Source organism: Lithobates pipiens, unplaced genomic scaffold (genome assembly GCF_037356315.1).
Source record: "Lithobates pipiens isolate NorthernLeopardFrog02 unplaced genomic scaffold, aLitPip1_a1.2 Scaffold_10, whole genome shotgun sequence".
Lineage (NCBI taxonomy): Eukaryota > Metazoa > Chordata > Amphibia > Anura > Ranidae > Lithobates > Lithobates pipiens.
Window position 1 is genome coordinate 2,594,964 of NW_027507686.1, and position 71,740 is coordinate 2,666,703.

The window sequence follows — 71,740 nt, forward strand, 5'->3', positions numbered from 1 at the left end:
ATCCCCATTCATATCTACTATACATATCTCACATCTACACTCATATCTACTGTACATAATCTCCATCCATGCCCCCTGTATATACAATATCCACCCCTATAACTTCTGTACATTACTGGGATCTCCATTCATGTCCCCTACACATACAATGTCCAAGCTTGCATCTCCTTTGAATAATCAAGACTTCCTTTCATGTCTCTGACACAAACAGTAGCGACGTTCACGTCTTCTGCACATAGTCACGATCTCCATTGATGCCCCTTACACACGCAATATCCAAGCTGTACATAAACTAGAACTCCTTTCATGTCTCTGACACAGACAGTAGCGACGTTCACATCTCCTGCTGTCACTTTGTGTTCCATAACACATGAATTGCTCAGCCACTTAGTAGTATGCAATTATCTCCTCGCTGACAAACACATCATTTTGTATCATAATCATGAAAAATCATTAATTTTGAATGTTATCCCCCAATAAAGAATAGAGGCAGACTAATGTCAGCAAGTGAATAAAGATTTCAGGTGTAGCAGAGTCCCTCCCTAGGGTCCCATTAGAGCACCACCTGGGACCACCGGTGAGGCATTCCTGGGGGGGGGCGATCACAAGTGCTTCCAACAGAAGAATGGGGGGCAAACCTTTCCTTATCTCCATAGAAAGGGCAGCCGTGTGTGTACAGCTAAGCATCAACCGAGTCACATAGAAGATACACAGAGAACAAAAACCTCAACACCCTCCCTTCATAGGGAGACATCTGACCACCATTCCCACATGGCCCCCCCATGGTCACCCCGTGTATTCATATACATCCCCTTCTTTTATTATAACTGTTCCCCCTCTGCATTCACATCCTCTGCAATCTCCCCTCACACTCCTCTTTGCTTTTTTTTTTTTTTTTTTTTTTTACTGCTTTAAAAACTGTAGAAAAATAGAATTGGATTAAAAGTGGAACAATTGCCCACACCAACCAATCAGACGTCACCTTTAAATAATGCAAGGTATCTAATTGGTTGCTTTGGGTGTGCGCTCCAGTTTTTATAAATAGACATATATTTTTCCTGCCTGCCCTGTACCCCTGAGATACCCCGTTATTATTTTTATTATTTAAATACATTTATTATATCATTTTTAATATAAATATATTTCTGTCCCACATTGACAGGTAACAGATACATAAATCAGATTGAACCTTCTTCAGTGACCACTTTATGCCAGAAACATTGTTTTCTATTTCTTTACTGTACCGAGAGGTTGTTTCCTATTTCTGATTTCGTTTTATCTGACAATACTAAAGCAAAATAACGGTCCTTACAATTATCTAACCGATAGCAAAGAGACGTCACCTTTTATCAGAGTAGAAACATCAGAAGAGAAAAACGATTGCCAATTGGCTGCTGCGGGTGATGTATTTTGTACATTTTCCTGACGTTTTAATCTACATTTACAATATGATTATGTAATATATATGATATAAATAAAATATTATATGATATAAATATGTAATATTATGTACCCCAGTTCTATAATCAGCCTTTTCCCCTCCCCCCTCCCCCCTTTCCTCCCACTAATTGTGTAGCCCCCGCTTTGAAAGATTTGTATTTTAGCCTTGAAATCTGAGTTGATTTTTAGCCTCTATCATACCACGAAATACTCATTTTCTAGAAATTAGATTCACTTCTTATCACTTATTAACACACATCTTATTTTTTTTTTGGTAACTTCCTATTTATTACAAGGAATATCAAATATATATAAAATCATCTCATTTAATTCAGCGTGTCGTGACACTCAGCATTACGGAAACTCTTTCTGTCTTGCTTGGTTCATAACCGATCGGCTGTTAATCTTTCCGGATGTTAATATTAAATAACGGACGCCATGCAAACAATTTCTAATCCAATAGACAAATGATAATTAGATATAGACGGGTTCATTCAATAAGGCAGTGCCAAGAGTAATGATGATGTGCAAAGTCCTGGAAGGAGTGAGCTGATCCCGGAGCTGACATATAATAGGTTGCTAAGGGTTATTGCCTCTAGTATAGTAGACTAGATAGTATTTAAGGGTTATTGCCTCTTGCTATGGGTTATTGCCCCTTGCTATGGGTTATTGCCTCTTGCTATGGGTTATTGCCCCTTGCTATGGGTTATTGCCCCTTGCTATGGTTTATTGCCCCTTACTATGGGTTATTACCTCTTGCTATGGGTTCATTCCCCTTGCTATTAATTATTACCCCTTGCTATGGGTTTTTGCCTCTTGCTATGGGTTATTGCCCCTTGCTATGGGTTATTGACCCTTGCTATGGTTTATTGCCCCTTACTATGGGTTATTACCTCTTGCTATGGGTTAATGCCCCTTGCTATGAATTATTGCCCCTTGCTACGGGTTTTTGCCTCTTGCTATGGGTTATTGCCTCTTGGTATGGGTTATTGCCCCTTGCTATGGGTTATTGCCCCTTGCTATGGGTTATTGACTCTTGCTATGGGTTTTTGCCTCTTGCTATGGATTATTGCCCCTTGCTATGGATTATTGCCCCTTGCTATGGGTCATTGACTCTTGCTATGGGTTATTGAATCTTGCTGTGGGTTTTTGCCTATTGTGATGGGTTAATGCCCCTTGCTATAAACTATTGCTTCTTGGTATGGGTTATTGCCTCTTGCTATGGACTGTTGCCTCTTGCTATGGACTGTTGCCTCTTGCTATGGATTATTTCCCTTTGCTATAAACTATTGCTTCTTGTTATGAACTATTGACTCTTGTTATGGGTTTTTGCCTCTTGTTATGTCTTAGTGGCTCTTGCTATTTTATTATTGCCTCTTGCTATGGGTTATTGACCCTTGCTATGGTTTATTGCCCCTTACTATGGGTTATTACCTCTTGCTATGGGTTAATGCCCCTTGCTATGAATTATTGCCCCTTGCTACGGGTTTTTGCCTCTTGCTATGGGTTATTGCCTCTTGGTATGGGTTATTGCCCCTTGCTATGGGTTATTGCCCCTTGCTATGGGTTATTGCCCCTTGCTATGGGTTATTGACTCTTGCTATGGGTTTTTGCCTCTTGCTATGGATTATTGCCCCTTGCTATGGATTATTGCCCCTTGCTATGGGTCATTGACTCTTGCTATGAGTTATTGACTCTTGCTGTGGGTTTTTGCCTATTGTGATGGGTTAATTCCCCTTGCTATAAACTATTGCTTCTTGGTATGGGTTATTGCCTCTTGCTATGGACTGTTGCCTCTTGCTATGGATTATTTCCCTTTGCTATAAACTATTGCTTCTTGTTATGAACTATTGACTCTTGTTATGGGTTATTGCCTCTTGTTATGTCTTAGTGGCTCTTGCTATTTTATTATTGCCTCTTGCTATGGGTTATTGACCCTTGCTATGGTTTATTGCCCCTTACTATGGGTTATTACCTCTTGCTATGGGTTAATGCCCCTTGCTATGAATTATTGCCCCTTGCTACGGGTTTTTGCCTCTTGCTATGGGTTATTGCCTCTTGGTATGGGTTATTGCCCCTTGCTATGGGTTATTGCCCCTTGCTATGGGTTATTGCCCCTTGCTATGGGTTATTGACTCTTGCTATGGGTTTTTGCCTCTTGCTATGGATTATTGCCCCTTGCTATGGATTATTGCCCCTTGCTATGGGTCATTGACTCTTGCTATGAGTTATTGACTCTTGCTGTGGGTTTTTGCCTATTGTGATGGGTTAATTCCCCTTGCTATAAACTATTGCTTCTTGGTATGGGTTATTGCCTCTTGCTATGGACTGTTGCCTCTTGCTATGGATTATTTCCCTTTGCTATAAACTATTGCTTCTTGTTATGAACTATTGCCTCTTGTTATGGGTTATTGCCTCTTGTTATGTCTTAGTGGCTCTTGCTATTTTATTATTGCCTCTTGCTATGGCTTATTGCCTTTTGCTATGAACTATTACCTCTTGCTATGGGTTACTGCCCCTTGTTATGAGTTGTTTCTTGCTATAAATGATTGCCTCTTGCTATGGGTTACTGCCTTTTGCAATGAATGATTGCCTATTGCTATAGGTTATTGCCACATGTTATAAATTATTGCCTCTTGCTATGAGTTATTGTTTTTTGCTATAAATTATTGCCTCTTGCTATGAGTTATTGTTTTTTGCTATAAATTATTGCCTCTTGCTATGAATGATTGCCTATTGCTATGGGTTATTTGCTCTTGTTATAAATGTTTGCCCCTTTGCTATAGGTTATTGCCTCTTGCTATGGGTTATTTCCTTTTGTTATACATTTTTGCCTCTTGCTATGAATGATTGCCTATTGCTATGAGTTATTTCCTCTTATCAATTGCTGTGCTATGAATTATTTCCTCTTATCTTATCCATTGCTGTGAATAAGCCCCATAGGGTGGTGTAGCTGCTCCTGCACTGACATGATAAAGATGCAACAACTGATCTGTAAATTCTTCTTGGCGATGCTTTGCCAGTGTTGGCAGGTTTGCTCCCTCACCCTTCACCTTCATACAATTTTTTTTAATTTTTTTTTTGCAATACTTTGTAACCCACAAACCCCCCCCCCCCCCCCCCCTCCTTCCCACACACAAAATCCTAATTTATGCAAAATCACACACAGGCAGCCCCATCACTATTCTATAAAGTGGTTAAAAAAAATCTCCTATTTACCAAATCAATAGACTTGTAGGGTCTTGCAAGCTCGCCCACCCAAAACCCCTTCCCGCAGCCTCTCATCCCCCACAAAGAAGAGAAGAGTCAGGCGAAGGTGCCGCAGTCTCCGCACAAAGCCAAAAGTCTCACCTGCTGTGCCCGGTGGCACTCTCTTCCTCTCTTCTTCGCCCTGCGATGGTCACAGAGAGAGCTGATGTGTTCGGAGTAGCCTGTTCGCTGTACTGCTCTCTATTCACCCCCCCCCAGCATCTCACGCTGCCTGCGCTTCTCCCGACTCGCCCAAAGAGGGAGCCTGCGTTCGCCTTAACCCCTTCGCTGCCACCGCCAACCATCCTCTGCTCGCAGCCACAGCAGCTGGTGCCCCCCAAAATAATAAAAAAAAGGGGGGGGCACGTTCTTCCTGCTTGGTGCTCAGTGTGGTGCAATAAACAGGAGCACGTCCTCTCTAAAAACACTCAGAAAGAGAAAAGACCACAAGAAGCAGCCTTAGTTTTATTTTTATGTGACAGTTATTTTCATCTCAGAGTCCATTCCGATGTACAAATGACAGTCATATGTCTGAAAATAACCCTCCCCCTATTTATAAAGCTTTGTGACTTTAATCGAATAAAATCCAACTAGAGGAACGTCGTATTTTGGTATCAGTATCTGTAGGAGGTTAGTACCTGTAATGATAGTATTTATTTTATTTATTACTCATTCATTTAATTTATTATTATAAAAAAAATGAATTTATTAATAATAATTTATTGTGTTCATTATTATAAATGTATTTTATTTATTACTCATTTATTTTATTTATTACCGGTACTCTTTTTTTTTTTATTTATTACTCATTTTTTTATTAATAATTTATTTTATTTATTACTATTCATTTATTTTATTAATCATTATTATTCATTTATTTTATTTACAGGTGTGTGTGTGGGGGGGGGGGGGAGATAATATAATGATTGGCTCCCCTGCAGATGGTGTAAGTTTTGCTGCCCACTTACAAAGAAATGAAGGGTCTATCATTTTTATCATAGGTGTATTTTATATGATAGAGACAGAATATCAACCAAAAATCTAGAAAAAACACACAATACAAATGTTATAAATGGAGTTTCAGTTCAGTGACTAAAATAAGTATTTGATCCCCATGCAAATACACCATACCCCTGCACTGTGACCGCCCTACACTCTCTATACATTGTGCTGTACACAATACCCCTATTATTATTGATTTATATTTTATTTATTATCATTTCATATAATTATTATACATTCAATGTATTTATTTTGATAAATGTATTTATTCTTCTTATTTTTATTATTCATTTATTTTATTTTTTATTTTTATTTTCAGGTATTTATATCGAGCCAACAATTTATGCTGAGCTTTACAGGTCAAACATTCACATCATTCCCTGCCCTCACAGAGCTTACAATCACTGACCACACACCATACAATCTGACCAAACAATCTCCTTTAAAGCGGTATTAAACCCCCAAAAAAAGGTTAGTGCCTATAATATTAGTATTTCTTGTATTTCTTATTTATCATCTATTGTATTTATTATTATTATTATTATTACTATTATTATTATTAATAATAATAATAATCAATTATTTTATTATTATTATTATTATTATTATTAATAATAATCAATTATTTTATTTATTATTATTAATTTATTTTTATCTGTTGTTATTATTATTATTATTCAATTATTTTATTTATTATTAATATTCATTTATTGTATTTATTATTATTATTATTTATTTATTTTGTATTATTATAAATGTATTTTATTTATTATTATTATTAATATTCATTTATCTATTTACTACTTTGAGGTATTTATATCAGACCAACCAATTGATGCTAAACTTTACAAGTCGTACATTCACATCAGTCTCTGCCTTCATTAGAAAGCGTTGTGACTTCAACCAATTAAAATCCCACTTGAGCTTTACAGGTCAAACATTCACATCAGTCCCCGCCCTCACAGAGCTTACAATCACTGACCACACACCATACAATCTGACTGTACAATCTCCTTTAAAGCAGTATTAAACCCCAAAAGGTTAGTACCTATAATGTTAGTATTTATTTTATTTTTTATTTATTATCCATTTTAATTATTATTATCCATTTATTTTATTTATTATTAATAATTTATTTTATTTATTATTATTATTATTATTATTATTATTATTATTATTCAATTATTTTATTTATGAATATTCATTTATTGTATTTATTATTATTATTTATTTATTTTATGTATTACTATAAATGTATTATATTTATTATTATTATTATTCTTTTTATTTATTTATTATTATTATTCATTTATTTATTTACTACTTTCAGGTATTTATATATCTATCAGACCAACCAATTTATGCTGAGCTTTACATGTCGTACATTCACATCAGTCCCCGCCTTCATTATAAAGCTTTGTGACTTCAACCAATTAAAATTCTGTTTAAAGAAAATTGTATTTTGGTATCAGTATCTGTATGAGGTTAGTACCTGTAATGATAGTATTTATTTTATTTATTATCATTCATTTAATTTATTATTATACATTTTTTTTATTTATTAATAAGAATTTATTGTGTTTATTATTTAAATGTAATTTCATGTATTACTCATTTATTTTATTTATTATTAATAATTTATTTTATTTATTATAATTATTCATTTATTTTATTTACAGTGGGGGGAAAATACTGATTATAAAAATAAATGAAGGGTTTATAATTTTTATCATAGGTGTATTTTTTTATGATAGAGACAGAATATCAACCAAAAATCCAGAAAAAAACACAATACAAATGTTATAAATGGAGTTGCAGTTCAGTGAGAAAAAAATAAGTATTTGATCCCCAAGCCAATACACCATACCCCTGCACTGTGACCACCCTACCCTCTCTATACGTTGTGCTGTACACCATACCCCTGCACTGTGACCACCCTACCCTCTCTATACGTTGTGCTGTACACCATACCCCTGCACTGCGACCACCCTACACTCTCTATATGTTGTGCTGTACACCATACCCCTGCACTGTGACCACCCTACCCTCTCTATACATTGTGCTGTACACCATACCCCTACACTGCGACCGCCCTAGACTCTCTATACATTGTGCTGTACACCATACCCCTGCACTACGACCATCCTACACTCTCTATACGTTGTGCTGTACACCATACCCCTACACTGCGACCGCCCTAGACTCTCTATACGTTGTGCTGTACACCATACCCCTGCACTACGACCACCCTACACTCTCTATACGTTGTGCTGTACACCATACCCCTGCACTACGACCGCCCTAGACTCTCTATACGTTGTGCTGTACACCATACCCCTGCACTACGACCGCCCTACACTCTCTATACGTTGTGCTGTACACCATACCCCTGCACTACGACCACCCTAGACTCTCTATACGTTGTGCTGTACACCATACCCCTGCACTACGACCACCCTACACTCTCTATACATTGTGCTGTACACCATACCCCTACACTGCGACCGCCCTAGACTCTCTATACATTGTGCTATACACCATACCCCTGCACTACGACCGCCCTACACTCTCTATACGTTGTGCTGTACACCATACCCCTGCACTACGACCGCCCTAGACTCTCTATACGTTGTGCTGTACACCATACCCCTGCACTACGACCACCCTACACTCTCTATACATTGTGCTGTACACCATACCCCTACACTGCGACCGCCCTAGACTCTCTATACATTGTGCTATACACCATACCCCTGCACTACGACCGCCCTACACTCTCTATACGTTGTGCTGTACACCATACCCCTGCACTACGACCGCCCTAGACTCTCTATACATTGTGCTGTACACCATACCCCTGCACTGCCGCCTATCATTGCTCATCAGTGAAGGAGAAAAGTTATTTACAAAATTTTATAACAGAAACAAACAAAAGCTTCTTTCTTTTTTTTCCCCCACAAGCAAAACCCCCCAGAGGTGATCACATGTCACCAAAAGAAAGTTCTATTGGTGGGGAGAAAATGATAACCAGGTATTTTGTGTCCAGTGTTGTATGACTGAGTAATTGTCATTCAAAGTGCGAGAGCTCTGAAGGCTGAGCCCTGGCCTGGGCAGGAAGGGGGGAGGGGAGGGCCTGGGATTGGAGGGGTTAAATGTTGATTGAGAGAGGGAAGTTCTGACTTTTGGAGCCTCCGGTGGGGGGGTAAACGGGGGGGCGAGGAGCCGGGGGGGGGGGGGAGGAGCTGGGGGGACGAGGAGCGGGGGGGGCGAGGAGCGGGGGGGACGAGGAGCGGGGGGGGACGAGGAGCGGGGGGGGCGAGGAGCCGGGGGGGGGACGAGGAGCGGGGGGGGGGGCGAGGAGGCTCCACTAATAAGTGAATTCCCGCCTGTCGGTGGGCTTTAGCTCCTCGCGGTCTTGGCACGCGGTCCTCACACGCGGTCCTCACACGCGGTACACGTCTTCTTACCCCTAATCCCTCTTCTAATTATTCGATGGCTCTCAGCGCCGCGGTCGGGGGATGGGATTGCACTTTCCCTGCCGCTCTCCCCATAAGATCTTCACTCTCCGGCTCGTCTGCTTCTGTAATCAAATCTTTTATGACCTCTCAGTGGATTTGCATTGATTTCCGTGCTTTGCGCTCTTTGCAGTTGCGCCATAAAGCTCATTAACCTCGCGGCGCCGATGCGCGGTTTATGGGGGGGGTGGAATATTGCCGGCCCGGTCCGCTCCGGGAAATGGGGGGGGGTGAAAAGGGATCCATCAGGTAAAGGATAAAGATTATGAGAATAAAAAAAGGTTCAGGGTTTTATCTCCCATCATGCTTTGCGCCGAGAACCGTGGGAGACGAAAAAGTAATTTGCCGGATATTTCCTGGCGGTAAATCACTTGTGTGTCTGGAAATAATTCACTTACTATAGACTCAGAGATTAAATTCCATACGGGGAGGGGCCCGGGGGTATACGGGGGGGATACAGGGGGACATGGACGGGAATACCGGGGGGGATACGGGGGGATACAGGGGGACATGGACAGGAATACGGGGGGACATGAGGGGATACAGGGGGACATGGACGGGAATACGGGGGGACACGGGGGGATACAGGGGGACATGGACGGGAATACGGGGGGACACGGGGGGATACAGGGGGACATGGACGGGAATACGGGGGGGGATACAGGGGGACATGGACGGGAATACGGGTGGACACGGGGGGATACAGGGGGACATGGACGGGAATACGGGGGGATACAGGGGGACATGGACGGGAATACGGGGGGACACGAGGGGATACAGGGGGACATGGACGGGAATACGGGGGGACACGGGGGGATACAGGGGGACATGGACGGGAATACGGGGGGACACGGGGGGATACAGGGGGACATGGACGGGAATACGGGGGGACACGGGGGGATACAGGGGGACATGGACGGGAATACGGGGGGACACGGGGGGATATGGGGGGATACGGGGGGCATGGACAGGGACACAGGGGGATATGGGGGGGACACGAAGGGGGGACTCAAGAGGGCCGCTGGGGTAATAGTCTTCCTAATCTCAGATGATGTACAATTCTCGTGTTGCTGTTTGTAGCTGTGCACAGCGATGTCCGCCGCCGCAATACATAAGGAAGGCTTCCGCATCGATCAGACTTAAAGGGTCGGTCCACCTGAACTGAGCAGAGATTTCCCCCTGACTACTATCACCAGCAGAACAATGTCCCCCGGGTACTCCGGGATGGGCACTGAGTTGGGTTGTCCACTTTTTAAGACCGAGTACAAGTACTGATACTCAAGTACTCGCCAATAATGATTACCAATACTTTTTTTAATGTCACGTGACAGTAGCACTGCTAGGTGGCACCGATTATGCAGCACTGACTGATGGCTGGTACTGATAGGTGGCACTGACTGATAGGCACTGACTGATGGGCAGTGATAGGTGGTACTGACTGATGGCCACTGATATAGGTGGCACTGACTGATGGGCACTGGCTGATGGCCACTGATAGGTGGCACTGACTGATGACCACTGATATAGGTGGCACTGATTGATGGGCACTAATAAGTGTCACTGACTGATGGACACTGACTGATGGGCACTGATAGGTGGCACTGACTGATGGGCACTGATATAGGTGGCACTGACTGATGGGCACTGATAGGTGGCACTGAATGGTGGGCACTAATTGATGGGAACTGATAGGTGGCACTGACTGATGGGCACTGATAGGTGGCACTGACTGATGGCCACTGATTTGGTGGAACTGACTGATGGTCACTGATATAGGTGGCACTGACTGATGGGCACTGATAGGTGTCACTGACTGATGGGCACTGATAGGTAGCACTGACTGATGGCCACTGATATAGGTGGCACTGACTGATCGGCACTAATACGTGGCACTGAGTGATGGCCACTTATATAGGGGGAACTGACTGATGGCCACTGATATAGGTGGCACTGACCGATGGGCACTGATAGGTGGCACTGAGTGATGGCCACTTATATAGGGGGAACTGACTGATGGCCACTGATATAGGTGGCACTGACCGATGGGCACTGATAGGTGGCACTGAGTGATGGCCACTTATATAGGGGGAACTGACTGATGGCCACTGATATAGGTGGCACTGACTGATGGGCACTGATAGGTGGCACTGACTGATGGGCACTGATTGATGGGAACTGATAGGTGGCACTGACTAATGGGCACTGATTGATGGGAACTGATAGGTGGCACTGACTGATGGCCACTGATATAGGTGGCACTGACTGATCGGCACTAATACGTGGCACTGAGTGATGGCCACTTATATAGGGGGAACTGACTGATGGCCACTGATATAGGTGGCACTGACCGATGGGCACTGATAGGTGGCACTGAGTGATGGCCACTTATATAGGGGGAACTGACTGATGGCCACTGATATAGGTGGCACTGACCGATGGGCACTGATAGGTGGCACTGAGTGATGGCCACTTATATAGGGGGAACTGACTGATGGCCACTGATATAGGTGGCACTGACTGATGGGCACTGATAGGTGGCACTGACTGATGGGCACTGATTGATGGGAACTGATAGGTGGCACTGACTAATGGGCACTGATTGATGGGAACTGATAGGTGGCACTGACTGATGGCCACTGATATAGGTGGCACTGACTGATGGGCACTGATAGGTGGCACTGACTGATGGGTGAGCGGGCAGTTCACCAGGAGGTGGCGGTGGTGGTGGCAAGGTGTTTAAGACCCCTTTCACACCAGGGCGTTTTGCAGGCGGTATAGCGTTAGAAATAGCGCCTGCAAAACGCCCTAAAGAAGCTGCACCATTGTGTGTAGTGTGATCCCCCCGAGGGCTGTCACACTGGAGCGGTGCGCTGGCAGGACGTCAGAAAAAAGTCCTGCCAGCAGCTTCTTTGGAGCGGTGAAGGAGCGGTGTGTTTACCCCTCCTCCACCGCTGCTGCCCATTGAAATCAATGGGGCAGCGCTGTAATGCCGCCGGCAAAACGCCGCTATTGCGGCGTATTGCCGGCGGTTTTAACCCTTTCGCGGCCGCTAGCAGGGGGTAAAAGCACCCCGCTAGCGGCCGAAATGCGCCGCAAATCCGGCGCAAATCCAGCGGTGAAACGCCGCTAAAAATAGCGGCGTTTTACCGCCGACGCAAGGTGCGGTGTGGTGTGAAAGGGGTCTAAAGGAAGAATCCTAAATTTATCAACTTTATTGGGCTTTTTTCACTCAAACTATTTCCTATTTTTACATATTTACTATCGCTTGTGTTATTATTGTTGTTTCACTTTATTTTTGTTTATGTTGCTGAATTGCTGTTTGGACGCTCACTGATTGAATTAGCGCACCATTCTCTTTTACAATGTACATTACACTGTGGGGGTTATTTACGAAAGGCAAATCCACTTTGCACTGCAAGTGCACTGGGAAGTGCAGTCGCTCTGAATCCAAGGGGTAGATCTGAAATGAGGGGAAGCTCTGCTGATTTTATCATCCAATCACGTGCAAGCTAAAATACTGTTTTCTTTATTTTCCTTGCATGTCCCCCTCAGATCTACAGCGACTTTACTTCCAAGTGCACTTGCAGTGCAAAGTGGATCTTCCTTTAGTAAATAACCCCCTAAGGGGGTTTAGTATCACTTTATCATATCTTATATTGCATCTCACCTCAGCGGGTGATTGTATTTAATGCTCTTAACCAATAAACATATGAAAAAGACCTTTAGGTGATGAACTCTTCTACTAGGCGCTCATCTCCCAGTTTATTATTTGCAGAGCGCTCCTTTAGTTGCGATCAAACGTCTAGGAGCGCAGGACCCGAGCAAGGTTCATATACACTATATTGTCAAAAGGTTTAGGAGGGTGTCTACGGGAATGTTTGACCATTCTTCCAGAAGAGCATTTGTGAGGTCAGGCACTGATGTTGGATGAGAAGGTCTGGCTCGCAGTCTCCACTCTAATTCATCCCAAAGGTGTTCTGTCAGGTTGAGGTCAGGACTCTGTGCAGGCCAGTCAAGTTCCTCCAGCCCAAACTCGCTCCTCCATGTCTTTATGGACCTTGCTTTGTGCACTGGTGGGGCAGTCATGTTGGAACAGGAAGGGGCCGTCCCCCAAACTGTTCCCACAAAGTTGGGAGCATCAAATTGTCCAAAATGTCTTGGTATGCTGACGCCTTAAGAGTTCCCTTCACTGGAACTAAGGGGCCAACCCCTGAAAAACAACCCCCCACCATAACCCCCCCTCCACCCCACACACCATAATCCCCCCTCCACCGCACACACCATAATCCCCCCTCCCCCCACACACACCATAATCCCCCCTCCACCCCCCACACCACAACCCCCCCTCCACCCCACACACCATAATCCCCCCTCCACCCCCCACACCACAACCCCCCCTCCACCCCACACACCATAATCCCCCTCCACCCCCCCACACCATAATCCCCCCACTATAATCCCCCCTCACCCCCCCACACCATAATCCCCCCTCCACCCCCACACCATAATCCGCCCTCCCCCAACACCATAATCCCCCACTCCACCCCACACTATAATCGCCCCTCCACCAAAGACATGTGAAGACATGGGGACGCTGGAGGAAACGGGGAAGCGGTGCGCGGTTGCATAAATGATTAAAGCGGGAGTCCACCGGGACTCCGCGTTTTTTTTTTTTTTTTAAAGCCAGCAGCTACAAATACTGCAGCTGCTGACTTTTAAAATAGTGACACTTACCTGTCCAGCGCGCCCGCGATGTCGGCACCCGAAGCCGATCTCTAGGTCGTCTGTCGGGTCCTGCCGCCGCCATCTTGGGTATGGGAATCAGGAAGTGGAGCCTTTCGGCTTCATTTCACGGTTCCCTACTGCGCATGCGCGAGCCGCGCGGCGCAATCCGGACGGTCCCCGCTGCCTCTGGGATCTGTGTGTTTCCCAGCAGGCAGCAGGGCACTTGCGCAAAGGGGCGGGCAGTTGCGGAAAGGGGCGTAATCTACGCCCCTTTCCGCAGACAGCTATCCCGGAAGTGGGTGCAGTTACCTGGATTATCCAGGTAACTGCACCCCCCTCCCCCCTGAAAGGTGCCAATTGTGGCGCCGGAGGGGGGGGGGGATTCCGATGAGCGGAGGTCCATTTTAGGGTGGACCTCCGCTTTAAGTGTTTCGGGGGCGTAGCCTCCTTTTTCAAGTCTTGTTAGGATTTTAGGGATTGATTCAGCCTTTTTATGAACTCCTTATGCTACATAAGTGTATCTTCACATTTATCTAGGGGGGGAGGGGTAGAGGCTAACTTATCTGAATTTTTTTTTTTTAAAACCCGAAAATTCCGAAATAATAACTAACTAATAATTTCATTACTTTTTATGGTTTTTATTATCATTATTATCTATTGTTATTAATTTGTTTCATTCCATTCGTTTAGGTGCGGCATTTGTTATTTCGGATAATTCGTTAACTTCGGGTAAATTCGTATTCGTTATGTATCCAAATTAAAAAGGAAATTCCAATACCTATAATTTATTAGTTAGTTATTATTAGTTAGTTATTATTTCCGATTTTCGTTCTCATTTTCGGATTTTCAAATTTCCTAATTCTCAAATTTCCATATTTTTTGTAAATCTTCGAATTACGATCATAACGAATAACCCAAAAAACAAAAAAAAAAAAAACGAATGAAAGGAAAACTAACGAAATTTTGGCAGTGCGCATGTCTACTAAAGCCTAAACATTTTTCACCTGAATGCATTCCTTGTTGTTTTGTGATTTCTCACCGTCACCAGAAGGTGTCAGTGATATCGCTGGTTTATAGCATGAGATTTCACAAACAAAACTAAGCTATGCATATGTAGATTTTCTTCAGCCAATCCAGTAGGAGGTTTATGCCACTGGTGCATGCTATTGTTATTGATATCTTGGCATTAAATGTTGCTATCAGTCTAGTCAATTGTATTGTTATTGATCCCTTGTCAATCAAATTACAGATATTCTCCTGATGAAGCGGCATTAGTCAGCGAAACTAGTCGAGATGCTATCCGTGATCAACTATCCCACTGTGATTATCAATCAAATTACAGATATTCTCCCGACGAAGTGGCATTAGTCTGTGAAACTAGTCAAGATGCTAGCCGTGATCAACTATCCCACTGTGATTGTCAATCAAATTACAGATATTCTCCTGATGAAGTGGCATTTGTGAGCAAAACTAGTCAAGATGCTATCCGTGATCAACTATTCCACTGTGATTATCAATCAAATTCAGATATTCTCCTGATGAAGTGGCATTAGTCTGCGAAACTAGTTGAGAAGCTATCCGTGATCAACTATCCCACTGTGATTGTCAATCAAACTACAGATATTCTCCTTACGAAGTGGCATTAGTCCACAAAACTAGTTGAGATGCTATCCGTGATCAACTATCCCACTGTGATTGTCAATCAAATTACAGATATTCTCCCGACGAAGTAGCATTAGTCTGTGAAACTAGTCAAGATGCTAGCCGTGAACAACTATCCCACTGTGATTGTCAATCAAACTACAGATATTCTCCCGACGAAGTAGCATTAGTCTGTGAAACTAGTCAAGATGCTATCCGTGATCAACTATTCCACTGTGATTATCAATCAAATTCAGATATTCTCCTGATGAAGTGGCATTAGTCTGCGAAACTAGTTGAGAAGCTATCCGTGATCAACTATCCCACTGTGATTGTCAATCAAACTACAGATATTCTCCTTACGAAGTGGCATTAGTCCACAAAACTAGTTGAGATGCTATCCGTGATCAACTATCCCACTGTGAGTGTCAATCAAATTACAGATATTCTCCTGATGAAGCGGCATTCGTGAGCAAAACTAGTCGAGATGCTATCCGTGATCAACTATTCCACTGTGATTATCAATCAAATTACAGATATTCTCCTGACGAAGTGGCATTAGTCTGTGAAACAAGTTGAGATGCTCTCTGTGATCAACTATCCCACTGTGATTGTCAATCAAACTACAGATATTCTCCTGACGAAGTGGCATTAGTCTGTGAAACTAGTCAAGATGCTAGCCGTGATCAACTATCCCACTGTGATTGTCAATCAAACTACAGATATTGTGCTGACGAAGCGGCATTAGTCCGCGAAACTAGTTGAGATGTCATTAATGAATTTTATATCAATTAATTTTCTATATATCTTTGTATACATCTGAATTTATTTCTCTATACTGTATGGAGTTAGTCCAATTGCCCCTGTCCCTCTGGGAGGGACAGGGGTAATCCGAGTAATCCGACCTATTTACCGCATGTTAGGGAGGACATAAATACTTGGGACAGGCCACGCTCTTGCTCTCTTCCCCTGGGATGGGGCCTAGGTTTGCCACCTTTTCTTCCAGCCAAACCCTGAACACTTTAGCGCCCTGGGACACCTTTGGGTGCCTCCAAGGAGAGTAGTAGTGTGGTGTGCATAGTGTGGGGTGGGGTGCTCTTGCTGACATCATCACCCTGCCCCCCCCCAGTGATGCCGAACCTGAACCCAGACAGCTGCCCGCAGCTCCCGGGCAACATCAGATTTGTGTGTGACTATCTTGGTTACTTGGGGAGCCACAGCCCGGTCTGAATAACGTGTCCGGGTTTCAGTCCGCCTCAAACCCGGACACAGGATCCCAAACATGGACTGTCTGGGTGAATCCCGGACAGGTGACAACCCTAGATGGGGCCTAGGGAAGTGCTGCAGGATGGGCGCTCTGTTGTTGGGGCCTGACATGTGCTGAAGTAGTCCTGAAGATGTCTTGCCTGCTCTGGAGGAAGCTGTGCCAAGGAGGAGACCCCGGGGGGGCCTTTGCTGGAGAGAGGCGGGAAGAAGGCCGGTTTCTCAGCAGGGCCGGAGACCAGGGCCGGTGCTACCACTAGGCAAACTAGGCAGCTGCCTAGGGTGTCGTCCTACGTGTCCTCTCTGCATCAAGCAACTAAGTCTCAGCAGGCAGCTGCCGCTTGGTTCACACATAGTATCAGAGGAGCAGCCGTGGCGGAGGACTGTGTCAAGACTCACAAATGAATGGAAGCAAGCAAACATTCATTGATGGGCACTGGCAAGCTCCATTGATGGGCGCTGGTGAGGGCTGCATTTGATGGGCGCTGGTAGAGGGGCGCTGGTGAGGCTGCATTTGATGGTTGCTGGTAGAGGGGCACTGGTAGAGGGATGCTGGTAGAGGTTGCATTTGATGGGCGCTGGTGGAGGCTGCATTTGATGGGCGCTGGTAGAGGGGCGCTGGTGAGGCTGCATTTGATGGTTGCTGGTAGAGGGGCACTGGTAGAGGGATGCTGGTAGAGGTTGCATTTGATGGGCGCTGGTGGAGGCTGCATTTGATGGGCGCTGGTGGGGGCTGCATTTGATGGGCGCTGGTAGAGGGGCGCTGGTGAGGCTGCATTTGATGGTTGCTGGTAGAGGGATGCTGGTAGAGGTTGCATTTGATGGGCGCTGGTGGAGGCTGCATTTGATGGGCGCTGGTGGAGGCTGCATTTGATGGGCGCTGGTGGAGGCTGCATTTGATGGGCGCTGGTGGAGGCTGCATTTGGTGGGCGCTGGTGGAGGCTGCATTTGGTGGGCGCTGGTGGAGGCTGCATTTGGTGGGCGCTGGTGGAGGCTGCATTTGATGGGCGCTGGTGGAGGCTGCATTTGATGGGCGCTGGTGGAGGCTGCATTTGGTGGGCGCTGGTGGAGGCTGCATTTGGTGGGCGCTGGTGGAGGCTGCATTTGGTGGGCGCTGGTGGAGGCTGCATTTGGTGGGCACTGGTGGAGGCTGAATTTGGGTGCTGGTGGAGCTGCATTTTATGAGCCCTTCATTAAAAAGGTGTGTTATACATGGGTAGGAAAAAGGGGGTGGGGTCAGGGGTGGAACCAAGGGGGTGGCAAAATGAGGTTTTGCCTAGGGTGTCAAAAATCCTTGCACCAGCCCTGCCGGAGACTCACTTGGAGGACGCACTGAAATTTGGGGAGGTGCTTACCATATTGCCAGGTCAGCTTAAAGGTTCTGACTCTGGAGAAGCTGTAAGTGATCTGCCAGTATCTGGAACCCCCCACCCCCCACTCCTCACCTCCTTCACTGTTCTGCCATAAAAATATGAAAAGGATAAAAGTGACTGGCGCCCAATGTCATTTCTCAGCCCCCCCCCCCTCCAACATGGGCTCTGCGCCCTGTGGGTGACATGCCGCCCCTGGCCTCTAGAGGTGCTATCATTACCTTTGGGGTGTCAGAGGGGTGCCACAAAATCTTTCCCTGAATGGGGGATATCACCTGACCTCAATCTTCTCTTATAATACATCCCATTTATAATAGAATCCAACCAACAAAGAAAGATTGACTCCCCATCCCCCCCCCCCAGAGAGATTGCGTTCCCATCCAGGCGGCGCGGCCCTCATTTCTAAGCAGTCTGCCCTGCCAGTCTATCAGCCGAGTCTTATTATCACACTGAATTACATCCCATCCAGCTGAGAACACCATGACTTTTTATTTTTTTTTTTTTTTTTTAGAAAGGGCATTTGATTTTGTTTTTTCCAGATGAGGTGAACTGAGCATGCTCATCGAATACATCGCACTGACTGCCGCCGTCATCCTGTCATGTCCGGGGCGGTCTAATCTATGAGATGTAACAATGATGTATGCAACACTGAAGAACTACAAATCCCAGCATGCTCAGGTAGTCATTGCCTAGGCTGGGCAGTTACTCTGCATTCCGGGAGAAATGAACTCAGGAAGTCAAATGGGAGTGAAAAAATAAAAAAATAAAAAATGGAGGTGGTTTGTAAAGCGTATCTTTAGTTTTTGAATAGAGCAGAGAAGGGTTAAACCGGGGACAGCAAGAACACAGAGACAGGAAATGACATCATAACCGTGTCGTTCCATGTGAAAGAACCAACCATCAGCGCCTAGAGGCGATTCAGTTCGCATTGTGCACTATACAAGTATTTCATTCTTTCATTCATTCATTCATTAAACACCTAGCTAATATTTATAGCACATATACAGTGCCTGGAAAAAGTATTCATACCCCTTGAAATTTTACAAATTTTTTCATGTTACAACCAAAACCATAAATGTATTTTATTGGGATTTTATGTGATGGACCAACACAAAGTGTCACATAATTGTGAAGTGGAAGGAAAATTATAAATGATACAAATAAATATGTGAAAAGTGTGGGGAGAGGGGCATTTGTATGGCGCCCCCCGGAGTCAATACTTTGTAGAACCCCCTTTCTCTACAAGTCTTTTTGGGGGTGTCTCTACCAGCTTTGCCCATCTAGAGAGGACATTTCTGCCCATTCTTCTTCTTTGTAAAATATCTCAAGCTCTGTCAGATTGGATGGAGAGCGTCTGTGATCAGCAATTTTCAAGTCTGGCCACAGATTCTCAATGGGATTTAGGTCTGGACTGTGACTGGGCCATTCTAACACATGAATATGCTTTGATGTAAACCATTCCATTGTAGCTCTGGCTGGATGTTTCGGGTCGTTGTCCTGCTGGAAGGGGAACCTCCGCCCCGGTCTCAAGTCTTTTGTCGACTCTAACAGGTTTTCTTCTAAGATTGTCCTGTATTTGTCTCCATCCATCTTCCCATCAACTCTGACCAGCTTCCCTGTCCCTGCTGAAGAAAACCATCCCCACCACATGATGCTGCCACCACCATGTCTCACAGTGGGGATGGTGTGTTCGGGGGATGGGCAGTGTTAGTTTCCCCACACATAGCGTTTTGCTTTTAGGCCATAAAGTTGAATTTTGGTCTCCTCTGACCAGATCACCTTCTTCCACATGTTTGCTGCCCCCTCCCCCACATGGCTTCTCACAAACTACAAACAGGACTTCTTATGACTTTCTTTCTCCAATGTCTTTCTTCTTGTCACTCTTCCATAAAGGGCAGATTTGTGGAGAGACGACTAATAGTTGTCCTGTGGACAGATTCTCCCCCCTGAGCTGTGGATCTCTGCAGCTCCTCCAGAGTTACCATGGACCTCTTGGCTCTTCTCTGATGAATGCTCTCCTTGCCCGGCCCGGTCAGTTTAGGTGGACGGCCGTGTCTTGGTAGGTTTGCAGTTGGGCCCATACTCTTTCCATTTTCTGATGATGGATTGAACAGAGCTCCGTGAGATGGTCAAAGCTTGGGAGATTTTATTATAACCCAACCCTGCTTTATACTTCTCCACAACTTTATCCCTGACCTGTCTGGTGTGTTCCTTGGCCTTCATGATGCTGTTTGTTCACTAAGGTTCTCTAACAAACCTCTGAGGGCTTCACAGAACAGTTGTATTTATACTTAGATTAAATAACACAGGTGGACTCTATTTACTAATTAGGGGACTTCTGAAGGCAATTGGCTCCACTATATTTTAGTTAGGGGTATCAGAGTAAAGGGGGCGCCATACAAATGCCCCTCCCCCCACACTTTTCACATATTTATTTGTATCATTTATAATTTTCCTTCCACTTCACAATTATGTGACACTTTGTGTTGGTCCATCACATAAAATCCCAATAAAATACATTTACGGTTTTGGTTGTAACCTGACAAGACGTGGGAAATTTCAAGGGGGATGAATACTTTTTCAGGGCGCTGTATATCTGTGTAGATAGAATGCTAACACAACTTTTCATTACTAGACTTCTGATAATAGGAATTATGAATGATATAGAGAGTGAATCTCACTAGAACTGATAATTCTTGACTTCTCTATCTAAAATGTATAGAAAAAAAGTTTTGGCGAAACAGACACTAAGGCCTGAATCGCATCGATGGCATTTTTAGTGCTTTTTTTGCATTTTGTAGATTTGCCATATAACATGGTTTCCTATGGAACACGTTCTGTAGTGCAAATCTGCAAAATTCAAAAAGCACTAAAAAAATGCCGTAGGGGGGAATCAGGCCTTAAAGTGGAACTACACTGCGTCTGAGCGCCACAAACTGAAAACTTTATTTATAACTGTTGTAAAACAAAGGCGAAAAAAAACCCCCCAAATTTTTGATAGAAGAAAACAAAACACTCCAGTGAGTACCAGATGGACTAGATCTCGTAATGGATAATGTCTCTTGTCTTGCTGCCCTCAAGGATAGGGGATATGCTAACAGTCAAAGGGAAAAGGAAGAAAACAAAGGCGCACCGACCTTCTGCATTATGCTTAGGTAAATATTTTATTCAAAAGTAAAATAGAAAACTAGTCACAAACATATAAACGAAAAAAATTCACGATACAAGTAGTCTCCAGATGACAGCAATTGTTCAAGATGGTAACAGACTCCCGATCGTAACAGAGGAGATTGCCGGAGTCATTGCCGACTGACGCGTTTCAAAGGATGACCTTCTTCCTCAGAGCCCTGCAGTGCCCGGGCACCGCTGAGAGAGCTGACATCTTCTCCCTTCCTTTCTTCCCCGGGATCGTGGGCTCTGGCGATGCGAGTGACCGGAGCCGCGATGATGTCACTCCCGCGCGAGCCCGCAGTTCCCAACAAGAAGCTCGGAAGTTCCGGCGGCGGTCAGCCGAACCTTCAGAGCGCACGAAGGTTGAACATCCTCTAAACGTTGCACGTTTACGAGATAAAGTAGGCCTTATTATAGACTCACCTGTAGGTACAAAACACAAAGCGGGCTTTACAACCACTTTAATTCATTCTTCATTTTCAAAACCATCCCCCACATCCACATCTCAATGATTTGTTTTGCTGAGAAAACACTTTGAATCCCCCCGCCCCCCCCCCCAGTATTTCTAGCCGCGGCCATCTTGAGTACTGGAATCCACCTTTTCAGTGACCTCAGTAATGCATTAAACAGAGCGCTGTCTTCACGCCCCCTGGGACCCGCGTGGGGCCAATGCAACTAAAAAGCTTTCAAATATTCTCTCCAAATTTGTTACAACGTCCGCTCCTCCAGCTCATAGGAACGGCACTGATATGCCTCGCTGCCCTCTTCGGACTGTGCCCATCCCTTCTTAATAAGGCACTACAAAACACCATAAAGCGGGCGCACCAGCCTTAGCGCATTACTATTAGACCTCTTTATTAAAGGTGAAAATGCGAGTCATAGACTCAGAAACACATGACAATGTCAGGCCTATCATGTGACACAAACTAAACCGCCGCCAGATCTCCACCAGTGGAAGACATCTCAGCGTCCAAAACGGCTTGTGTGTTTCGAGGGGCCGCCCCTCTTCCTCAGACAGTGTCTCTGAAGAAGTGAGGCTTCCCCTCGAAACCCATAAGAGTTTTGGACTCTGAAAGCTCTTCCACTGGTGGAAGTCTTGTTTGTGTCACATGATATGCCTGACATTGTCATGCCTTTCTGGGTATATCACTTGCATTTACACCTTTAAAGACGTGGTGTAAAGGGAATGTGCTAGGCTGGTGCGCCGCCCTCTTTTTGTTGTTTTGTAGTCCCATGTGGGAACTTTAGACTCAAATCCCTAGAGGGATCTGTGGTGCTGGAGGTGAACAGGACACCCCCCCACCCCCCCATTGGATTTCTGTCCAGCAGATCCCCTGTCAGCTCTATGGGTAGCTGGGTGTGTACAAAGGAAGAAATCGCTGCTCGAGGTGTATGATGAGAGACTGGAGAGTCTCGTGGAGTGCCGCCTCCGGGGGAAAGAAGAAAGAAATGGCTGCACATCCAGAACTCGCGATTGTCTTTTATTGATCACAAGGATAACACCAGATACACCCACAATGGTCATGTAGATGCGTTTCACACATGCATCTTGTGCTTAACCACTACAATACAGGGCACTTTCGCCCCCTTCCTTCCCAGCCCAATTTTCAGCTTTCATCGCTCTCGCGCTTTCAGTGACAATTGCGCGGTCGTGCTACACTGTACCCAAATGAAATTTTTATCATTTTGTTCGCACAAATAGAGATTTATTTTGGTGTTATTTATTCACGACTCCGTTTTTTATTTTTTGCGATATAAGCGCAAAAAAGCGGAAATTTGGAAAAAAAACAATATTTTCTTTTTTCTATTTTAAAAGAAATCCAATAAAATCAAATTTTGTCATAAATTTAAGCCAAAATATATTCTTCCACATGCTTTTGGTAAAAAAAATTCCGTTAAGTGTATAATAATTGGTTTGTGTGATCACGGACATATGTACGCAAATGATCATGTACATATGTGTGCAGGTGATCACGTACATATGTGTGCAGATAATCATTGGGACATGTGATTTTAGTGGGACATATGTGGGGGACATGTTTTTATTATTAGGGACATGTGTTTTTATTTTTTGGGGACATGTATGTTTTGGGGACATGTGTGTTTTGGGGACATGTGTGTTATGGGGACATATGTGGGGACTGTGTTTACACTGTGTGGTGTGTTGTGTGTTTACACTACACTGATGATCAGTGAGTAAAAAGCTGTAATAACATCTCATACTCACTGATCATCAGCCGGCTGCAGCGTTCTGCTCTCCTCTCCTCAGCGATGACTTCTGTGTGAAGAGAGGAGGAGCCGATTGCCTAGCAACCGGCTGTTTGTTTACATCACATGACGGCCGTGATTGGACACGGCCGTCATGTGATCAGGAGGGCCAATCACAGAGCCCTCCTGCCGATCTGAGATGCGCCGCCCGCGCAGCGGCGCGATCCCGCTCCTCCTGATGGACGTTCCTGAACGTCCTATCAGGAGTAGACGGCTCCCACCCGGCCGTATATGTGCATTGGCCGGGTGGGAAGTGGTTAATCATTAAGATGATTAAGCACAAGATGTATGTTTGAAGCGCATCTACGTGACCATTGTGGGTGTATCTGGCGTTATCCTTGTGATCAATAAAAGCCAATCGGGAGTTCTGGATGTGCACAGGGCCGTTTTTAAGGCAGGGCAAAAGGGGCAGCTGCCCTGGGCCCTGTCAATGTTGTGGGGCCCAAAGCAGCTGTCTCATACTTGCCAACTATCCTGGTTTAAATTCCCTCGTCCCTTGAGGTTTTAGTCCCGTGCTGTGTCCTGATATCTCAGTGTGAAGTGCTGCTACTAAAGCTGCCCAGCTCTGCCCTATTGTTGTGTACAGATGACTCACATGCAGACCTGTGTTTACATGTAAATTACTGGAATTCATATGTAAATAGCGGCGGCTGGCGGCATTGATATGTATATCATGCCCCCCTGAGATCATATTCACAGTAATCTCTAGAAACCAATCAACAAGCAGAAATCATGTGCTGTAACCTCTAGCAACTAATCAGTGCGCCGTTGTGTGTGCTGTACCTTTGGCAACCAGTCAGTGAGCGGTAATGATACACTGTAACCTCTAGCAACCAGTCAATGAGCGGTAATGATACACTGTAACCTTTAGCAACCAGTCAATGAGCGGTAATGATACACTGTAACCTCTGGCAACCAATCGCAATAGCTGCCTGATCTGATTCAGTAAACTGATTTTGAGCCTAGCTGCTATTTATTGTATGTCTCAGAGCAGACGGAGAGCGAAACTGCATGGGGGGGGGGGGGGGAAGAAAAGTTTTGCCCAGGGTCCAATCAATATTAAAGATGGCCCTGGATGTGCAGCCATTTCTTTCTTCTTTCCAGGTAGCTGGGTGTGGACTGCGCTGTCCCTCTACATCCGGCCTCCTCTGATCCGGTCAGCAAAAAAAAAACAGAAAAGAATGCGGTCCTCTTGTTTTATTTTCCGGACCCGAAGGCAGGTGGGTGCAAATGGGCACAAGCCGGTTTATACCCGCCTGTCCATATGGCTCCATGGACCTTCCAATCAGGTCTGCCTGGAAAATTGACAAGGGTGCCCCGTGTGGAGAGGGCGCACTTTTCTATTCCCCCCCCCCCCTACAGGATTTTTTTATACCTGTTACAATTTGCTACAAAATGACAGGTGTGCTTTAAAGAAAGAAAAAAGACTGAAAAGGGGGGGGGGGGGGGAAGGGGTTTTTTTTTTTTTAGGGCCGGGCGATTTTTCGCCCCAGTGTTTCTTTCAGATGTACCCGGTGGACCTCTTTCGGGGACACTAAGGACCCCCGTGCCTACTGGCAGCAAAAACGTACACCCCAGTACCATGTTTAATATTGTCTATCTGTGGGAAGCTTGGAAATCGGGAAGCCATCTACATTGCCTGACCTGCTCTGTTGCTTTTAAATAAATACCACACTACACCCGTACAATACTGTATTCTGATATGTAAGTATATAGATAAAATAACAATTATTTTTTTGTCCTGCTATTTGCATTTTTAATCGAATTGCGCTCTATGCTATATATCTACCCCTGAGGAAGGAGACTCCCAGCGCTCCGAAACGCGTAGGGTGACAAGCTCGATGGCCAATTGTATTTTGTATGGGTGATAAGCTTATTAGCTATTTGTACCATGCTTTGTTGATTACTATGCTGTTCATATTATAAATTTTTCTATGATGTGATTTTGTATCAATCCAATGAATAAATAAATCTTCTATTTTACTTTATTGTTGTACGTGCCGCCAAAGTCCACCACTAGGGGTTCCCCTTTTTCCAGTCTTTCATTATCGGATGTGGCACAACAAAATTGCACAACTTTGCCATTCTATAAATCTTTCTCTAAAGATTGAAAAAAAAATAAAAAATCCGTTGGGCCACCAAATTCTGACTTTCTGACACAAAGTAATGAAATAGAATTTGATTGGTGAACGTGCAACCCGGACAGTTCTAACTTCAGATTCTTCTTCTTCAGAGAAGGGGGTCGCCGTTACTATGATTGCATGCAGAATGTAAAAGATGGCTGCCGAGGTCACTTGGGCCCGAGATGACAGAAAAGGGAAACGCGTCGCCATCGCCGGCACTAATTAATGGGATTATCAGCCGGTCCCTTTGTATGGCGAGTCGTATCGGAGTTACGGAACGGGAAGAAGTCCCCCGAATTGCCTCCATTAAATTCCCAGACAGCTGTTTCTGATTCAGGATGTGCGTGCCGAGTCTGAGCAATTTGTCACACAGCCTCAATAAATGTCCCCGTCAGTCACCGGCATTCCTGAGATTCGGGGGCTCAACACCGTCACCGGGAGTCTGTGATGGGAAGAGAAATGCTGCCATCTGCTGGTGAGGACTGATTTTGCTTTTGAATCTTTTCAAGCCCGTTCACAGCCGTCCTCTCCAGAGCATTGCCCTCATGCATTATTGTGAGCTCTTCCTGCAGAAACACTTCGACCCCTTTCCCACCGAGGCGGTGAAGAAAAAAAAACGGCCCCTTTCACTCCAGTGTGAAAACCGGAGGGCTTTTACACTGGAGTGGTGCGGTAGCAGGACGTTGAAAAACATCCCGCTAGCAGCACCTTTGGAGCGGTGTATTCACGGCTCCTAAACATTAAAATCAATGGGGCAGCGCGGCTATACCGCTGGCAAAGCTGCAGCGGCTCTTTGATCCCTTTTTCGGCCGCTAGCGGGGTTTAAAACCGCCCCGCTAGCGGCCGAATACCGCCACTAAAACGACGATAAAGTGGCGATAAAAATAGCACCGCTTTACCGCTGACGCCGCTCCCGTCCCAGTGTGAAAGGGGCCTTATTGCGGTGGCAGCACAGTGGCTAAGTGGTCAGCACTTCCTCCCAGCAGCAATCTCAACCACGACACTTTGCATGTCCTCCCTGCGCCTGTGTGGGTTCCCCCAGGTTCTTGGGTTTTAGTGGCGGCTGATGGTAAAAAAAATTTTTTTTGGAAGGGGGGGGGGGGGTCAAACAGTGGTCCCACAGAACCACCACCCCCCCCAGGAGCACCGGAGCACTTACCCCATTTATGGTGGGCAGCACTTTACCCGGGCAACTGCTTCCCCTTCCCCTAGTCTACTCTACGGGCATCACAGTGGCTTCTGTCTCCTCCCTCCTCCTCACCGGCCAATCAGAACACTTCTCCTTTCGATCAATCAGGAAACGGGGCTCTGACCCGCTTACTGATTGGACAGGAGAATCTGTGTGAAAATAGTGAATAAAACTCCCAGAAAATAGCCAATTAAACCCCCAGCATTTCTTTGGATTGTGGGAGGAAACCAGACAGTGGCAACCCGTCCATAATGGACCCCCCCCCCCCCCCCCCATCCATGCATCCGACCCCCTAATCTACATGCAGGGTGCCGGACACATAGATTCCAAGGTGTTGGAAATGTTCCTCAGAGATTTTGCTCCATAGTGACATCATGCAGTTGCTGCGGATTCGTCAGCTGCACATCCATGATGCCGATCTCCCATTCCACCACATCCCAAAGGTGCTCTATTGGATGAGATGTGTTGAGTGTGGAGGCCATTGGAGTACAATGGTCTCTAAACTACAAGTCCTATCTCTCGCCTCCCCCCCCCCATTCTTACAGTGAGGGGGGGAAAAAAAAAAAAGTATTTGATCGGCTGCTGATTTTGTGACAAAGAAACGATCGTCTATAATTTTATTGGTCGGTTTATTATAACAGCGAGAGAATAACAAAAATATCCAGAAAAACGCATTTCAAAAAAGTTATAAATTGATTTGCTTTTTAATGAGTGAAATAAGTATGTGAACCCTTCACAGAACATGACTTAGTAGTTGGTGGAGAAACCCTTGTTGGCGATCACAGAGGTCAGACGTTTCTTGGAGTTGGCCTCCAGGTTCGCACACATCTCAGGAGGGATTTTGTCCTCTTTGCCGATCCTCTCCAAGTCATTAAAATCTTTCATAAAGGGAGTGCTCCTAATCTCAGCTTGTTACCTGTATAAAAGACACCCGGGAGCCAGAAATCTTGCTGATTGATAGGGGATCAAATACTTATTTCACTCATTAAAACGCAAATCAATAACTTTCTGAAATACATTTTTCTGGATCTTTTGTAATAAACCAACCAATAAAATTCGTTTGTCAGTGGACAAACCTGCAAAATCAGCAGAGGATCAAATACTCTCTCTCTCCCCCCCCCCACCGTACACCCATATTTAAAGTATAATATGCTCCAGGCCTATCCCCACACCCACCATCACCTTCAAGAACTGTGGTGGGCAGGGTTCCACCCAAACAGTGACATTAATTCACAGCAATCTGTGAAAGAACAAACTACAAGCACCATCTGTCACCGAGGTAGACGGTTTGTAGTGCAGAATGAACTATGAGGGTGTGGTTTTCATTGCGCTGGATATAGGCCATGGGTCAGGAGGGGCGCAGAGTTCAGCAATGTGGAGGTCAGGAGTACGTGGCAGAAAGTGGAGCAGAGTTAGCAGTCAGGAGCCAGCGGGGCAGAGTTTAGGGCTCAGAAGTTGCGCAGCGTTCCGTTCAGGGGTCAGAAGTGACTATCCTACAGTACAGCCACACAGCCCTCCCCTGAATTAGCTTACCACCATCCCTGGACTCAGGGGGTCCTTCAATGTGTGGTCTCTTCCCGCTTTACCTGGGTGCAGTAAGTGGGGCTAGTAGGACTGGGCATGGTCTTAGCAGTAGCCACAGTACTGATGGAAACAGACCCCTGCCCCCACAAGCAGACCTGCACCTGATCTTCATTGCTGCATTGAACCAAACAGCATTTCCACATGCTGTGCAATGTTTGAGGGTGCAGTGCCCCCCCATTGAAGATCAACTTCACCCACTCTGAATTTGACGTTTAGACCCCTTTCACACTGGGGCATTTTTCAGGCGTTTTAGCGTTAAAAAAAGCGCCTGAAAGAAGCTGCAACTGCAATCCCAATGTAAAAGCTCGAGTGCTTTCACACTGAGGCGCTGCGCTGGCAGGGCGTCAAAAAAAGTCCTGCAAGCAGCTTCTTTGCAGCGCTTTTGGAGCGGTGAATACAACACTCCTAAAGTGCCCCTTCCCATTGAAATCAATGGGAAGCGCCTGTAAAACGCTATTGGCAGCAGCGTTTTGTGGACGCTTTTAACCCTTTATTTGGCCACTAGCAGGGGTTAAAAGCGCCCCAATAACGCTCGAAAAACGCTGGTAAAGCGCTGCTAGTTTAAGCGGCACTTTACCAGCGTTTTTCGGGCGCTGACATTGTGAAAGGGCTCTTAAAGCACTTGGGCTTTCACATTGGGACTGCAGATGAGGCTTCTTTCAAGCGCTTTACAGTCGCTTTTTTTAACGCTAAAGCGCTTGGAAAAACGCCCCAGTGTGAAAGGGGTCTTAAAGAGGAAGTAAACCCTTATGGGTCCCTGTAAAGGTAAAGCATAATGAGCTACTATCATAATGGGCATCACATAGCAGCCCATTATCTGTCACTTACCCGACACAGGAGACAGCGATGTCACTGCTGTCCCCATAGCACGAAGCGTCCATCCTCTTCTGGGTATTGCTGCTCTGGCGCTGCGAGTGGCCGGAGCAGCGATGACTCCACTCCTGCGCATGGGAGCCGCCACTAAACGGCATATCAGTTAGCAGTGGCATGCTCCGTGCGACTGCGCGCCGTAGACTGCGGTGCCGGTCATTTGCAAATATCTCCTAAACCGTGTAGGTTTAGGAGATATTTCATGGACCTACAGGTAATCAAAGTGGTCTGTAAGGGTTTACAATCACTTTAACACAGATCATAATATAGGTTACCATTTCCAGACAGCTTTATTTTAGACCCTTTAATGCCGTGTTCTTGCAGCAAAATCCTTCCAGCACCCGCACTAGTGACCTCCAAGACCCCTTTCACACCAGGGCGTTTTGCAGGCGCTATAGCGTTAGAAATAGCGCCTGCAAAACGCCCCAAAGAAGCTGCACCATTGTGTGTAGTGTGAAAGCCCCGAGGGCTTTCACACTACAGCGGTGCGCTGGCAGGACGTCAGAAAAAAAGTCCTGCCAGCAGCTTCTTTGGAGCGGTGTGTTTACCGCTCCTCCACCGCTGCTGCCCATTGAAATCAATGGTGCAGCGCTGCAATGCCGCCGGCAAAACGCCGCTATTGCGGCGTATTGCTGGCGGTTTTAACCCTTTTGCGGCCGCTAGCGGGGGTAAAAGCACCCGAAATGCGCCGCAAATCCGGCGGTAAAACACTGCTAAAAATAGCGGCGTTTTACCGCCGACGCAAGGTGCGGTGTGAAAGGGGTCTAAAGGATACAGATGGGGGTACCATCTACTTTGAACAGTATTGATTATTGTAAGCTCTGCATCCAGTAAATGCCACCGATCTAGCAACACTCCTACGTGCACATAGTACCCCCATACCAAGATATTTACAAGGGTTCTGACGGACTTTAGGAGTTGAGCATGGCAGATGTGAACTTCCAGAAGAACCTGCACCCTAGACCTGAATGGTTAACGTGTCAAATCCCCTTTATATAAAAAAAAAAACAAAAAAAAAAAAAATCTAAAACATTTTTTTTCGAACACATATCCAAAAACCTGATGTGACAAACCCTTTCAGGACAGGTTTAGTGCATGAAAAAGTTTCAAAGACCCTCTTCCCTCACGACACAAAGCACTTCATACGCAGCTATTGGCCACCAAGGATCAGAGCTCCACCCACATCGAGCATTTTACACCATCACCGATATTGGCCGCAACTCACAACTTCCCTTGTAAGAAAAGCACTCGAGGGAACCCGAATTATACAACTTTGTGTTTATTAACAGTTCCAGGAATAGTTTTATTTCTTCTTGTCCACTTCTTGCTCCGCAGCTTCCTTGGCTCTCTTGGCGCGGATGCCGAAGAGGCGTGCGTTGGCACGTGCCATACGCAGACTGGCGAAGGCTTTGAAGTTCTTCTCGTCCTCGGAGATGACTCTCGCCTTTTCTTTCTTGAAAGTCTAAAAAGGCAAAAAAAAAAAACCCATGGATGAGAATCAGTCCAGGAACAGACTGAACAGCATTCATCTCCACCCAAGACTTCTAACCCTACAGGCAATTCAGTTACCTTACACACCAATCAGTGCCGTGCGCTACCAATCCCAAATGTTGCCAATAGGGATGCACCGATACCCGTTTAAGAGCGAGTACAGATACGTATGCGCAAGTACTCGATACCAATACCTTTGCTGTGCGATAAGCCCATACAAATTGAATACTGAATGGATGCTGGTGCCAAGTCTTTGTAAGAGTACAGATATAGCGATTCTCAATTCCTTACAAAATGAATGGGCTCAAATTGCACTGCAAAAGTATGTGCTTTGAACAGGAATGCAGTGCAATCCCTGTCCAAACTGCATGCGGTTTGCTGCACCACTCGCGTGAACCCAGGCTTATTGTACTGACTACAGCCTGGGCTCACACAGGAGCAGTGGGGGGAGAAGCACGTAGCTCAGGAATTGCACCACATTTCTGTAAACGCATGCATTTTCAGTGCTATTTGAGCCTTAATTTTGTATGGGCTCAAATTGCACCAAAAAAGGCATCAGTGTTGGGTATCTGAGCATGTCTAGTATCGGCACTGGCATTTGTGCAACCCTGGTTGCTAATCTCCTTTCAGCAGCTACAGAGCACATCACTAGCAATTCAGATCTGATCACCAAAGAAAGAGCAAATCCCAACCATGGAAAAAAAAAAAAAAAAAAAAAAAAAAAACAACAACTCGGTTGTTAGTGGGATCCAGCAAATTCTGTACACCAGGGATATGCAATTAGCAGACCTCCAGCTGATGCTAAACTACAAGTCCTATCATGCCTCTGGGCATCAGGCTCGTGGCTCTCAGTCTTGCTATGCCTCATGGGAATTGTAGTGCTGCAACAGCTGGAGGTCCGCTATTTGCATATCCCTGATATATACTCCATTACTCACAAGCTGCAACCAGAAAGAGCTTCTCATATGGAGTGTATGATGGTTTCCATGTATGAATTTGATTACTAGTTGTGCCGAATTCAGCATCACAGATCAACAAAAAGGGGAGCAGGGTGGACTGGTATACTATGGGGGCAGACTTATTAAAAATGAGGAGTGCAAAATCTAATGCAGCTCTGCACGGTGACCAATCAGCTTCCAGGTTTTATTGTCCAAGCTTAACAAGCTGAAGTCAAAAGCTCATTGGCTACTATGTGGAGATTTATCTTCACTTCCAGTCCCAGACAAAAACAAGACGTGAGTGGAAATCCCTGTACAATAAGGGTGGTTCTGACTAAATGACTAACCTGGCAGACTGTGCAACCGCTGTCACTCCCTGTGATGGAATCACCTGCATCTCCAAACACATAATACACCCCTTCAGTGGCTGACGGTGCACAGAGGAATTTGCCTGACAAAATGCTCAACCGACTACTACGCATGGCAGAAATCAGCTAACGCTTAGGAAATTTAAGCTGCCAAGAATCTAGTCATCTACTCTGCCAAGGAAAGTAACTGCGCATGCGCGCACACTACAAAATGATTGTCTGCATATCGCATTCAAACAATGATTTTGAATATATTTGCCAAAATGGAAAATATATATCAATTCATTGTGCAGGCGATATGCAGACAATCATTTTTAAGAGTGTGCGCATGCGCGGTTACTTTATTTGCTTGGCAGAGTAGATTCTAAGCAACGTAAATTTCTTAAGTGTTATTTGTTTTGCCGTGCGCATGCGTAGTAGTCGGTTGAGCAAGGTCAGGCAAATTCCTCTGTGCACCGTTGGCCACTGAAGGAATGTGTGACGCGTTGCACCTGCGCACGGTTTGGAGATGCAGCCGATTCTACGTCCCAGGAAGTGACAAGGGTTGCACATTCTGCCAGGTTGGTCATTTTGTCACAAAGGCATTCCTCTGGGACCCGACCAGTCACCAGAACTAGTGCCCCTAATTGGAAGATTTCACCTCCATTACTTTTCTGAGCACAAACCAGAATTTGGGGAATTTTCCTTTACATTCAATGATAATGGTAAACGCGACAAAGAGGGCGAATCTTCCCAACGGGGGAGACACAGACAGCAAAGAAAATTGATAGGCGTTCCAATCCCTCGCCACACCAAACACTAAAGAAAATAAAGTTTCCCCTTTAGTTATACTTTAAAGAACTAGCGCAAAAAAAAAAAAAAAAAGGAAGCTGTGCTGGCAGGGGTTAATGCTTTTGCCAGTGCCCAATCACCTGAAGGTGGCAACATAACCCTAATGTGATGGATATGAAGATTCCCCCATTTCTTGTGATGTACAATAGATAAAAATGCGATTATGGTTGTCAATAGATTTCTATCACATTTTACTGGACCCAAAAAACACCACTAAAAAATATAGAACCAAAAAAAAAAAAAAAAAAAAAAAAAACACCCCACACAAGTTTTTACTGGACTCACCTGGCGGATTGGCATGACGGGTCCCTTCAGCTGGGTGGCCATCTTCAACTCTTCAGCCTAAAGAGGAAAAAAAAAAAAAAAAAGGAAAAAAGAAAAGATCAGATGCTGTGCCTGCACATACAAGATTTGGGGGGTGGGAGAAGAGAGGGGGGGGGGGGTTTACAGTCATCAGCTGGAAAAGGGTTCAAAAGTCATCACAGGAATTCAGAGATTCCGGAGAAAGTGTCATCATCTGACTGTATAAATAATCCCCATTTATGAGACGTGTATGTTGGATTCATTCAAAACACAAATAAAAAAAGAACCCGCTTCTGCATAGTCGCATTTTTCTGGATGGGGTCAGGGAAGGTTCTGCCAGACCCACCTATGAGGACACATCTGCTCAGACCTGTAGGCCTATAGATTCTGCAACATCACAGTCCCGGCACATCCAACAGACGGACCTTCCTCCCCCCCCCACCACCAATATGGGCAGCATTAGTGTTGTTCATGACATATTACACACATTCAGGGTAAAACTGGTTACGAATGCACCGGTCCACCCCCAGATCCCCGACAGCAGACCAGGAATCTTCTCCCTGTGTCTGCTGCCACAATAATAAAAATGCTCCGCCCACCCACATCACTCATTCAGTCCTCTGAATCAGTGGTGTAGTGTTTGGCCCTTCCGCCTGGCAGCACTGGGGGGGTCTCTGGATGGAATCCCAACTATGACAATACCTGCCTTGAGTTTGCACGTTCTCCGTGTCTGTATAGGTTTCTTCCCACACTCCAAAAGACATGCTGCGAGGGTTAACTGGATGGATCCTGTCTAAATTGGCCCTTTTATGTATGAATGTGAATTGAAGGGTTTAGCTCAGGGGTAGGGTAAAGGGGGGTGGAGATCTACCTGAACATCATGAGAGAAGTTGAAGATCACCAGAAGAACACCCAATTTGAAACCTCTAATTGCCCTACTGTAGTGTCACAATTGCGATCATGGGTTCAAATCCACTTCATACTGACCCGAAGATCTTTCCTGCTGCTGGCATCACTCTGCAGACCGCTAGCCGAGATGAGATATGGATGTAGTTGGTATCACGGCATGGGACAGGAGCCGGCACTACAGATGAGGCATTGACTTGTGCAGCTTGTGTGCCCTACTACACCTCCAACTTTACAATTAATTCCTCTGCATTGCACTCTGATTTTCTGGGAAGGTAGGTCAGCAAGCCCAGACTGATTCACCAGTAACCTGGCCACAGCCCCCCGCCTTAGACTGTAAGCTCCTTAAGGGTAGGGACTGATTTGAACGCACAATAAGTGCATAAAATGATGGCGCTATACAAATACCTGTAAAGATAGAGAACTACAAGATCCAGCCGCCTTTGCAGCTGTCTGCTTGTAGTTTTCAATGAACTACCATGACGGTCTGAGCACTGTGGGTGTTCATGGAGTCTTCCTGTCAGTGTATCGGCTTCCTCATACAAGGTATAAGCATATGCACTGACAGATCTGGGAGGAGCCCTGCAACGGCGACCTGCTGATTGCTGGTGCAATGCATTCCAGGCTCCCCCAAAAAGAGAAGACGTACCTGCAAAAAACTTGCATTAAACTTTTGGCAAAAAAGGTACCCTATCCGTTAAGCACTACAAATCCCAGCAGACAAGAGCAGCAGGGTCCCCTTGATAAAGAATGGGTGTGTAAGTTACTTACAGAGCCGTCTCCCTTCTTCGGAGCGGAGGGTTTGCGTGGGAAGAGGATCAGTTTGGAGCGGTACTCCTTCAGCCTCTGTACATTGGTCTGCAGGGACTCTGTTGACTTGTTGCGGCGGCGGTGGTCCACAGAGATGCCAATGGTGCGAGCGACCTTTTTGTTGATGCCGGCGGCCTGCGGTGAAACCAGACAAACTATTAAGACACTAGATACAAGTAAATGCAAGAAACTGAAAATAAATAAAAAATGTTCAGGCGGCCGTCAGAATAAAGGGTTCAAGGGAATCATCACAGATGTACAGAGATTCCGGAGAATTGTCATCATACGGCTTACAGTCACCGAGAGGGAATGAGGAGCTCAGCTACTCACAGCGTTTAAAAGAAAACCCGTCCAACCAAACGGCTGCTGACCTCTACGTCTAAAAATAGCCGCCTCCTGCCTATCGAGGCGATTTTGTGGCTTATTGCCTTCAACCACCTTAACCCAGTACTAAATCTCCCAGAGCTCAGGCGGCTATGCACAGGCCTGTAATAAAGCGGTTCTAAAGCCAGAACTTATTTGTTTGCCTTAACCGCTTGCCGACCGCCTCATGCCGATATACGTCGGCAGAAGGGTTTGTACAGGCAAACCAACATATCTGTATGTAGCCCTTTAAGAGGCGGGCACGCACACGGCAAGCTCCGCGAGTCCGGTTGCGGGGACCGCAGACTTAATCGCCGCAGGGATACCCGCGATCGTCTCACGGAGAGGAAGAACGGGGAGATGCTAATGTAAACAAACAAGCATCTCCCCATTCTGCCTAGTGACAGCGTCACTGATCTCTGCTCCCTGTGATTGGGAGCGGAGATCAGTGACGTGTCACACACAGCCACGGCCCCCAGTTAGAAACAAACCACAGGACACACTTAACCCCTACACTGCCCCCCTAGTGCTAAACCCCGCCAGTGTCATTTACACAGGAATCAGAGCATTTGTATAGCACTGACTGCTGTATAAGTGACAATGGTCCCAAAAATGGGCCACAATGGGCTTTTGCGCAAACCAAAAGCTTATTGCATTTTTTTTTTTTACCAAAAATATGTAGAAGAATGCGTATCGGCCTAAACTGAGAAAAAAAAATTAGATATTTTAGGGGGGATATTATAGCAAAACGTAAATAATGCCTTTTTTCAAAATTGACCGACTTTTTTGCTTATGGTGCAAAAAATAAAAACCGCAGAGGTGGTCAAATACCACCAAAAGAAATCTGTGTGTGTGTGGGGGGCATCAGTTTTGTTTGGGAGCCACGTCGCATGACAGCGCAATTGTCAGTTAAAGACGCATTGCTGAATCGCAAAAAGTGCTCTGGCCAGAAAGGGGGTAAATCCTTCCCAGGCTGAAGTGGTTAATACATGCCATGAATGTTCCAAGCCGCTCTGGGCAATACCATTCCACAGCAGGAGAGTATAACACCCCATAGCCATGCATGCGTGTTCTCTTATGTTATGGTGTTGGCGTTCGGCTTCCTTGTGACTGTATAGATGTGCAATGGAGACACATTGGAAAAGAGTATAACTACCGCCCCCACCCCACACTATACATGTACAATGAGGGATAACCTACACACATAGGTGATAATCCTTTGCTTCCACCCCTGGGCCTTTAAGAGGATCTAAATCAGGGGTCTCAAACCCGTGGCCCTCCAGCTGTCACAAAACTACAAGTCCCATGATGCCTGACTGAGAGTTATGCTTGCAAACCAGCGTTTCTCAACTCCAGTCCTGAAGACGCCCCAACAGGTCATGTTTTCAGGCTCGCCATTACGTTGCACAGGTGATTTGATCAGTTTCACTGCCTTAGTAATTATCACAGCCGTTTCATCTGAGGGAAATCCTGAAAACATGACCTGTTGGGGCACCTTGAGGACTGGAGTTTAGAAACACTGTTGTAAACGGTCATCCTTGCAACGCCTCATGGGACTTTTAGTTTCGCCACAGCTGGAGGGACGCCAGTTTGAGACCCCCTGACCAAAATGCTGGGAGCTGAGGGGGCTTTCAGATCGTGTCAGTGGTCACATGATCGGAGGCTCCTGAAGCTTCTCATGACATCATAGTTACTGTGCGGTCAGCACAGAAGAACCGTTCCATGAGAAATAGACGCACCCAGAATGTAAGGCCAGCTGCAACAGGTTCATTTGGACAACCCCCCCCCCCCCCCCCCCCCCCGCAGTGCAGCACACGGGCGAGGTGCGAGTTCGGCTACAGAGCAGAGTACCCAACAAAGCACCAATCACAGTTCAGTTCTCTTCCAGGCTCACCTTGAGCTCCTCCAGGCTGAATCCTCTACCAGCACGAATCTTGGTGTGATATCGGATGGTGGGACATCTCACCACCGGCCTGAGGGGTCCTGCGATCGGTCTCGGAGCGATCTGTCGTGCTTTGGCCAGACGCGCCTTTCGCCTGTGTGCAGGAAGTACAACTCAGACCACAAAGACAACAAACCAGCCAAACTGTACATCAAAATCACTTATCTGAAAACTATTCTCTCCCATTCGCTGCTGTCCCATCCCGGGAGAACCCCCCCCCCCCCCCCCCCCCCCAACTGGAGTGTGCAAAATCGAATGCAGCTGTGCTTAATAGTCCATCAGCTTCCAGGTTTTATTGTCAAAGCTTCGTTGTGGATTGGCTACCATGCAGAGCTGCCCCGGATTCCGTGTGCTCCACTTTTAGTAACTCCCAATACATTCTATGCCAGACTCAGCATGAACATTACTTCCTACAGAGGGGGATAGCAAGCTGTCCATCACAATCCACCGATCGAGCACAGGGAGCCAACAGGTGGATCGTGACCACGGCTTTGTGAAGGGGGACAGAGGATACTGCATTGGGGGGTACAGGACACTGCCGTGGAAGGGGGGGGGGGGGGGGGGGTGACAGAACTCAGCATTGGGAGTATAGGACAGTGGAGTGGGATGTGGCGGAGAACACTGCATTGAGGTACAGGACACTGGGGGGAGGGGGGCGCGCAGAACACTGCATTGGGGGTACAGGACACTACTGTGGAGGGGGGGCATGGTGGAGAACACTGCATTGGGGGTACAGGACACACTTTGGGGAGGGACATAACTCCACAGGGGGGGCAGAGAACACTACACTGGGGTACAGAACACTGTGGGGGGGGCAAAGAATTCTGTGGGTGCCAGAGGACAGTTAGGTGAGGGACGGGACTCTACAGCAGGGTGGGGGGGCAGAGAACACTACATTGGGGTACAGGACACTACTACGGGGGGGGGGGGGGGGGAGTACACTGCATTGGGGGTACAGGACCCTGTCTTGGGGGGGGGGGGTCAGAACATTGCATTGGTGGTACAGGACACGACAGTGGAGGGGGCGTGGCGGAGAACACTGCATTGGGGGTACAGGACACTACTGTGGGTGCCTGGGGACACTTTGGGGAGGGACATGACTCTACAGGAGGGCAGAGAATACTGTGGGGCCAGAGTACAGTTAGGTGAGGGACGGGACTTTACAGCGGGGTGGAGGGCAGAGGACACTACATTGGGGTACAGGACATTACTGTGGGTGCCAAAGGACACTTAGATGAGGGATGGGATTCTACAGGGGGGTGGGGGGCAGAGAACACTGCATTGTGGGTACAGGACACTACTGGGGGGAGCAATGCATCTACTTTTTACTGGAAGCTTTTTTTAAAGGCGCTGCTTAGTTACCACCCCCCCCCCCCCCCCCCCAATCTATGAGGTCCTCATAGATCCCCTGTGATTGGTTGCCCGCTCCTACAGCCATCAGCTGGAAAAGGGTTCAAATCTGGAATCATCAGAGAGACTCAGAGATTCCGGAGACTTTGTCATCATCGGCTGTAGAAGAATCTCTCAGAATGCGATTCCCTGCAGAAGAGGCGACTGACCTGCGGGTCTTCCTGGCCGGTTGGTTGAACCAGGTGGCCACTCGTCTCTGCCAGTCCTTGTGGAAATGAGGCTTCAAGATCATTCCATTCCTGCTGGGGGCCATGGCTGCTTATTCCCTGGAGAGGAAGAAGAAGAAGAAGAATGAACGTCAGCAAAGCCAACCAGAGGCGACCGCCCACCGACAACCGACCAATCATCACCCATCCCAGAGCACTTCACATAGGAAAACGTCAGCACAGCATCCACTGTACAGGCAGAAGATCCAACAGATTGTAATGTGTGGAGAGAGATTGTACAGATCTCTCATGTAAGGACTCATTACATTACACCCCAGACTGTACAATCTCCTCCAGATCCACCAACTGCTACGTGCCGCTCAACCGGGGGAGTGGGGTGGGAGAAGAGACTACAACCCAAGCACACAGGATACGGGGCCCCCTCCCCCCAATACATAATATAGGGGCCCCTCCTGCATGCACGTGTTGGGAGGGGTGCCCTAACACTCAGGGCTAACACCCCCTCTCCATCACATGCACACGGGGGGGATGGGGCTCTACATGCACACATTAGGGGCCCCTCGGTACACAGGGGGAGGGGGCTCTACATGCACACATTAGGGGCCCCTCGGCACACAGGGGGAGGGGACTCTACATGCACACATTAGGGGCCCCTCGGTACACAGGGGGAGGGGACTCTACATGCACACATTAGGGGCCCCTCGGCACGCAGTGGGCTCTACATGCACACATTAGGGGCCCCTCGGTACGCAGTGGGCTCTACATGCACACATTAGGGGCCCCTCGGTACGCAGTGGGCTCTACATGCACACATTAGGGGCCCCTCGGTACGTAGTGGGCTCTACATGCACACATTAGGGGCCCCTCGGTACGTAGTGGGCTCTACATGCACACATTAGGGGCCCCTCGGTACGCAGTGGGCTCTACATGCACACATTAGGGGCCCCTGGGTGCACAGGGGGAGGGGGCTCTACATGCACACATTAGGGGCCCCTCCATGCACACATTAGGGGCCCCTCGGTACACAGGGGGAGGGGACTCTACATGCACACATTAGGGGCCCCTCGGTACGCAGTGGGCTCTACATGCACACATTAGGGGCCCCTCGGTACGCAGTGGGCTCTACATGCACACATTAGGGGCCCCTCGGTACGCAGTGGGCTCTACATGCACACATTAGGGGCCCCTCGGTACACGGGGGGGGCTCTACATGCCCACATTATGGGCCCCGGTCGCTCTCACTATCTGTGACCCGCCATTTCTCCCTCCCCCGGCGGCCCCTCTCTCCAAATCTCCCCCCAATACCCCGTCCAGAGGGGCGGACGTCACCCCCTCACCGACCCCGGGCCCCTCCGGGCCGTCCAGGCGGGGGATGGCGGCGGATAGGACGGATGAGGCCGGGAAAGTCTCTCACGTACCTCCACGGGGAGAAAATGGCCGAAAGGAAAGGAAGAGGCGGAGCGGTGCATTGTGGGATATGAGCGACTCCAGCCAATTCAGAGCCAGGGATCGCCTCAGCCAATCACAGAGCTGCCGGGGAGAGTGCGCGCTTCCGCCCGGAGTTACGTCGCGATACGTGCCAGTAGTAAGTATGGACGGACAGTTCTCATATATATATATATATATATATATATATATATATATATATATAATGATGCAGGTAGGCGATCTATAACAGAGCGGAGTGTACAGAACGAGTAGACTGTCAGACAGAGCTCACTTCTTCTGTTTAATCCTCGTCCCACCTTACCCATTAGTATCCCACGTTATTACCTCTAGAAACCTGTGCCATTACCCATAATGACCCATGCTGTTACCCATTGCATCCCATGTTTTTACCCCTAGCAACCTGTGCCATTACCCATAATATCCCATGCTGTTACCCATAGCAACCCATGTTATTACCTACTGCACCCTGTGCCATTACCCATATCAACTCGTGCTGTTACAGTATCTAATGATATAACCCATAGGAACCTGTGCCGTTACCCATAACAGTCCAAAACACTGAAGATTCTATCTCACTGTCCACATTTTCATTTAAAAGTAAACCAAACATTTATTGTGAGAGGAGTTTTTCCTTCACCTTGGAGATCTTCTCTCACTTCCTGTTATCTCTTTGGGATAGGAAGTGAACTGAAATCTCCCCACCAGTGACACAGACAGCAGAGGGAAAAAAACAAAACAAAACAAAAAAAACTTTCCCTTCTTGGGGATTTATCCATCCCATACTCTACTCACAACGTAAGAAAATAAATAAAGGCTACAGATGTTATCATGTATATTCTGCTTACAATAGTTACACTTTGATATCTCTCCATTGGGGCAGCCCTGGAAACACACATCCCCTCTGCCTGGGGGGAGGGAGGGGGTTCTCTTACACAGGGGCAGGTGGCCCCTCTCCCAAGAGACAGACTACATGTAGCGAAGCTCCTACCCCCAGCTGACATACTGGTACCAGGACTTCTGCCCAGCACCTACAGTGCCTCCAGGGAGTCAGGGCAGTTGGCCCCTCGCCCCAGAAAGGTAAAGACCTCCCCCGAAGCGATTGCAACCAGACAGAGGGTCTAAGACCTCTGCCCCACTCCACCAGCCATTCAGGGGACCCAGGGTGAGAAGGTGGAGGTTTTTCCCCAGCAGTAGTCTGAGATACAGGGAGGGGAGGAAGCCATTCTGTCTCCCCAGCAGCAGGCCAAGAACCAGGGAGAGGAGGTGATCTTCCTCCCTCCCCAGCAGCAGATCCACAGTCTTGGAGCAGAGGAAGCTGCTCTCTCTCCCAGTCAGCCAGAGCACAGGAAACTCTTCCCTCCCCAGCAAGAATCCAAGCACCTGGGAGACAGTACCAGGAAAATGTCTTCTCAGCATCTGGAGAAGAGTATAGGAGATGGAGCAGCAGTTCAAGTACTCAGGCGTGAAGGAAGCCTCATTGGATGATGTGGGGTCCCTCAGCAGAAGAGCTGGCTGGCATCAAGGCAAAGTACCACTAACCTCTGCCCAGCAACGGCAACAACCCAGGAGCTCCAGGGGGCCCCTTTCCCCAGGGACAGACTGATGTCATAAAGCTCCTATTCCCAGCTGAATTGCTGGCAACAGGGCAGAGTGCCGCTGGCCTCTGAATAGCACCCACAGTGCGTTTATGGCTCCACAGAGCAAGTGCAGTCGGACCCTCTCCCCAGCAGCAGACCGAGCCCCGGATCGGTAAAGACAACCCAGCTTAAGTGCTGGTAGCCGGACAGAGGATCCACATCTATCCCACAACCTTAACAACCATGCCCTGGGACTATGTGGGTTCACGCTGCCCAACTAACGCAGGTCCAGACCAGGTGGGGGAGAAATTGGACAGACCCAACCAGGACAGGGGCTTTTGGAGGGGAGTGCAGGGTAGCCTCTTGCCTACTATGGGCCCTGGCTTTGGAGGGGGCTCTATTCTTTGGGAAGGGTGTGCCTGGGGGACCTTTAAAAGTGGTTTTGCTTTGGATTTGGTCCATGTCTCGCCCAAACACAGACTCTGGGAACCTAGGACCTGGATACAGATTTGGGGCCCTTGTGATTTGTTGGGGTATGAAATCAGCAGCCCAAGCCAGTCTTGACTGCTTCAACCCCCTCCTAGACTGAGAGACTCCCGGCAGACAATTATAATCAGTTCAAACAACCTGATGCTGCTTTGTGCAAATATGTTTAATATGGTGTCTTCCCCCCATTGTGTGCCTCCTAGGTGTGCATTCCCCATTGTTGATTGAGTCACCTATTGTTTCTGTTTGTCTGCTAATCCTCTTGGAGGTGTGACTCGTATTGTGTCCATTTTACCTCATTACCAAACCATTCTAGGATGTTTATGAGAGCTGTGTCATTAGATGTACTGATGATATTGCTGTTTAAAGTTTGCATTGTTTAGGATAATGTCATCAAACTCTTATCTGATTTTGTGTGGTATAAATTCTGGGTGGGTTTTCAATAAAAAGAGTTCCAGTTTGCACCTAAGCTAGTGTTGTCTAGTTCTTGGGTGCTCAGCTATAATACCTGGTTCCAGAGTGGATGAAGCTGCATCTTGACAGAGGCACCCAGGATGGGTGCCAGGCAGTCTGTCATACCGGAAGTCTCAAACTCCCATCGCGTTTCGACTAATAAGTCTTCTACTGGGGCATTACCTTAATGCCCCAGTAGAAGGTAATGCCCCAGTAGAAGACTTATTAGTCGAAACGCATCAGAATAGTGTTTCCTGCTCCCCATATTGCTTTTTATTGTTCTTTTTATACAACATATTGGATGACGTGATTTTTTGGATAATATTTTTTATGTAATTCGCATTTTTATGAATAAAACCTTCAATGGTGGTATTTCACTATGCGAGGCATTGTGTCCATACTTTTCATTTTTGGTGAACCTGCTCCGGGCTCCTAGCCGACTGGAACCTCCGAGAGACAGTGGGGAACTTCATGAGACCTGTGGTGCACCAATCTTGAAGCTGGTGAACGACTCCACTGATGGTGATCCAGGATCTAACGTACACAAATTGTTTGTGACATATACAAGCCTGCATGACACATTTGCTATATAGTAGTTTGTGTCCATCACCTCCGGTAAGGGTATCCACCTTTTTCTGCAAGATTTCTGGCTATTGACTGAAGGCTATATATATATATATATATATATATATATATATATATATATTTTGTGTCAACGGAATATCTGGACTCATGTTCTACACTATTTTATTACAGTTGAACTTTTTTTGTTTATGTTGTTATTTCACTCTAGCACATCAACATTTTTCTTCATTAGGCAGCGCAGCATAAGCCTTGTTGACTCACTGAGCATATGCCCATTTGAGTCCTCTCACTCCGGTAAGCCTCCTCACTAACCTGTGGGGGGGATCTATTGTCGGTGTCCACACCTCAACATCGATGTCATGTGGAATCCCACTTCTATTTAGACATTTTGTTTTCACCGTTTATTAAAAGACTGCTACGTTTATGTTTTAAAACAACTTTTGTATGACGACACATGGACTTTGGTTTGGGTGTCAATTTCACATTTCATTGTTCGTTTTTGTGGTCATTGCACAGCGTACATTAGTTTGTATACATATATAGTTCCATGTTTTGAGCGCTGCACTTAAAATTTCACTTTTTACTTATTTTGACAGACATGATGAGATCGCTAGGGCAGAAAATCGGCTAGTAGGTGAAATGTGAGTGAGTCTCTCAGCCATCTAGAAAAGAGCCAGCGGAGAGGAATCTGCAAAATGCAAAGCTAGCAGGTTCCTGGTGTTGTTCTTTAATTTAAAAGGCAAAATAAATGTAGCTAAACAAGGAGACAAAAATACATATCTTTCATAAGTAAGCCTATAAAACTAGAATTTATTCAGACTCAAAATTCAAATTTGTACCAAAGCCCAGGCATGACTAATTCTCCATAATATACACACACAAAAAAAAAAAAAAAAAACCTCCCGGACATTACTTCTATACAGAAGTTCACAGAGAGCGACCATCCTGTACAATATTGTTGCAGAGCAGGCAACTAGAACATCTTTTTCTTATCAATTATATTAAGAAAAGTGCCTTTAGTATCATTTTAGAGCCTCGTTTACAAGAACAGTCAGAGGCTGAAATTATATCTAAAATCCCAGATATTTTCCCACACCTGGGGAGACACAGGTGCTGTACACAGCCATGCATAGAGCCTGCATGTGGTGGTACTCATGGAAACTGCAATGCCTCTGAGAGTATTTACCCGTACACGAATGTACAACATATTTCCCAACTACAAAACCAAACCCATTTGCTGTCAATCAAATCCAATAACGCAGCGCCAGGGCCGAGTCCTGTATTCTGTGTGAATGGACACAGATGCGGGACTCGGGAGCGCACCCACCAAGGAGAGCGCTTCTCCGATGTGGACACTCGAATCGGGGAGGAGCCACCAGCGCCTCCGGGGGACCCCAGAAGAGGATGTTCGGAGCCACTCTGTGCAAAGTAAACCGCACAGTGGAGGGAAGTATAACACGTTTGTTATATATATATATATATATATATATATATATATAAAAAACAACACACCACGAGAGTTTACAACCTCTTTAACCTCTTGCCAACCAGCCGCTGTAATTTTACTGTGTCAGGTCCTCACGATCCCACGAACCGTCGTAGCTATACGTTGGCTCGCGGGATCAGGATAGCAGGGGCGCACACGCCGCTGCAAAGCAGGGGTGCAGATGCTTGTGGTCGACGGTTGCGATGACCGCCAGCCACAGATGATCGAAAGCACGAGGAACAGAACACAGAAGTGTGTTTGTGTAAATACACAAATCCCTGTTCTGAGAGGAGCGACAAATCGTGTGTTCCTACTAGCTGGGAACCACGATCCATCACTTCCTCTAGTCAGTCCCCTCCCCCTTCAGTTAGAAACACACACTAGGGAACACATTTAACCCCTTGATAGCCCCCTAGTGTTAGCCCCTTGCAGTGACGTTTATACAGTAATCAGTGAGTTTTTTTGTATAGCACCAATCGCTGTATAAATGCCAATGGTCCCAAAAATGTGTCAAAAATGTGCAATGTTTCCGTCATAAAGTCGCAGTCCCGATAAAAAAAAATCGCAGATCGCCACCAAAAAAAATAAAATAATAATAATAATGCTATAAATCTATCCCCCATTTTGTAGATGCAATAACTTTTGCGCAAACCAATTTATAAATTCGCTTATTGCGATTTTTTTTTTTTTTTTTTTTACCAAAAATATGTAGAAGAATACATATCTGCCTAAACTGAGAAAAAATTTAAATTGAAAAAAATGAATACGCATATAAAGCCACAGGCACAAGACAATATAATGAGAAATTTGGATTTTAGCAGATTAGGAACGTTGATCAGTTCATTCTGCATTTGGCAGAGGCTCTAGACACTGCAAAGGATCCTCAGTCTTCTGTGACATGATCCACGATTGGCGGATTCCGATCACATAGTGTGTATATTGTATGAAGCCTGCTCCCTTCCTCACACAGGGTTCAGGTTTGCGTCATCTTCCGGGTCTTGTGGAGGCGGCGGCTGGCGTGGCTCCTCCTCTCCGGTGTCTTGCTGGTCCTTCTCGGCCTCAATCCAGCTCTGTGGAGCGATCAATCTCTTAGGTCCATGTGGAGGAGGGCCAATCAACGCTTCGATGTCACTGTAATTAATAACTTCATGCTCCAACAGGGCATCGGCCAACTGAGAACACACAATTATCAAACGTCTGAGCAAAAAATGGTGACAGTGCACGTCTCACAACTTCCTAAATCGCTTAAAAACCCTCAGTTTTTTTTTTTCATAAAAATAACAAATCATGCCTATAATTACCTGCTCTGTGTAATCGTTTTGCACAGAGCATTTCCAATTCTCTTCTAGGGTGCCCCCACCAATGCTCCAGGCCCCTCCTCTTCATCGGGTGCCCCAATGGAAAGCTGCTTGCCCTGGGGGGCACTCGTGCGGGCTCGCTCCCAACCCCCGCTGCTTCGTCCATTGACACAGACAGCAGGGGCTTAACCACGCCCCCCCAGCTCCCATGTCACTGGATTTGATTGACAGCAGCAGGAGCCAATGGCTGCTATGAATCTGTCCAACGAGGAGAGATATAGCAGCTGCGCTTGTGCACATAGCTGGATCGGATGGGGCCCAGCTAAGAAAAAGGGGGAGGAGCTGCAGCACAGAATGTTTTTCACCTTAATTCATAGAATGCAAACCTTGAGGCTTTAAAACCACTTTAACGGCTGCCTGCCCACAATGTACCGCACAGGAGCGGGCTCTGTAGGCAAAGCAATGTACCCATATGTCGTTGCCTACTTTCAGGTATTGCCCCCAGGGGAGTTGCTAGGTTGCAAAAAGACCAGGGGCTTCACCCCGAAGTCCAAGGCTGGCGGAGGGTGGGGGGGCATTAGTGGTGCAGGATTTTTTGGCTGGGCAGTGGGGTTGTGGGGCGGGGTGGGGGATGAGGTAAGCTCACTTGCTGGTTGCTGCCTGGCTTACCAGTGCCCATCAATGCTGACCACTAAACTCACCTACCTGACATGCACTGACCTCCCTGACCAGGAGACAGACTTCATGTGTCCTGCAAGCAGCTCAGCTCAGCCGTGGTGAGCGAGGCAGCGAGAGGAGAGCCGCCCGCCCGAGCGCGAATCGATCTGGCACGGCGGCCGCATTGTAATTCCCGCCTTCTGGAGCCTGCAGCGCCTATGATGGATGTCACACATCCCGCGGTTCCGCCCTTGGACCAGTGGGATGTCCATCGTAGGCACTGCAGGCTCCAGAAAGCGGGACCTGCTATGCGACTCGGCCGCATCCTGAATCAGATTGGTCCCCGCTCGGCGGGGCTCGGAGCTAATAATAGAACAGTGCCCACCCAAGACCCGGGGCTTTTTGGGGACCCACTCGGGGCTTCAGCCACTGTCAGCCCCCCCCCCCCCACCTGCCAACCCCACTGATTGCCCCTCAGCTGATACTCACTGTGACTGTACACAGCAGGAGTCTGTCAGCAAGTCCCAGCCAATGATTCATGACCGAGACCTGCTGATCAGCAGAGCTCTGTGTCAGCAATCAAACGCAGATCTCTGTACAGAGGGAACAGAAGATCTCGGTTTTTCTAATCCCTGCAAAGCAGAGATGAGAAACTTTGAGATCGAGTAGTAAAAGCAGCACATGGTACACAAACTTTTTTTTTAAAACAGAAAAATGAACCCATACAGAAGAACCCCTTTTCTTTGCTCAGCTCTCAAACTGACGCACTGATTACTCCACTATGTACAGACATGCTGGGTCCTCGAATGGACATTTCCTTGTATTGTCTCACAGAGATCAATCTCATTCTAGCTGATAGGGCTCGGTCACAATTGCAGTGCGCTCTGAAGAACGATCTGCTTTTAAATGGGTCGCATTTTCCCACCGAAAGCAAGAGGGGGTATAACTCCACGACACGGCTTCTGCAGCTAAGGGGGGTAGTCGTTGGGCAGGCTGTAAAAAGTGTTGCTCAACTGTGGGTTTTTACCACCACCAAACCTCATGTGTGTACTTTGTAACTGTCAATTGCAAGTCTCAATGGGTCTGGTTGCTGAATACAATTATTACATGAGACAGTGAAAAACACCAGAAGCACCATATATGACCCACAACCTGACACTCACCAACTGTAATTTGTCCTTGTTGTCCTGCAGTAGTTTCTCTGTATGTTTGAAAGCCGAGGCCACCAAATGCTGAGCTTCCTGAGCAAAAAAACAAAAAAGAAGAGAACATTAGGAATGCAGTAACATGTTGCAAATCTGGCAAATATATATAAAAATAAATAAAAAAGTCCCTAAATATGAATTTCAACTCTCTACTTATCCGCTACTGGTTTACAGTGGTTGTAAAGGCAGAAGGTGCATTAAGATTAAAATCCTGTGTGCATAAGCCCATCCCCCCCATACTTAATGTCCACGAGTGTCTCAGCCATCCAAGATTCTCTCTCCCTTATTGGCTGAGACACAGCAGCGGCTGCTGTCCATCAAAGTAAGCTAGCCAGGAGAGAGAGAGAGGGGGTGGGGGCTCGGTGTCTGAATGGACACAGGGAGCTGTGACTCGACTCGGGTGCCCCCATAGTAAGCTGCTTGCTGTGGGGGCATTGAACAGAAGGGAGGGGGCAGGACCACAGAAGTGGGACCCCAAGAAGAAGAAGAGGATCGGGGCTGCTCTGTGCAAATCCATTGCAACAGAGCAGGGAAGTATAACATGTTTGTTATTTTTATAGGGGAAAAAAAACAAAAACAAGATTTTACAATCCCTTTAAAGAGGTTGTAACCCAAAAAAAAAAAAAAAGAAAAAGAAAAAAAGGACCCTGTTCTGTTAAAGCATGTCCCATTCTATGTTGTGTTATACCTGGTCGATCCTGCCTTTTTTTCTCTGTGTGCTGACCACGGCAATCGTGGCTGCTGATCCCCAATACCGTGGTCAGTTTACATACCCCCATCATCCAGTTGCTATCCTTCTCCCCCCTCTCCCTGTTACTTCCTAGTGTGTGAACTGATTAAAAAAAATAAATAAATAAAAATAAAAATAAACTGCCCCTCCCCTCATGCCGTTATTCTGTGTGGCAGTAAAATTACTGATTCCAAATTCCTGCCAGCCCCTCTGTTATAACAAGTTATACTACACAATGTGCGTGTTTTTTAAAAATCATGCTAAATACCTTTTCTCACATTACCGATGTGCGGTCACGTGACTGCCTGGCTGACATCAGAGGGAAATCTCATCCCCTCCCATTGTAATCCTTAGATCAGGGAAAGATAGTGTCAGGCGGTCACGTGACTGCACATCGGTGATGTGAAAAAAAAGGTATTTAGCAGACGAATATTTGAGGAAAAAAACAAAAAAAAAAACAAACAAACAAACACACACACACACACACACACACACACACACACACACACACACACACTGTAGTCTGCCCCCTCAGGGGGTCTTCCCCCCCGTTTGCCTACTGCCCCTCAGCATGTCTGCCCCCCAACTTGCTTACTGCCTCCACTTAAATGCTCCAATGTGGTACAAGTGTGCATATATTCATGCGCTGATCACATGACAATAAAAATTGTTCAATATCTGAATGATGTCTGCAGATAACATGTAAAAAGGATGACAGGCCGGGGTGGCTGTAGCGGTATTCATCTACCTGCCTCATCCAGTCTGTGTTCACATGTTCTCAATGCAGAGATACTCACATAATCCATCATTTCCTGAAGCCCCTGGCTGAATGGTCGTCTCCCAATGCCTGCCTGCTCTGCATCTGGAAACGACACTTGTCCGATGGTGGGCGCCATGCCGTAATGCTTCACCATGTCATAAGCCACCTTCGTCACCTTCCTCAGGTCATCTTGAGCTCCTGTACAACATAACCAGTAAGTCACACGAGTCTTGAAATGTTCTCAACCTCATAATTTCATATAGATTGCTGACTCTAAAGGCTCTCACAGATGTGCCAATTATCGGAAAAGAATATCTGCGGCTTTGGGTCTGACAACTTTCCCTGCACTTTAACACCACCATTTGTTTCCATTTAACCCTATACATACAGCCGTGGCCAAAAGTTTTGAGAACGACACAAAATATAAAATTTTACAAAGTCCGCTACTTTTGTGTTTTTAGATCTTTTTTTATAAGTGTCGAAGGCTTTTATTGACAATGACATGAAGTTTATCTAAAAAGAGTCAATATTTGCAGCGGTGACCCGTCTTTTTCCAAGACCTCTGCAATTCCCCCCGGAATGCTGTCACTCAACTTCTGGGCCACACCCTGACTGATGGTAACCCCCCATTCTTGCATTATCAATGCTTGGATTTTGGCGATTGATGTGGTGAGGTGTGTCGATTCGACACATCACATCTGTAATCACAGTAAAGAGCCTATGATGTAGGCTCTTTACCATGTGATCAGCTGTGTCCAATGATAGCTGATCAAAGTGTAAATAGGAGGTGCCGGTTATCGGCATTCCTCTACTCATGCTGACAGCAGCTCCCCTGACAGGGGGCACTCTGCACCGTTAATCAGTTCAGCCCCATCAGCGATGCCCATCACTGCCCATCAGGGCCACCCATCAGTGCCCATATGCATTTCAGTGCCACCTTTCAGTGTCCATCAGTTCTGCATATCAGTGCAGCCTAATCAGTGCCCATCAGTGAAGGAGAAAACAGAAACTAAGAAAAACCAAAAAAAAATTTTTTTTCATTGTTGATTAAATACCACCAAAAGAAAGCTCTAGTTGTGTGAAAAAAATAATAAAAATGTCATGTGTGTACAGTGTTACATGTCATGTATGTACAGTGTTACATGTCATGTGTGTACAGTGTTACATGTCATGTGTGTACAGTGTTACATGTCATGTGTGTACAGTGTTACATGACCACCCAATTGTCATTCAAAGTGTGAGAGCGCTGAAAGCTGAAAATTGGCCTGGGCAGGAATGGGGGAAACTGCCCGGTATTGAAGGGGTTAAAATGTTTTTATTGGATAGAATTTATAGCAGAAGTAAAAACAATTGTTTTTTTTGTTTTCAAAATGTTTGATGTTTTTTTGTTTATTGAATATAAAAAAAAAACAGCGATGATCAAATACCACCAAAAGAAAGCGCTCTGTGTGTGAAAACACTGATATAAAATTTCATATGGGTACAATGTTGCATCGCCGAGCAATCGCCAGTAAATTAACGCAGTGCTGAATAGCAAAAAAAATGGCCTGGTCATGAAGGAGGGGGGGGGGGGGGGGGGGTAAAACCTCCTGGAGCTGAAGTGGTTAATTAACTATGACAACATAATAGTGTTTCCTACAAAACAATAAATTTTAGATCAGAGGGGCACATACCAGTGGTGACCTGGTTGAAGGTGATGACCTCGGCTACTCTGCCACCCAGCGCCATACACATCCGCTCAAACAGCTGATCCTTGGTGAAGAGAAACTGCTCCCTCGGCAAGATCTGAGCAAACCCCAGCGCTGCGTTGGTTCTTGGAGCAATGGACACCTGTGCAAATTCATCTCCTGATCAGGTTCACTTGTCACATTTCATACAATTCACAGAATGCAGCAAATACAATTCAAAAGAAAAAACTGCATTGCACTGAGCATGTCTGTCGTCATCAATGGATAGACCCTCTAAGGCGCGAGAGAGAGAGACCCTTGGACTGCGAACCTTCATTCGCATTTTAATTTATAATGGATCTTGGGGATGTGGGGGAGGTTCTGGTTAGTTGACTGGAGAGGGCGACCTGGGGGTGTAATGCTTTATTTTGTCGCAGAGGTATTACAGGGCTTTTCCTTGTGTACATTTGTGAGTGAGGCAGAGGGTCTTAAATGTAACCCGGTCCTTCACGGCTAGCCAATGGAATGTCATCAGGGATGGGGTGATTGATTCCCAGTTGGCAATTGAAATTTGGAAGTCCTAGGTAGAGGGAATTTGCGTAGATCTCTCTCTCTCTCTCTCTCTCTCTCTCTCTCTCTCTCTCTCTCTCTCACCACGTAGTTGTGATATGTATGGTTTTACCAACACATGTCAAAATTGTTAGTAGGCATGAACATTTGTTTTAGCCTTAGGCCCCAAAGGTTTCCCCTCCAACCACAAGTCTAAACAAAGCCTTACTTAGCCAAGAAATACCACTTAAACCAAATCACATTAAAACAAAAAAACTGAATGATTTTTACTGATCACGTACTGCAAGTGATTTAGTTTGTGTTATTTTATATCAGTCTGGAGTTCAGCTGTAGAACGGTATACAATGTTCTTCTCACCTTCAGAACAGCTTCAGTGTTTTCTAGCAGCCACCCCACCAGGGCGTGTCCAGACTCATGGAACGCTACCACACGCCTCTCCTCCTTTGACATGATTTTGCTTTTCTTGACCGTACCTGCGTGCAAATAACAGTAAAGAGGCGAATGAACGTTTTCCCCAATACCAGTCCTGCTCTCTGTCCAGTCTGCTCTCTGTCCTACTCCACAAGCATACATAGATTTTTATTTATTTTTTGCTCAGCAAAACAATGCCGACTCCAAAGAGCCTGGCCACACACTGCATGTAGGAAAAGGGCTCTTGGGGAGATGTAGTTCTGAGGGCATGACCACAATAATAGGAGATGAGCTGCCCCTGCAAGAAGTTTCTAGCCTGATGATGATGTCACAGGGAGTGATAAAAGTGGTTTCTTGCTACAAGAAAGAAATGTAAAAAGACAAAAATAACGCTGGGACATTACCCAGACAGGGAGGTTTGGGGGGGGGGGGGGGGGGGGGGGTAAATTCACAAATCCTGCAATTGTTATAACCATGTTATACATTTTTTCATGCATTGCTGAGCTGCATAGAGGAGAAACCCCCAGCTACCTACTACAGGGTGGATATAAATCAATGGATTTTTTTGATTTTAAATCCGATTTGTTTTTTAAAAAAATCATTGATTTCTATCCACCCTGGTACGCACAAACAGCTATACCCTATATACAAATTGAGACATTCGTAATTCTTACCTGCAATCACTCTCTCCACAGCATACTCGAAGTTGGAGGTGTGCACTGACTGATGGCCTTCCCGCGCTGCGTGCAGAGCCCCCTCGTTACAAATATTAGCAATATCCGCTCCTAAAAAGGGACAAGCATGTTTGCAATTACTATTTAGAAAAAGGACACATTCTGCCTAAAGGTGATGCTTACATTATAGAAAGATTTTGGTGGATTGAAGTCGCCCCCCAAAAGATTATAAATCACTTCTGGGGATTCCAGTAATGAGATCTCACTGCCGCAGTTCTTAGTGTCAAAAAACTAAGAAATTATATATATATATATATATATATATATATATATATATATATTACACACACACACACACAAAAATTTAAATAAAATGTAGAAGTAAAAAAATAAAAAGTGAAATATTACAAGAAAAAAATAAAGGCAATTTATTAAAAAAAAACAATAAATTAGAAGTTAAAAAATAATAATTGACTGTGGTGAGAGAAAAGGAAAAAAATATATATAAAACTACACTGCTGAGTGCATGAGCATCATGGGAAATGTAGTTCCAAGATTTGCCATCAGGTGTGTGTGTGTGTGTGTATGTATGTGTGTACGTATGTGTGTGTGTGTATGTATGCATGCATGCATGCGTGTGTATGCATGTGTATGCGTGTATATATATATAATAAATTAACAACAACAAAAAAAAAATAATAATAGAAAAAAGTTGTGACAAAAGTTGGAACATAAATTAAAAATACCAAGCCCTGGTGGGTGGGGCTAAATGCGTCAGCTTGGAGTAGCGCTGCCTGAAGCCATACACATACACATTGTATCAACACCGGGTTGTCTCCTCTTCAATGTGCTCACACTTGTGGATTAGTGATCGTACACCTGCCCCCATTTTCTGAAGACCAATGGGAAGATCTTTGGTCATCCACCTTTGAGCGGCGCCCCCAGTAAATGGTGACCTTGCTTCTGCTGTAAACTTGAAGGATGAATAGCTCCCCAGTGCCATGGCTACAGAGGTCATTGAGGGTTTATTTTAAACCTTGTTAACATCTAAATACTTGAATGACTGAAGCCCAGCCACAGATTCCCTTTGAATTAGGATTTGCTTCGGATGGAAATCTTACCACTGAATCCTGGAGTAAGCTCTGCCAAACGCTGGGAGTAGAAGCTTCCCGGCTGTGTCAACTTCAGGCTCTTCAGGTGCTGCTCAAAAATCTCTCTTCTCTCCTGAAATGCAGAGGAGAAGCTTTGCTCCAATCAAGAGCCACAAAACCTAGGACTACGAATAAGGACATAAGACGCAATTATGGAAATCGGACTGACCTGTAATGTGGGGAGATCGATGAAGATGTGTCTGTCCAGTCTTCCTGGTCGCATCAATGCGTTGTCCAGAACGTCAGCTCTGTTGGTGGAGGCGAGCACTATCACATGATCAGTGGTACCCATACCTGGCAGAGACATCAGAAGACACAGACATTAAAGTGGTTGTAAACCCTCCATATACCCAGGGAAGTGACTATCTTCGGGTGATATACAGAGATTAAACCAATCCTCCTACGTAAATTGTATCCGTTTATCTGCAGTCTTCTCTACATCCGTCCAAAGTGCTGAATTTATAAGCTTGTTTGAGAGATCAGAAAAAAGTGGGGGGTGGAGAGCTGAAGTTGCACTCTGCAGAGCTCATGAGGAGAGCTCAGAGCTGATTGGAGGGAAGGGACACAGCCCCCTTCATGCAGCAAACAGGAACAGAGCAGAGGCTGTCAATCAGCTGGAGCTCCCTCCCCCGTCACCTTTTTATCTCTTGGTGTCAGGGAAAACTTGTCAGAAGCGATTCATGCTGATAGCAGAGGAAGGAGGCAGCAGAGTGAAGTGACACTTAGTGCTCTGGACTGAGACAAGTGCACACAATACAGCAGCCGTCATTAAATGGTGGCCCGAGTACGGTCGCCAATGCAGTGCCAAGTGTCAGCAGTCACGTGTGCGCCTCACTCCCAGCTTTCACTTCTGGCAGGTCCACAAGTTGGGGGCGTGATGTGACGTGCACAGCCTGCCCCCCCCCCCCCCTGCGCTCACTCCCAGCTGGGCCGCGAGTTGGCGGCATGACGTGCTCGCTCTGCCACCCTGCTTCTGGCTCTCACGCCTTGCGAGGTATATCTCGCAGCTTCTGTCCCCCGCAGCCGGCCAATTGTGCCGACTCCTGCAAGCAAGAAGTTTAGTACACGGCACACTCACTCAACACGGCACACTCACTCAATATGTGGAAGTAGATGTAAAGCCGCGTACACACGATTGGAATTCCGGCCAGAAAAAGACCGATGAGAGCTTTTCTTCTGAAAACGCGACCGTGTGTAGGCTCCATCGGAATTTAGCTGTCCGAATTTGATCATTGAAAACTGATAGCATGTTCTCAATTTTCCCAACGGAAAAACGTTTTTATTGGAAATTCCGATCGTGTGTATGCAATTCCGACATGCAAAAAAATCACGCATGCTCAGATTCAGCTACAAGAAGAAAGCTATTGGCTACTGGCTATTGAACTTCCTTTTTCTAATCCCGTCGTCTGTGTTGTACATCACCGCTTTCTTGACGGTCAGAATTTGGTGTGACCGTGTGTAGGAAAGACAGCTTGAGCCGAATTCCGTCGGGAAAACCATCAGAGCTTTTTCCAACGAGAATTCCGATCGTGTGTACGCGCCATTATAGATTTCTGCCATAAAGCTTGTGCTTGCCTTTGGTCCTGGGAATACGATCTTATGGCAGAATTATACACAAAGATCGTATGAGGAATGGATACAAACTAAACATGATCAGCGGCTGTAATTGAGACGCGACGTCATCTCACCATCCATCTCCACCAGCAGCTGGTTCAGTGTTTGTTCCTCCTCAGTGTTGGAGACGGCAGACGTGTTTGTGGACCTCTTCTTTCCTACGGCATCGACCTCATCAATGTATACAATGCAGGGAGCTCGGGCGCGCGCTTCTTTGAAGAGGCTGCGCATGCGTGCTGCACCTAGACCTGATGGGACAGGGGAGGCAAGAGACGTTATGGAGGCATTTACATCTTCACAGCAAGTTAAAAAGACCTACCCCAACCTAACCTTTAGTTGGAGGTCCAACACATAAATGAGAACGTTGAATATGTAAATGGAAGAGATGAAACTACATTATCTAGAACAGATTTTCTCAGCCGGGGGTTCCGTGGAATCCTGGGGTTCCTCCAAACGTTGCTGGTTAGGTTAGTTTTCTAAAGCATCGTCCATTATTAACCATCGCTGCGGCTTTTTTTTTTTTTTTTTTTTTAAATATCGCCCTTTTCATACCCTGTGTTACTCTGCTCTCTCCTCCTCCCAGCATAATTTCTTGTTAGCAGATTAAAGGGGTTGTAAAGCTTCGTGTTTTTTCACCTTAAGGCATCCTATGCAGTAAAAAGGTGAAAAAAACACCTGGCAGTGACCGCGCCTCCCCCCGTTTTACTTAACTGAGCCCTCGAACTTGACCCACGAGGACGCGCTGTCCCTCTACCCGGGGTTCTCAGCTCTTGATTGGATAGATTGATAGCAGCGCAGTCATTGGCTCCCGTTGCTGTCAATCAAATCCAATGATGCGAGCACCAGGGGGGCAGGGCCGAGTCCTGCATTCGGCCTCTATGGACGCTAAATGCTGGACTCAGGAGCGCGCCCGCAAGGTAACCCTCTCAGAGAAGCACTTCTCCTAAGGGGTTATCAGATGTGGGGAGGAGCCGCCAGAGCCTTCAGGGGACCCCAGAAGACAGGGCTCAGGGCCACTCTGTGCAAAACAAGCTGCACAGTAGAGGCAAGTATAACATTTATTTAAAAAAAAAAAATATTAATTTCCTTTACAATCACTCCAACATTGCAACTCATCCTATTGGCTACCTGTGCTGCCTCTACCTTACCCATTCTGAGCTCTGCTGTATAAGGCTGGGTTCACACTGAAGCGATGCGGGAACGCCACGAATCCGCAGCGGGTTCCCGCATCGCATGCCTCCCGGCGGCAGTTCACACTGCCCTATGCGGACTGCTGGGAGTGTCAGAACCCCCAGATCAGTTCGCATATCGCAGTGCGATCTGCAAACTCGGACAGGAATCGGATCGCATGGGGGAACACCCATGCGATCCGATTCTGCTGCGGACCAAAAAAAAGGGTCCTGTGCAAGTTTGGGGCGGGTGCGATGCGAATTCAGCCATACTATCTGTATACTATCTGTATGGCTGAACTCGCATCGCACAAAGATCGGATGTGATTTGCACTGCAGTGCGGTGCGAATCACATCCGGGTCTCCTAGCCGCAGCAGTGTGAACCCAGCCTAAAGGAATGTATTTAAAACTTAAACTATTGCAATATTAACTCACAATTCAGTATATTTTCCCTTAAAAAAATGTCACGACTATGCTCCACATACATGAAGCAAGCATTATACTCTGTGGCCACTAGATGGCAGCCTTTGTATGTGAAATATCCCTCCTGGAGATGGGCAGCATTAGGTGTCTATACTGACACATCTTCTACCCAGTACCGCTGGTTTCAGTCACACCTGTTTGCATTCAAACTAGAGAGACACCGAAATATCAGCTGAAAATTGTGTTTTCAGAATTTTGCCCATAAATAAAAAAGGTGCTGATAATGGCACCAAAAACTGTGCTTATGGTGTGTTCTTCATAGGTCATGTGACTCAAAAATCATAACAGGTGCGTTTCACCAAAGAAGTTGAGGTCACGTGCTCAGAGTCATATGCAGAGGTTGTGTTTGGGAAATAGATGTATGAGTGCTGCCAGCATTGCTGCAGAGGCTGTAGGGGTGGGGGGGGCGTCAGCCTGTCAGTGCTCAGACCATACGCCGCACACTGCATCAAATTGGTCTGCATGGCTGTCATCCCAGAAGGAAGCCTCTTCTAAAGATGATGCACAAGAAAGACCACAAACAGTTTTCTGAAGACAAGCAGACTAAGGAGATGGATTACTGGAACCACGTCCTGTGGTCTGATGAGACCAAGATAAAGGTATTTGGTGTCAGATGGTGTCAGGCGTGTGTGGGGGCAACCAGGTGAGGAGGACAAAGACAAGTGTGTCTTGTCTACAGTCAGGCATGGTGGGGGGGGTGTCATGGTCGGGGGCTGCATGAGTGCTGCCGGCACTGGGGGGCTACAGATCATTGAGGGGACCATGAATGCCAACATGTACTGTGACATACTGAAGCAGAGCATGATCCCCTCCCTTCAGAGACTGGACCGCAGGGCAGTATTCCAACATGATAACCACCCCAAACACACCTCCAACACCACCACTGCCTTGCTAAAGAAGCTGAGGGTAAAGGTGATGGACTGGCCAAGCATGTCTCCAGACCTAAACCCTATTGATCAACTGTGGGGGATCCTCAAACAGAGGGTGGAGGAGGGGAAGGTCTCCAACATCCACCAGCTCTGTGATGTCATCATGGGGGAGGGGAAGAGGACTCCGGTGATGACCTGTGAAGCTCTGCTGACCTCCATGCCCAAGATAGTGAAGGCAGTGCTGGGAAATAATGGTGGCCACACAAAATATTGACACTTTGGGCCCAATTTGGAGATTTTCACTTAGGGGTGTACTGACTTTTGTTGCCAGCGGTTTAGACATTAATGGCTGTGTGTTGAGTTATTTTGAGGGGACAGGAAATTTACACTGTTATACAAGCTGTACACTCACTACTTTACATTGTAGACAAGTGTCATTTCTTCAGTGTTGTCACATGAAAAGAGAGGAGAAAATAGTTACAAAAATGTGACTGCGGGGTGTACTTACTTTTGTGAGATATTGTACATAAAAAAAAAATATATATATCTATATCTATCTATCTATCTATCTATCTATATATATATATATATATATATATATATATATATATATATATATATATATATATATATATATATATATATATATATATATATATATATATATATTTTTTTTTTTTTTAAACTCATTTTCAGCTTTGGTGCCAAACTTCCAGCATTTCCTACGTGTGTGTAATAAATACATAAAGTATATAAATGACAATATATTTACATATACAGCACGAAAACACAGGGTGGGCACAAGGGGGGGGGGGGGCGGGGGAGGGACTCAGCAAACTACAATGAGCTCTTTGTTGTCCAGCTTGGTCTTACCTCCGATCACCTCCACAAACTCCGAGCCGGCCATCGCCAGGAACGGGACCTGCGCTTCTGTAGCTACGGCCTTGGCGAGCAAAGTCTTCCCACATCCCGGGGGTCCGAGAAGTAACGCTCCTTTAGGCACTTTAGCCCCCAAGTGCAGATATCTCTCTGGACTCTGCATGAAAAGTGGAAAGCTTTAGTTGGGGGGTTCAAATCCCATCAAGAGAACTTGAATTTGTTTATGGCAACTATGAAGCAATCTTGAAGATAAAATGTTAATTTTGGTTTCAAACTGACCTATGTAGGCATTTTACAGTTGAACTCCGGGCATTTTTTATTTTTATTATTTTCTTATATAAAACACTAAGGCTGGGTTCACACTATGCGCAGAGGTAGTGTGACCTTGTTCCCCTCTAAGGGCAGTTGTCCATGCTGGGCAGGCTTTGAAGCTTTAAGTTTTTACAACGTGGGGGGCAAACGACTTCCTTCCCTTTTTATTTATTTTATTTTTTATTTTATTTTTTTTACACTTCATAGAAATGTCACAAAGTTTAATTTCGATGCACCACAGCCAAGCTGCAGAGCATAAAAATGCAGCATGTGATGAAGAGGTGTGGAAAAACGCAGACACGTTGCACTTTTCTACACCACTCTGCCCCACAGCTGACAGCCCATGTGGAAGAGCGATCACACAGAACACCATTGTTTTCTTCTTTCTGCAGCCCTCCACACAAGTGCCCTAAAATGAACTACTCCAGCTCCAGAAGATTTACCCCCCCCCCCCCCCCTTCACGACCAAGCCAGTTTTTTTTTTTTCTGATACAGCATTGCGTTACTTTCACCACTTAAGGATCAGAAGGATTTTCCCCCTTCCTGACTCGGCCATTTTTTGCGATGCTGCACTGCGTCGCTTTAACTGACAATTGCGCGGTCGTGCGACGCTGTACCCAAACAACAAAGTTGATGTCATTTTTTTTTTTTCCCCACAAATAGAGCTTTCTTTTGGTGGCATTTGATCACCTCTGCGGTTTTTATTTTTTGCGCCATAAACAAAAAAAAAAAAAAATAGCGACAATTTTAAAAGAAACCCAGTATTTTTTACTTTTTGCTATAATAAATATATATAAAAAAAAAAATACGCAATAAGCGTACAGCGATTGGTTTGAGCAAAAGTTATAGCGTCTACAAAATAAGGGATAGATTTATGGCATTTTTATTATAATTTTATTTATTTTTTTACTAGCAATAGCGGTGATCAGCGATTTTTAGCGGAACTGCGACATTGCGGCAGACAGATTGGACACTTGACGCTTTTTTGGGACCCGTGACATTTATACAGCAATCAGAGCTAAAAATAGCCACTGATCAATATATAAATGTCACTGGCAGGGAAGGGGTTAACACTAGGGGGCGATCAAAGGTGTTAAGTGTGTCCTAGGGAGCGATTCTAATTGTGGGAGAGAGATGGGGAGGGAGAGAGGGAGGGAGGGAGGGAGAGAGGGAGGGAGAGAGGGGGAGGGGGAGGGGGAGGGAGAGAGGGGGAGGGGGAGGGAGAGAGGGGGAGGGGGAGGGAGAGAGGGGGAGGGGGAGGGAGAGAGGGGGAGGGGGAGGGAGAGAGGGGGAGGGGGAGGGGGAGGGAGAGGGAGAGGGGGAGGGAGAGAGGGGGAGGGGGAGGGAGAGGGAGAGGGAGAGGGGGAGGGGGAGGGGGAGGGGGAGGGGGAGGGGGGAGAGAGAGAGAGAGAGAGAGAGAGAGAGAGAGAGAGAGAGAGAGAGAGAGAGAGAGAGAGAGAGAGAGAGAGAGAGAGAGAGAGAGAGAGAGAGAGAGAGAGAGAGAGAGAGGGAGAGAGAGAGAGAGAGAGGGGGAGGGGGAGGGAGAGGGAGGGAGGGAGGAGAGAGGGAGAGGGAGAGATTTATTGGCACTTTACCACTAATTTTACGGCGCTATTCGGGCCGCTAGCAGGGCGCTTTTACCCCCCACCAGCAGCCGAGAAAGGGTTAAAACCACCACAAAGCGCTGCTGCAGCGCTATGCCAGCGGTATAGCCACGATACCCTATTGATTTCCAAAGATGCTGCTAGCAGGACTTTTTTTTAGCGTCCTGCCAGCGCACCGCTCCAGTGTGAGAGGCCTTGGGGTATCACATTGGAGACAAGGCAGCGGCTGTTTCAAGGCGCTTTGCAGGCCCTATTTTAAGCGCTGTAGCACCCGCAAAGCGCCCCAGTGTGAAGGAGCTCTTAAAGCGGCCGACGTACACCTACGGTGATTCGTGCAGCCGTGCCAACCTGCCGCCAAATAAGGACAAATAAGGTGGCTGGTCAGCAAGCAATTAACTGATTGCGCGGTCGTGCGACACTGTACCAAAATCAAATTGTAATGTCATTATTTTTCCAATACAAAAAATTTTTTTAAAAAATCTAAAATTTCTTCATCAATTTAGGAAATGATGTATTCTATTTTGCTACAAAAAAAAAAAAAATCCCAATAAAGTTCATATGATTGGTTTGCGCAAAAGTTATCGCGTCTACAAACTATAGGATATTTTTTATGGAATTTGTTTGTTTCTTTATTAGTAATGGTGGTGATCAACTGCGATATTGCGTCAAACACTTTTGACACTTTTTTGGGGACCAGTGGCACTAATACAGTGATCAGTGCGAAAAAATATGCACGGTCACTGTACTGAGACTGGCAGGAAAGGGGTTAACATCAGGGGCGAGAAAAAGGGTTAAATGTTTGCCTAGGGGGTGCTTTCTAACTGTGCAGGGGGAGGTGCTTGTACTGCTTAGCATAAACACAACATCTCTGTCTCCCCTACTAGCAGGACAGTGATCTGCCTTGTTTACATATGCAGACCCCCCCGTTCTGCCTCTCTTGGGAACGATCGGCGGGTCCCGGTGGACATCGGGTATGCCGGACCCCCACTCATTGGCCCCCGCTGTGTCCAATCACTTGTACGTGATTTTGCACAGGAGAGCCGCTGCCCCGCAGTATATGTACGTGAGGTGGCCAGCAAGTGGTTAAAGGGGAACTCCACTTTTGTGGGAAAAAATCCTAGCAAATAAATAAATGCATAATCTAGCGTATACAATTGCTACACAAGTCATTGTAATTGAAGGTTATTAAAAATTCCCTTTCCTTTTCAAAAATTACCTTTAAGTAATCCACAAATTCCTTAACTTCCATCTTAGCCTCATGCATCCCAGCAACATCTTTAAAGCTGATTCCCTTCCCAGAAGCTCCGTCTACGATGGTGAAACGCGCCAATTTCAGCTGGTTCTGAAAAGAGAAAGATGTAAGGAATGAGTCCTTGGAAAATGAGGCTGAATGGTTCCAAAGGCGATTGTAAAAGACAGAGCAGACATACGCTGCAAACATCAGAAGCACCCCAGTAATAGCTGCCACTCAATGATCATGGTGATCTTTGGCCCATTAAGAAGGCCTGGACAAGTGTTTTGGCTGTAAGGGAGCCTTGCAATGTCTAGAGCTGTGGTGGTCAACTGTCTTGATATTGGGGGCCTCAAGTGCAGCCCCAAACATCACCAAAACGACCACACATAAAATTCACCATCAGAGACAGCAAACACACAACAGGAGATGGTCGGGGGACGTGCAGACATGACAGAGGAGATGGTCGGGGGACGTGCAGACATGACAGAGGAGATGGTCGGGGGACGTGCAGACATGACAGAGGAGATGGTCGGGGGACGTGCAGACATGACAGAGGAGATGGTCGGGGGACGTGCAGACATGACAGAGGAGATGGTCGGGGACGGCAGACATGATACAGGAGATGGTCAGAGACTGCAGACATGATACAGGAGATGATCAGAGACTGCAGACATGCTACAAGAGATGATCAGAGACTGCAGACATGATACAGGAGATGGTCAGAGACTGCAGACATGATACAGGAGATGGTCAGAGACTGCAGACATGATACAGGAGATGGTCAGAGACTGCAGACATGATACAGGAGATGGTCAGAGACTGCAGACATGATACAGGAGATGGTCAGAGACTGCAGACATGATACAGGAGATGGTCAGAGACTGCAGACATGATACAGGAGATGGTCAGAGACTGCAGACATGATACAGGAGATGGTCAGAGACTGCAGACATGATACAGGAGATGGTCAGAGACTGCAGACATGATACAGGAGATGGTCAGAGACTGCGGATATGATACAGGAGATGGTTAGTGAGGAGGGAGCGGCTGAGCCATGTTCTGTATGAGCCGGCTACGGAGGGAGCCCGCATAAGTGCCCCCATCATTGCAAGTGGCTTGCTATGAGGGCACTCGGTGGGAGGGGGGCCCAGGGGCCATTGGGAGACCTGAGAAGAGGAGGATCAGGGATGCTCAGTGCAAAACCATTACACAGAGCAGGTAAGTATATCACCTATGTTACTTAAAAAACAACAACAACTTCACAATCACTTTAATCGATTACCAATATGCCTGTAGGGGGAGATCATAAACTGAAGGAAGCAGCAGACAGAGCAGAATAATCCAGGCAGAAGATCATTACGCTCTAAAACTTACAAAAGCAGAAAAACCTCCTTGTCGGCCTGCCAGCCCGGCTGCCCGGAAAAATAAGTATGTAGCACCAACAGCAAGGGAAGCGACGATTAAAGCAAACGTGAATCTGTGAGGAAGAGAAGAGCCAAAAATAAATAAAAAGAAGATTAATTACATGAAATCTGTAGAAAAAACACAATTGTGATACAAACTGAAGACACTTTCAGGTATACTTGGTAACAAGTGCAAAGAGTAATGCCCTGTACACACGGTCGGACATTCCGACAACTAAATCCGTCAGATTTTTTCCGTCGGATTTTGGCCCAAACTTGTCTTGTATAAACACGGTCACACAAAGTTGTCGGAAAATCCGATAGTTCAGAACGCGGTGACGTACAACACGTACGATGGGACTATAAAGAGGCCATTAGCCAATAGATTTCGTCTCGCAATTTATTCTGAGCATGCGTGGCACTTTGTGCATCGGAAATTGTCTGCACACGATCGGAAATTTAAACGATCGGGTTTTGTCGTCTGAAAATTTTTAGATCCAGATCTCAAACTTTGTGTGTCAGAAATTCCGACGGAAAAAGTGCGATGGAGCCCACACACGATCGGAAATTCCGACAAGGCAGTCCGATCGCACATTTTCCCGTTGGAAAGTCCGACCGTGTGTACAGGAAATAACACTAGTGAGCAAAAATGTTTAATGTTGCTGTAGGCCAAGAGACCTACAGCAACATTAAAGAAGCTGCAGGAATATCTGGGGGTAGAGTGGCAAGACAGAAGCCTTTTCTTAACAAGAAAAAACATCTAAGCCCGGCTAAATTTTGCAAAAACACATCTGAAGTCTTCCAAAATCATGTGTGAAAATGCGTTCTGGTCTGATGAAACCAAGGCTGAACTTTTTGGCCATGAATCCCAAAAAATATGTTTGGCGCAAAAACTGGAGTTAGTACTTACCGGTAACTCCTTTTCCGGTGGTCTTCCAGGACAGCCCTTGAGAGATGGAGCTCCTCCCATCGACACAGGAAACACATTGCCACAGTTCAAAAGGCGGTCCCTCAGGTCCCTGGTCAGTCATTCACCAAGAACCGAAGGATGGAACTGAAAAACATATAAACCATAACAGGTAATAACATTAGTACATCACTATAATCAAATAAAGGGTGGGATCGTGCTGTCCTGGAAGACCACCGGAAAAGGAGTTACCGGTAAGTACTAACTCCAGTTTTCCCAAGTGTTCTTCCAGGACAGCCCTTGAGAGGATCCCCAAGTACTTACCAGATTAGGGGGGGACCACGGCCTGGAGGACTTTCCTCCCAAAGGCCTGATCCTGACTAGACATTAAGTCCAGTCGGTAATGCCTTGTAAAGGTGGAAAAGCTTGACCATGTGGCTGCTTTACATACCTGCTCCGGGGTGGCACCAGCTCTTTCTGCCCAGGATGCAGACAACGCTCATGTGGAGTGAGCTTTAACACCCTCAGGAGGATCTCTATTCAAGGCCTTATACCCCTCTGCTATAGCTAGCCTAATCCATCTAGCTATGGTTACTTTTGAAGCTTTCTGTCCCCTACGCTGTCCGGAAAAAAGGACAAAAAGGGAGTCTGAGATTCTGAATGGATTAAGATAATCTAGAATACACCTCCTCACATCCAATAAATGAAAACGTTCCTCTTTCTCATTTGCTGCATTTTGACAAAATGAAGGGAGGACAATATCTTGGGACCTATGGAAGCTAGAAGCTACCTTTGGTAAGAACCCAGGGTCTGTCTTTAGAATGACTCTGTCTTCTAGGATCTGTAGGAATGGTTCCCTGATGGAAAGGGCTTGGATTTCACTGACCCTACGGGCTGAAGTGATTGCCACCAGGAGAACTGTCTTAAATGTAATAAGCCTTAGGGAGGCCTCTGAGATAGGCTCAAAGGGTGACCCCAAGAAAGCTTTTAGTACAACTGCTAAATCCCAGGATGGGACTTTGGTGATTCTGACTGGCTTACGTCTAGCGACTGCCTTACAGAATCTAGCGACAAAAGGATTTTCCTGTAAGCGTTCATCTAGGTACACACTTAAGGCAGCTTCTGTACCTTGATAGTACTTAGGGTTAAACCCTTGTTTACACCTTCCTGTAAAAACTGTAGAATATTAGCCGTATTTATGTCACGGCTATTCAGCCAGCTATTAAATTTTTTCCAGACTTTTTTGTAAATAGCCCTCGTGACTGGTTTGCGACTCTGTAGTAAGGTCGCAATTACCTCATCTGACAGGCCCTTACTCCTTAAGATTTCCTCTTCAGTAACCACGCTGAAAGCTTCAGTGTGGCCACCTGTGGATGGTAAAGAGGTCCCTGCGACAGGAGGTCCTGTCTGTAGGGAAGTCTCAGAGGCGGACAATCTGTCAATTGTAGCAACGTTGTGAACCACGGTCTCCTGGGCCAAAAAGGTGCTACTAGAATCAAACAGGTTTTCTCCTTGAGGAATCTTGCTAGGACCCTCGGAATGAGATGAAGAGGGGGAAATGCATACGCCAGACTGAAAGTCCATGGAGTTTGCAAGGCATCTACAGCCAGGGGCTGATCTCCTGGGTTTAGCGAGAAAAAAATTAGGAACCTTTGCATTCTTTTTGCTCGCAAAAAGGTCTACCTCTGGTTCTCCCCAGTGAGTTGTTATGAGATTGAATGCCTCTGGGTGTAAGGACCATTCTTGGTTCGAAATCTTTTGTCGACTCAAGAAGTCCGCCTTGTTGTTCAGCTCCCCTTTCAGGTGAACTGCAGAAATGGATTCCAGATTGGCTTCTGCCCACTGGAGAATGCGTCTGGCTACCAACATCAAACGAGGACTTCTGGTTCCTCCTTGTTTGTTTATGTATGCTACAGCCGTCGTATTGTCTGAACGGACTTGTAGATGGTGACCCTGTATTGTGGGGTGAAAAGCTAGAACAGCTCTCAGGATTGCTGTTAGCTCTTTCCAATTGGAAGAAAAACATTTCTCCTCCGGGGTCCACTTGTCCTGGACCCAGCTTGAGCCGAGGTGGGCTCCCCAGCCCCAACTGCTCGCATCCGTTGTTAGTGTTGAAGTGATAGGAAGGACCCAATGAATCCCTTTGTTTAGGTTCTCCCTGTCCTTCCACCACCAGAGGGAGCGTTTTATCCTTGAGGGGATCGATACCTCCTCCTCCAGATCTCTGCCCTTTAATTGTTCTAACAGAAAACCCTGAAGGTCTCTTTGGTGGAACCTGGCCCATTGTACGGCTGGAATGGCTGCCGTCATAAGACCTAAGACCGACATTACTTCCCTCACCGTACATTTGGGGCTGCATTGAAGAAAAGATATTCTCTGCCACAGATTCAAAATCTTTTCTTCCGGCAGTATAATTTTCTGATCTACAGACTTGATCCAGTACCCCAGATACAGGCTCTCCTGTGTTGGGGTTGTCTTGGATTTCTCCTGACTGACAATCCACCCTAATCGACTCAGGCTGAGTTGAGTCAATTCCAGATCCTGAGAAAGACGACTCTCTGAGTGGGCTGTTAGGAGCAGATCGTCTAGATAGGGGATAATTGAGCCTGATTGAAGCCTCAGTGGAACTAAAGCCTCTCCGAGAACCTTGGTAAAAATTCTTGGGGAGGATGATAGACCGAAGGGAAGTGCTCTGCACTGAAAGTGGTAAACCTTTGTGTCTATCTGCACTGCCATCCGAAGGAATTTCTGGCATTCCTCCCTTATTGGAATATGCAGATAAGCGTCCCTTAGATCCAGGGTTGCCATAAATATCTCTTTCTGCAGGAGATTCTTTATGGAATAAATGGACTCCATCCGAAATCTCTTGTAACGGATGGAGCGATTCAGTGGACGGAGGTTCATAATTAGTCTGAATCTCCCTGACGGCTTTCTTACCACAAAAATGTGCGAGTAAAAACCGTCTCCTTGTTCCTGAATAGGGACTGGTGTCAATACCTCTTGATCCACCATTTCCCCTATCAGTAAAGGTAAGGCCCTGGCCTTTTCTGAGTGACTTGGAAGCTTTGTCACCAGAAACTTGGAAGGAGGGTTGCTGTGAAATTCCAGCGCATGACCCCTTTTTATTATATTTAAGACAAACTCGTTCGAGGTTGTCTTTTCCCATTGTGGAAGAAATTTGCTTAATCTTCCTCCCACAGGAACCCTGACGTCACTGGGGTTTGGGATCCTGATTGGGGCGGCTAAACAGTATGCCCCCTTTTCCTTTCCCTTTATGTCCCGACCAATGTTTTTTGGGGGTTGAACTCTTCTCTGATTTAGAGGGTTCCTTAAAGGGACGAAAAAATTTTCTTTGAAAATTTTTCTTTTTTGCGGGAAAGGTTTTCTTTTTATCCGCCGTCCTTTCTAAGGCGGAGTCTAATTCAGGCCCGAAGACTAAGTCTCCTGTAAAAGGGACGCTGCACAGGCGGGTTTTAGACGCCGTGTCTCCCCCCCAGGTTTTCATCCATACTGACCTCCTTGCTGCCACTGAAAGTGCTGCAGACTTAGCTGTAAATTTTACGGAGTCCGTGGAGGCATCAGAGATGAAACTGGTGGCCTTAAAAAGCATAGGGAAGGATTTCAGAAGCTCCCCCCTAGGAGTGCCTGCCTTTAAATGTTCTTGTAGTTGCGATAACCAGAACTCCAGGTTTCTAGCTACACAGGAAGTGGCTAGAGCTGGTTTTAAGCCTGCCATAGAGGCATCCCAGGCCCTCTTTAAGACAATGTCTGTTCTCCTGTCCATGGGATCTTTCAGGTGGCCCATATCCTCAAAGGCCAGATCAGCCTGCTTTGAGATTTTGGACAGAGGGGCGTCTAGTTTAGGATTTTTATTCCAGACCGCCTCTGGGCTCTCATCAAAAGGGAACCTTCTCTTAAGGGATTTAGGAAAGAAAACCTTTTTATCTGGTTCAGACCACTCCTTAAGGACAAGGTCAGAAAGCACCTTATGTATAGGGAAAACCCTTGCTTTCTTTTTCCCCAGAGCCTCATACATTTGATCATGTCTGGATAACTGAGTTTCTTCCTCCTCAATTTCCAGCGTATCATAGATAGCCCCCATTAGCTCATCTACTTCCTCGAGAGATAATCTATATTTTGAGGCTTTAGATGCTGCTTGATCCTCTTCCTGACCCGAGTCAGTGTCAGAGGAATCGGGGCTAATCAACGTGGGGCTAGGCTCCCTGACCATACGGGGCTCCCCTGAGCTGGGTGTTGTAAGGCATGGTGAGGATGAGATTATAGTTGTTTTACTCGTGGAGGCAGCTGCAGCTGATCCCACGTCAGTGATTAACTCCCGGAGGGACTTAAAGGTCGACGCCATTTCCTCTTTAAAGGAGCCCAAAAATTTTGCTAAAGGGGAATCTGCCTCAGATTTAAGCAAGCTTGCAATGCATTGCTTGCATAGGGCTTTGTTAGAGCCAGAGGACAACCTATTCCCACAATTAGGGCACTTTTTGCGGCCTGTCTTGTCTTCCCTTGGCATCTCTTTAGCCTGAAAATAAGAAGACAAAGGATTTCTTAGCGTCAGCACCATGTCCCTCTTAGAATCACCACTAACAAACAATCTCACTGTGAGTAAACCGCCACCGTGGGGCACTACAGGGCCCAGCCTACAAACACCACCGCTCCACCAGAGTAATAGCATGCCCAGCAGCCTACCTGGGATTGGCTGGTGCCTGTCTCCGCCGGAGTATCCTGGGGAATAGCCTCCATGGTCCCCCTCTGACGCTCTGGATCCCGCCGCTAATCCGGTATAGCTGGACGCTGGTCGGGCTTCACAGGCACAGCGCTGGCTCTCCCTCTCCTCCTTGTACCCTTAGAGACCCGGAACCGGAAGTCTCGGCACGCAGTGATGACACGGTTCCACCGGAAGTGACGCTCGGCGTCTCCGACCCCACCGCAACAAGGAGCGGAGATGGAAGGTTCCACTCACCGCTCCTGGGGGAAACCGGCGCCATTCTGCCCCTGGCCACCTCGGCACTGGAAGGAGGAGGGTAACGGGTCTGCTCCGAATCAGCTGGACGGTACCCGAGCCACAAAAAAAGGTATGGACCCAATACTGCAGCCAAAAAACAGGACCCGGTCCCTTATGGCTAACAGGTTCTCAGGCAGCCCCTGAGAGGGGCCTCCAGGTTCCTGGCAACATGTTCCTCCGACGGAGGAAACACAAATGACTGACCAGGGACCTGAGGGACCGCCTTTTGAACTGTGGCAATGTGTTTCCTGTGTCGATGGGAGGAGCTCCATCTCTCAAGGGCTGTCCTGGAAGAACACTTGGGAAAACAACATTGCACATCACCAAAAGAACACCATACCCACCGTGAAGCATGGCGGTGGCAGCATCATGCTTTGGGGCTGGTTTTCTTCAGCTGGAACAGGGGCCTTAGCAAGGTAGAGGGAATTATGACCAGTTTCAAATACCAGTCAATATTGGCACAAAACCTTCAGGCTTCTGTTAGAAAGCTGAACATGAACTTCATCTTCCAACATGACAACGACCCAAAGCATCCATCCAAATCAACCAAGGAATGGCTTCAACAGAAGATTAAAGTTTTGGAATGGCCCAGCCAGAGCCCAGACCTGAATACCAATGAAAATCTGTGGGGAGATTTGAAGAGGGCTGTGCACAGGAGATGTGATTTGGAAGGTTTTTGGGCAAATATTGGCAATATTGGAGCCTATAAAGACTGAGCACTGGAATAACATCAAAAAAGGGGCTTCCAGATCACCAGAAGACGGGCTCTATTTGACGTATGGCGAACCCTACACCCCCAGGACCGCCAATATACCTTTTACTCGGCCCCCCATCGCACTCACTCGCGCATTGATCATTTTTTTTCGTGAACAATAACACGTTGAGGGCCGTCCGCTCCGCACACATTCTACCTATCTCCTGGTCTGACCACGCCCCCGATTACCATGACGCTAGACATTGGGGCCCCTCTTTCGTAAACCCTGCAGCTGGCGACTGAACAACTACTTATTGCAGCATCTCCCTACCAGAGCGGAGCTGGAATCTTCGCTCCAACTGTATTTCGCTGAAAACGATACCCCGGACGTTACCCTCCCCACCCTGTGGGCCGCCCACAAAGCTGTTTTTTCGGGGCCGCTGCCTTGCCCTCTCCTCAGCATTGAAGAGAGACGCACAGGCCGCCAGGCTAATGGCTGAAGGACAGTTAAAGAGGCTAGGCTTCAGGGAGCTCCCTCTCACTGATCAAACAAATTGTGCAGGTGAGACTAACTCAGAGATCTTGCTCTAGGCTCAGTGGAGAGGGCGCTTATCCGCCTGCGACAGCTCTATTATGACAAGGGAAATAAAGCGCAGACCCTGTTGGCTCGGAAACTGGCTGATCAAAACACAAGCCTCTACACCTTTCCAAATCAAAAACAGCGGAGGAGTCCTTTTGTCTCATCCGCAGGCCATCGCGGACACGTTTGCAGCCTTTGACACTGATCTCTACAACAAGCAGGACATACCCCATAATCCACCAGCCCCCGCATTGATTGATCGAATCACTAGGTACCTAGAAAACATGACACTGCCCCGACTGAAAGACACGGACCTTCAAGACCTTAATGCCCCAATTACGGATGAGGAACTGTCAGCGACTGTGAAAGCACTCCCGGCCCATAAATCTCCGGGGCCAGACGGGTTCCCGTACGAGTATTATAAAGACATTTCTACCTATTTTGAGCCCCCACATGACAAAACTGTTTAACTCTTTCCTCAAACGGTCTCCGGTCCCCACTGAGATGCTGGCCTCCTTTATATCCATCATCCCGAAACCAGACAAAGACCAGACTCTCTGTGCCAGCTATAGGCCTATTGCTCTGTTAAATTCAGATTTAAAAATGTTCACAAAAATTCTAGCGAACCGCCTCAATGCCATTCTTCCTGCTTTGATCCATAAGGACCAGGTAGGCTTTGTACCTCACAGACAGGCGGGCGATAACACCAGGAAAATTATTGACCTTATCGACGTAGCTAACAAGACCACTCTCCCCTCCCTGGTCCTGAGTCTAGACACAGAAAAGGCATTTGACCGCCTGAGCTGGCCATTCATGACGGCAACTTTACACCACACGGGCTTTAAAGGTCCTTTCCTACACGCAATACAACACCTC

General features: G+C 46.5%; 3 protein-coding genes and 3 non-coding genes across 8 annotated transcripts in view; all 6 read right to left on the reverse strand.

Annotated features, from left to right (window-relative positions):
- CPNE7 (copine 7) overlaps positions 1 to 4,902 on the reverse strand; it is a 182,749-nt gene extending 177,847 nt beyond the window's left edge. For both annotated transcript variants that reach the window (XM_077451008.1, XM_077451007.1), the window contains exon 1: positions 4,792 to 4,902. The gene's annotated coding sequence lies outside the window, so the exon portion shown is untranslated. The remainder of the gene's footprint in view (positions 1 to 4,791) is intronic.
- A 25,771-nt stretch (positions 4,903 to 30,673) lies between these two features.
- RPL13 (ribosomal protein L13) lies at positions 30,674 to 40,487 on the reverse strand. The gene is made up of 6 exons (XM_077451016.1): positions 40,358 to 40,487; positions 38,922 to 39,038; positions 37,315 to 37,456; positions 35,019 to 35,192; positions 33,324 to 33,380; positions 30,674 to 30,872 (listed from the first exon to the last, which is right to left on the reverse strand). Exons 2-6 carry the CDS (start codon positions 39,023 to 39,025, stop codon positions 30,714 to 30,716), a joined length of 636 nt encoding a protein of 211 aa, XP_077307142.1. The 5' UTR covers positions 39,026 to 39,038; positions 40,358 to 40,487; the 3' UTR covers positions 30,674 to 30,713.
- Positions 33,474 to 33,554, reverse strand: LOC143956497 (small nucleolar RNA MBII-202). Its single transcript, XR_013269936.1, has one exon. It is a non-coding gene; the product is annotated as a small nucleolar RNA MBII-202 (small nucleolar RNA).
- On the reverse strand, positions 35,257 to 35,341 carry LOC143956504 (small nucleolar RNA MBII-202). Its single transcript, XR_013269939.1, has one exon. It is a non-coding gene; the product is annotated as a small nucleolar RNA MBII-202 (small nucleolar RNA).
- LOC143956511 (small nucleolar RNA MBII-202) lies at positions 38,780 to 38,867 on the reverse strand. Its single transcript, XR_013269940.1, has one exon. It is a non-coding gene; the product is annotated as a small nucleolar RNA MBII-202 (small nucleolar RNA).
- A 3,783-nt stretch (positions 40,488 to 44,270) lies between the features above and the next one.
- Positions 44,271 to 71,740, reverse strand: part of SPG7 (SPG7 matrix AAA peptidase subunit, paraplegin) — a 46,923-nt gene continuing 19,453 nt past the window's right edge. Inside the window, exons 6-17 of one of the 2 annotated variants that reach the window (XM_077451019.1) lie at positions 63,638 to 63,740; positions 62,246 to 62,371; positions 59,108 to 59,270; positions 55,787 to 55,960; positions 54,268 to 54,392; positions 54,069 to 54,171; positions 52,948 to 53,058; positions 52,220 to 52,335; positions 51,299 to 51,455; positions 49,663 to 49,823; positions 48,094 to 48,171; positions 44,271 to 46,147 (exon numbers count right to left, since the gene is read on the reverse strand). In XM_077451019.1, the coding sequence (XP_077307145.1) occupies positions 45,938 to 46,147; positions 48,094 to 48,171; positions 49,663 to 49,823; positions 51,299 to 51,455; positions 52,220 to 52,335; positions 52,948 to 53,058; positions 54,069 to 54,171; positions 54,268 to 54,392; positions 55,787 to 55,960; positions 59,108 to 59,270; positions 62,246 to 62,371; positions 63,638 to 63,740 (1,627 nt within the window). In that variant the 3' untranslated portion in view covers positions 44,271 to 45,937. The remainder of the gene's footprint in view (positions 46,148 to 48,093; positions 48,172 to 49,662; positions 49,824 to 51,298; positions 51,456 to 52,219; positions 52,336 to 52,947; positions 53,059 to 54,068; positions 54,172 to 54,267; positions 54,393 to 55,786; positions 55,961 to 59,107; positions 59,271 to 62,245; positions 62,372 to 63,637; positions 63,741 to 71,740) is intronic. The other variant, XM_077451022.1, reaches the window with a different exon arrangement.

What these genes read in the sequence shown, in the direction of transcription:
- RPL13 (XM_077451016.1), bottom strand. Translation starts at nt 39,025, where the DNA reads ATGGCCCCCAGCAGGAATGGAATGATCTTGAAGCCTCATTTCCACAAG. An exon ending in CCGGCCAGGAAGACCCGCAG is followed by an intron (nt 37,457 to 38,921) that starts GTCAGTCGCCTC and finishes TCCTGCACACAG; the next exon opens with GCGAAAGGCGCGTCTGGCCA. An exon ending in CGAAGAAGGGAGACGGCTCT is followed by an intron (nt 33,381 to 35,018) that starts GTAAGTAACTTA and finishes TTTCCTCTTTAG; the next exon opens with GCTGAAGAGTTGAAGATGGC.